The sequence below is a fragment of the Culex pipiens genome, chromosome 3 (genome assembly GCF_016801865.2).
Source record: "Culex pipiens pallens isolate TS chromosome 3, TS_CPP_V2, whole genome shotgun sequence".
Classification (NCBI taxonomy): Eukaryota; Metazoa; Arthropoda; class Insecta; order Diptera; family Culicidae; genus Culex; species Culex pipiens.
In genome coordinates this window covers 65,192,957-65,257,607 of record NC_068939.1, presented here as the reverse complement: position 1 = coordinate 65,257,607, position 64,651 = coordinate 65,192,957, and the positions used below count along the sequence as shown (strand labels likewise).

At 34.5% G+C, this 64,651-nt stretch overlaps 3 protein-coding genes across 4 annotated transcripts in view; 2 read left to right on the top strand and 1 right to left on the bottom strand.

Moving 5' to 3' along the window:
• Nucleotides 1-12,293: 12,293 nt before the first annotated feature.
• Nucleotides 12,294-21,452, bottom strand: LOC120421632 (cuticle protein-like). The gene is made up of 3 exons (XM_039584859.2): nucleotides 21,335-21,452; nucleotides 18,569-18,778; nucleotides 12,294-13,711 (listed from the first exon to the last, which is right to left on the bottom strand). The coding sequence occupies exons 1-3, from the start codon at nucleotides 21,344-21,346 to the stop codon at nucleotides 13,478-13,480; spliced, it is 456 nt and encodes a 151-aa protein (XP_039440793.1). The 5' UTR covers nucleotides 21,347-21,452; the 3' UTR covers nucleotides 12,294-13,477.
• A 16,572-nt stretch (nucleotides 21,453-38,024) lies between these two features.
• On the top strand, nucleotides 38,025-39,088 carry LOC120421653 (luciferin sulfotransferase-like). Its single transcript, XM_039584885.2, has 2 exons — nucleotides 38,025-38,394; nucleotides 38,450-39,088. Exons 1-2 carry the CDS (start codon nucleotides 38,057-38,059, stop codon nucleotides 39,069-39,071), a joined length of 960 nt encoding a protein of 319 aa, XP_039440819.1. The 5' UTR covers nucleotides 38,025-38,056; the 3' UTR covers nucleotides 39,072-39,088.
• A 14,719-nt stretch (nucleotides 39,089-53,807) lies between these two features.
• The window catches only part of LOC120421622 (integrin alpha-PS3-like), a 17,189-nt gene continuing 6,345 nt past the window's right edge, over nucleotides 53,808-64,651 (top strand). The window contains exons 1-2 of one of the 2 annotated variants that reach the window (XM_039584850.2): nucleotides 53,808-53,966; nucleotides 60,457-60,811. In XM_039584850.2, coding sequence (XP_039440784.1) covers nucleotides 60,537-60,811 — 275 coding nt within the window. In that variant the 5' untranslated portion in view covers nucleotides 53,808-53,966; nucleotides 60,457-60,536. Of the gene's footprint in view, nucleotides 53,967-54,044; nucleotides 54,070-60,456; nucleotides 60,812-64,651 lie in introns of those variants that run through there. The other variant, XM_052710056.1, reaches the window with a different exon arrangement.

Genomic DNA, 64,651 nt, shown 5'->3' with positions numbered 1-64,651 from the left:
TACCAAAAAAAAACTTTTTGCATTAATAAACATCAAAAATTTTCAAAATTTAATCAACACAAACATGCTTAAAATGATTCCAAACGCAGGAAAATGCTTTTTAAATTAATATTAGCTTATTTTGCTTAAACTACCATTGATATTTTTTTCCCCCTGATTTTTCGGCCGAAATTTGAAAGAGGGGAGGCAAACACTTTAAATAAAAGTTGTACCAGCCTTAACAACCTTGGATTGAATCATAAATGGCGTTATCCTCACCTAACCTGCCCATGTTCGTATAAATGTCCCATATGCAAAAATAGCAAGCTTAGAAAAACGCATTTTAAGTCTGTCCCACACATAAGGCTTCGTGTTGAGTTTCCGTGAAAAAGAAACTGGATTTCCTCCTGATTGCTAGAACAATGTACTGGATATTGTAGGCTTTTCTGAAAGAGCTTAAAATTTTGAAGCAAGCTTCATCCATAACTCAAAAACGATGAAAATGCATATGGGACATTCATGCGATCAGGGGCAGTAAATATTGATTTTATAAAGTAGTTGAAAAAAAAAAACTAACATTTTCATGGCATGGCTGCACAAAAATTCTATTTTATGTGAGTTCCGATTGATAGTAATGATAGTTATAATGTTATCTTTCTAGGCCGTCGTTGACAATCAAAAGCTAACTACCTCAAAAATGGCTGCCTTATTAGTGGATTGGCTATTTACACCGTATTTTACATGCATTAAATTGGGGTTTTGATGTTTTGGGTTGAAAGTTATTCGTTCCCAATGATTTTCATATTTTGGTGGTTTTAGAAGAATTTACAAACAAAATGCAAAAAACACTTAAAATAACAAAAAAAATCAAAGCTCTGTTAAAAAAAACTCAAATGAATTAAAAATTCCATCTAATCATTATTTAGAATAAATGAATGATGACTAGTAAGCTCGAGAATTTCGACCTGTGCTTTACTATAATTCTGTTCAGATAACAAGCCTTTAATCAAGCATATAATATCACACAATAATAAATCAAACCCAGTTGCAAGGTAAACCAAACACCTGATTGGCCCACAAACACAAAAAAAAAACTACTTAAGCATGATTCCTGACCTCACATTTCATCAACCCATACAATTGTTTCACCTGCGAATGCCGCCCTGTCAAGCGTGCTATAATTTACCATTCCACCATGCCACGGTGTGAGTGCTATAATTTTTTGAATCGTGATTTAATCGGACCGCGCTGTGGTTTGAATTTCGGCACTGTCATATTTGTTGATTCCAATCTCGGAGGGACCTCCAACGCACCAATAGCCACATCAACAAACGCTCTCCTTGCTTGATGGGGGTTAGTTCTGCGTTACAAGATTTAATGCTATTGTTTATGGGTGCTATTTAGATTGTCAATTTGCGAGGGGGTAGAAAAACCAAAAACAAAGCAAAAATCCTAACTAGATTCAGCCGATAATGATCTTGTTTCCAGGCGGAGCTGAGGCGTTAAAAGCTTTGCCCCTTTGGGATCCAAATTTTTGATATCAAGTTTTCCACAGATTTAACTAATTCGGTACTTTTTTTTAGAATCAGGATTCAAAGTCAGAATGCATGCTGGAATCAAATTTGGCCAACTAGTTTGGTAGGGCTTGTGTGCTGGCTAATTTGCCAAATTTTAACGAGCGTTGAAATGTTACTTTCTAAAGTTCCAAAGTTGTTGAGTTGGTTCTTTGTGAGGATCCAGAAATAGAATCAGGGTTGACCAATGTTGAGAATTCTGATTTTGTTTACAGATATTATTTAAATGTTACTTTTTCAAGATCCAGTTTAAAATCTCAAGAAGTCGGAGTCCTGAAACCAACTCCACAGTCAGGCTTCAAAGGGTTAAGGTATCCGTACACGCATGTGTCACCCACGTTTCCACCGGCAGCACATTCCAAAGTCGGTGGCAGCTTCATACGAGGTAGCCAATTGACCTATGCTTGGCACAGCACGCAAAGGCTATCAATTATGGTTCCACCTAATTTGCCCCTTTAGCGTGGCGTTAGGAATTCGACGACCGTACTTCCCGTACAGGTTTCGGTCCACCGCGGTCCAATTTGTACCTCCGAAAGGCCACCACCGATGATTTATCGAAACAATCAATTTATTGAGCGATCGAGCGCACTTTTTGATGTCGAGGGAGACTTCAACGGCTGGGGGCTCGTCGCCGGCGGCGAACCCCTCCTGAACAAACTGATTAATCGCGCTCTGCGTGTGATAGAACTCTCAAGAGGGGGCTTGGCTACTTTGTAATGGTGTTATTCTCGAGTGACTTCAAGTCATTGAGCCGGACCTGGAATAATCGACATCTGCTGGGGATCTACTTTGATTAATTTATTCATAGCGTTAGTGCAATAAACAAGAGTCTATATTTTTATTGCAAATATTACAAACATTTTCTTAAAATTCAATTCCACTTCAAATAGAACCAATCTAAGCCAAGTTGCTAGCCCCAATCCATCAGAAGTGCTCCCCAAGAACGCAAAATAAACACGTTCTTAATGAAACTCCCCCCTTCTTAAAAAAAACCGCTGTCCTTGAAAACTAAAGGTGTGTCTTTCTAAAATGTCCAAATCGCCCGTCTTTCGGCGGGTGTTCCCGGTCAGGCGGTTAAATTTATTGCTTTTATTATTCAGTTGCGTTCACCTAAACGCCAAAATTAGAGTTTCTTCTCTTTGTTCGATGACAGCAGCACCGAGGTCTGGACGGGGTGGGCTTCCGCATGGCAGAACTTTTCGCACCGGAACGAGAGCTGTGTTTGCGGTTTTAGTGCCTGGTGTTGGCTTTTTTTTTTAAGGTTGGTATAATTAAGAGATTTTTTTTTCCTTCTCTTGCTAGTGAGTCTAGCGCCAGGTTGGGCGCGAAATCGCTTGGGGTGCAGACAAATGAGAGCAGTTTGATGGATTCTTGGGAGGTATTTTTATGAAGTTTAATTGACAAATGGTCGTTTTGAAGTGATCGTAGAGGTTAATTAATGCGAAGCATAACATTCCATAGAAACAGAAACATGAATAGAATACCATTGGGTAATTCTCTACCAACTCACACGAAATCGGGAAAAGTTGCCCCGACCCCTCTTCGATTTGCGTGAAACTTTGTCCTAAGGGGTAACTTTTGTCCCTGATCACGAATCCGAGGTCCGTTTTTTGATATCTCGTGACGGAGGGGCGGTACGACCCCTTCCATTTTTGAACATGCGAAAAAAGAGGTGTTTTTCAATAATTTGCAGCCTGAAACGGTGATGAGATAGAAATTTGGCATCAAAGGGACTTTTATGTAAAATTAGACGCCCGATTTGATGACGTACTCAGAATTCCGAAAAAACGTATTTTTCATCGAAAAAAACAATAAAAAAGTTTTAAAAATTCTCCCATTTTCCGTTACTCGACTGTAAAAAATTTTGGAACATGTCATTTTATGGGAAATTTAATGTACTTTTCGAATCTACATTGTCCCAGAAGGGTCATTTTTTCATTTAGAACAAAATTTTTCATTTTAAAATTTCGTGTTTTTTCTAACTTTGCAGGGTTATTTTTTAGAGTGTAACAATGTTCTACAAAGTTGTAGAGCAGACAATTACAAAAATTTTGATATATAGACATTAGGGGTTTGCTTATAAACATCACAAGTTATCGCGATTTTACGAAAAAAAAGTTTTGAAAAAGTTACTTTTTGCGTTTCTCTTTGTTTCGTCGTCCGTGTCTGTCGCGGGTGACCATGAACGGCCATGATCGATGACGACCAACTTTTTTAAAACTTTTTTTCGTAAAATCGTGATAACTTGTGATGTTTATAAGCAAACCCCTTATGTATATATATCAAAATTTTTGTAATTGTCTGCTCTACAACTTTGTAGAACATTGTTACACTCTAAAAAATAACCCTGCAAAGTTAGAAAAAACACGAAATTTTAAAATGAAAAATTTTGTTCTAAATGAAAAAATGACCCTTCTGGGACAATGTAGATTCGAAAAGTACATTAAATTTCCCATAAAATGACATGTTCCAAATTTTTTTACAGTCGAGTAACGGAAAATGGGAGAATTTTTAAAACTTTTTTAGTGTTTTTTTCGATGAAAAATACGTTTTTTCGGAATTCTGATTACGCCATCAAATCGGGCGTCTAATTTTACATAAAAGTCCCTTTGACACCAAATTTCTATCTCATCACCGTTTCAGGCTGCAAATTATTGAAAAACACCTCTTTTTTCGCATGTGCAAAAATGGAAGGGGTCGTACCGCCCCTCCGTCACGAGATATCAAAAAACGGACCTCGGATTCGTGATCAGGGACAAAAGTTACCCCTTAGGACAAAGTTTCACGCAAATCGAAGAGGGGTCGGGGCAACTGCTGTGTGAGTTGGCGGAGAATTACCCCATTGCAATTTTTTTGTATTTCTAGAATATCTAGAATTTCATTTCATATTCATGTCAATATATATCAAGAGGCAAAAAAATATTGTTGATAGTTTAAATTTTCATTTAACAATCTTGTGCAATACATTGGCCAATTAAAATACATTGTACAACGTTTATGTTTTACGGTTAATCTTGATCAAATTGGGCACTTTTTGACCTTTTGAATATTTTGAATTTTGGAACATAACTGTTCTGTCTCTTTTCGCATTAATGTCCCGTATGAGCAATTCTCTACGAAATCGGTCTTTTTTGTGCATTTTTTTTTCTATTTTTTAATCCGGCTGAAACTATTTGGTGTCTTCGGTATGCCCAAAGAAGCCATTTTGCATCATTAGTTTGTCCATATAAATTTTCCATACAAATTTGGCAGCTGTCCATACAAAATTGATGTATGAAAATTCAAAAATCTGTATCTTTTGAAGGATTTTTTTTATCGATTTGGTGTCTTCGGCAAAGTTGTAGGTATGGATAAGGACAACACTGAAAAAAATTATTCAAGGTAGAAAAAAATGGGTAATTTTTTATTTTACTTTTTGTCACTTAAACTTGATTTGCAAAAATACACTATTTTTATTATTTTTATTTGTTTTCGGGGACATAAAATGCCAACTTTTCAGAAATTTCCAGGTTTTGCAAAAAATCTTTGACCGAGTTATAAATTTTTGAATCAATACAGATTTTTTCAAAACATCGAAATGTTGTTCGCAAAAATTTTTCAACTTCATTTTTCGATGTTTAATCAAATTTGAAATCAAAAGTACTTAAGTGAATATTTTAAGTGTTAGTCGTAGTTTTTTTTTTTTTTTAAATTAGTGCCCATGTTTGCCCACTTTTGAAAAAATATGTTTGAAAAGCTGAAAAAATTCTCTATATGTATTTTGCTTTATTGAACCACGTTGATACGACCTTTACTTGCTGAGATAATGCCAAGCAAAGGTTTAAAAACAGCAAATTGATGTTTTCTAAGCCTTACCCAAACGATTCTTACGTCGATATATCAGCAACTAAGAGTCTGATTTACAATGTTAAAACATGAAAAATTCGTGAAAGAAGCATCGTCTAAGAAACATTGAAGATAGGACCTTTGGTTGCTGAGATACAGCGACTCAAAGAAAAAGAAACATAAAAATTGAAGTTTTCTAAGTCTCACTTATTTAACAAATCGAAAAACTGCGAAAATTTCGTTAAAACTAAACTATGGCTACATCATGAAAATGGAGCCCTTTATCAGAACATCTGTTAGGTACTTTTCTACTGCAAATTCAATTTTACATAAAAAATTGAGGTCACTTTTTTTTCAAAAATTCATAACTCGGCCGCAGATTTTTGACCATAGTTACTTCTCTATAGCTCAAAAGTTGCGGGTTTTTGTCCCCTAAAATGTATCAAAAAATCTCGAAAATCAAAAGTACGTATTTTGGAAAATTGAAAATCACACATTTTCTATAGTAAAATAATATATTTTTTCTGACATAAAAGATGTACCCCTTTTTTACTGTGTATTATAAGGTCTTAAAAACCTTTTAAAAAAGCTCTTGATACATGTTTAGATTTTCCACCCTTTTATTTAAACACTATTTTTTGGTAAAATTGTTTGGCTATCTCAAACAATTCAATCGCCACTGTAAAAGCTTCGTATGTGCATTGCATCTTGGTTGCATACATTTTGGCGTTAACTTGAAAGCTCTTGTGAATGTTTTTAAAATCTCTTGGAACATTTCGGAATGGTAGTGCCTGATAGGGTGGTTAAGCCATGTATTATTTTGAATTTAGTCAATTTCAGAAAAAAAGTTCATTTCTGGTTTATGGAGTCTTGTGTAATTTTTTTGTGATTTTTCTTGGACATAAAGTCAAAAGTTTTGAAATTTCTTATCTTACAAATTGCTTGGATTCCAAAATTTAGAAGGATAATGGAATTGCAGTAAATTGAATTCGTTGGAAAAATATAATATTAACATTTTTGTTTTATTTCACTATTACATTTGAGCTTATTTAAAAAACGTAATTATTCAAAGTGATTCATAATTCAAATTCATTATTTGAGGTCACTGAACGGGTCTCGTGGCGCAGGGGTAGCGGCTTCGGCTGCCGATCCCGATGATGCTATGAGACGCGGGTTCGATTCCCGCCTTATCCACTGAGCTTCTATCGGATGGTGAAGTAAAACGTCGGTCCCGGTTTCTCCTGTCTCGTCAGAGGCGCTGGAGCAGAAATCCCACGTTAGAGGAAGGCCATGCCCCGGGGGGCGTAGTGCCAATAGTTTCGAATTCAAATTTGATATAAAAAAATGCCGAAGAATTTTTATAAATTATTCCTTTACCTGAAGGTGAAGCCGTTGATCATTTTCGAAGAAAATTAATCATCGGTATTAAAAAATTTGTATTAATTTCAATTTAACGTATTTCAGCACCAAAAGGAATCAGCATGTGCCGGTTGTTGCCTTCTTGAAGCCACTGAAGGAATTTTTGATCTAAATCAATTGTGTTTCAAAATTTATATAATTTTGTGGCACAGTCATTGACGTCCTAGTTGGCAATCATTGATTAATGACGATTTCCATAACTTAACAAGGAATGAGATAATCGTTACCAAAAGGAATCAGCATGTGTAGGGCACAATTCTAAACAACTTGTTGAAGGAATTTTGTCAAAATATTGAAAGCAACGCAAAATTTATATCTTTGAAGGAAAAATCATGACAATGATGGAAGTCTTCACGTGAAGTCTCTATTGAATCCTTTGGATATTCGAATATTTATTTTCAAACGTCGATTAATCTGGGTTTCAGATAATCAGATACGGACTGAATAACTGTTCTTTTTGTATAATTTTCATAACCTCATCTTATAGCCTTCATTTTCTTCACCACTTAAACAAAAAATAGATCCCACTTAATACAACGCTTCTTCACTGATGATCTTACTAATCGAAAATTAAGTGCCTCTTAAGCGTCATCATAATCATGTTGCTTCACACCACCACCCCATACGAGTAAGTGTGCTGCACGGCCATCAATTCAAACATCGTTCAAGTCAAGCCCACTGAAAAAAAAACTAACCTGATCATAGTGATAAATCCAAACTCAACGTTTTTCCATTGCTCAACAACAAGCCCTGAAGCATCATCACCTGGGATAACAATCGCGCTGCCGTCTCCAGTCTAGTGTTTTTTCTTAATTCGCCACCGTTGAGCTTGTCTGTCGACAGTTTGCCTACCGAAGGAGACTGAAGGAGACCCTCCAGCTACAGATTAGTGGAAAAATGGGTCGACTTTGGTTTTGATGAACTAGTGCACACTCGACCGACCAACGTGCGCGAGCTTGGATTACGCTTGGTACGTAATTTCCTGGCTCATTTGGTACGTTGGACACGCGCGCACGACACCGTGGTAATGTCCCACGTGCCACCACACGAGCCCCCAAGATACCCACAGTGGGTCAACGAAGGGCTTGACTTGGGTCGAATAAGCGGTTGTTGTGAGTTGAGAGTTTGACCACAACAAAATTTATAAACGAAAGGTTAAAGGGAGTTTCGAATGAAAAAAAAACAAATCAATGTTCATGACAAACATTTGTTTTCAACCCCTAAACTTGATGAGGCTTGAAATAAGCCAAAATCTTTATTTTCATCCAATCTTGAATAAATACTGATACAATCGTTCCGGGAAAAAATCTTTAGATTTTTAGTTAAAAAAAACTCATTTCCTGGGATTGCTAGGGAATTCCCGAAGTTCAAAAGAATGAATTTATTTTCTTAAATTTTCGGCACCAAATGCTTTGTAAATGTTTCAAAAATATGATACAATGGTAGTTTTTAATTTAATTCAAATGATTGGTGCATTCAAAATTGGAAATAACCCTTGATTCGAAAACATAATTAACGTTGAAAATCAACTTTTAAATTTTCGTGACCGCAAAGATTTTTTTAAGCATGCAAAGCTGATTTGTATGAGTAAAGAACAACATATAAAATAAGATTGTTTTGAGATAATTCATTTGACTTCTATGATTCATAATTCAATTAACGAGCATGAAACAGGCAGTTAGACTTGATCTTGAAAAGTTATTTTTTAAGCAGACCGTGATTTCCTAATGAGGCATAAAATGATAAAAAATTAAGCACGGAATCATTTAATTGGTTTCTCAACATTCCAGACACTTAGATCAAAGAGAGTGCATAATTGGCAAAGGGAGCGCGTGGTCGTAAAAAATATTCGGAGTGAATAGTGATTTCTTTTGTTTTTTTAAAGCCCTTCCTATATCATCGTTGATCTGAAGGCACGGCGTCGGGTGGATTGTGTTTAAATTTTTCGAATAAGGTTTTATTTTTTTGCGGTGAAAAAGCCATTTCTATATAATGAACGAAAGACGCACTGACAATTTGGATCGTTGAGTTAATAGTGGAGTGTGTGAGTGAGTATGTGTGTTAACCAGAAAGACCTTCCCATAGCATCGTTGCTCGGAAGGCTCGCCGACGGGTCTGTTATGAAAGTCCTCCCCATAGCATCGTAGCTCGGGAGGCATCGAAAAACCAATACCTTATCCTACTAACCCAAAAAAAATAAATCACGTGATGCTTGAAGGAAATGCTGTGGATTCAACGGTCTCAAGCGGTATCAACAAGTATATAGCGAAAAACTATGTGCTTGATGAGTCTGCAACTTCAACTATCGGACTAACATTCCTCCCTTTCGTTGAACTGCAGGCTTTTTGGGAGGGCGCATGATTTGTAATTGAAATGACCTCCGTTTTGTTATTCCCACCTGCCTGGGAACTGATGTTAAAATTTTAATTTATTGGCAGAGAATTCACTAAAATCATTTTTAGTGAATTCAAGATTGGAGCTTGTTCAAGGAGCCCAAATGTACCATACCTTGTTGAAACTGAAGCGTCTACTAACATCAACATCAGAAATGTCGAATTGTGTATTCAAACTTTAAAGAATTTTGTATTTTTAGAAATGACAAAAACAATCAATGTTAAAATGAAAATCTTAAATTTATCAACCATTAAGACTATTTGGAACTAATTAGCTCACAATACCGAGAAGAAAAATTCTCGCCATGGAGTAAACTGACCAGTAACGATTCTTCATTTAGCATTCAAGCAGTACTTGCTACAACTCAACACAGATCGCCAGATCTGAAACTGCATCTTGGTGGTACAAATCGTCAGGTTCTTAGCCGACGAACCCTAAACCATTCCGCCACCTCTAGAATCTCAGACAAGGGAGCAGTTCTCTACGGAATCGGTCTTTTTTCTTTAATTTTAATTTTTGTATTTTTAAATCCGGCTGAAACTTTTTTGGTGCCTTCGGTATGCCCAAAGAAGCCATTTTGCATCATTAGTTTGTCCATATATATTTCCATACAAATTTGGCAGTTGTCCATACAAAAATGATATGTGAAAATTCAAAAATCTGTATCTTTTGAATGAATTTTTTGATCGATTTGGTGTCTTCGGCAAAGTTGTAGGTATGGATATGGACTACAGTGAAAAAAAATTATACACGGTAAAAAAAATTTTGGTGATTTTAAATTTCACTTTTTGTCACTAAAACTTGATTTGCAAAAAACACTATTTTTAATTTTTTTTTATTTTTTGATATGTTTTAGAGGACATAAAATGCCAACTTTTCTGAAATTTCCAGAACGGGCAAAAAATCTTTGACCGAGTTATGATTTTTTGAATCAATACTGATTTTTTTCAAAAAATCGAAATATTGGTCGCAAAAATTTTTCAACTTCATTTTTCGATGTAAAATCGAATTTGCAATCAAAAAGTACTTCAGTGAAATTTTGATAAAGTGTACCGTTTTCAAGTTATAACCATTTTAGGTAAATTTTTTGAAAATAGTCGCAGTTTTTCATTTTTTTAAATAAGTGCCCATGTTTGCCCACCTTTGAAAAAAATATTTTTGAAAAGCTGAGAAAATTCTTTATTTTTTGCTTTAATAAATTTTGTTGATACGACCCATAGTTGCTGAGATATTCCCATGCAAAGGTTGAAAAACAGGAAAATTGATGTTTTCTAAGTCTCACCCAAACAACCCACCATTTTCTAATGTCGATATCTCAGCAATTAATGGTCCGATTTACAATGTTAAAATATGAAACATTCGTGAAATTTTCCGATCTTTTCGAAAAAAATATTTTCAAAAATTTAAAATCAAGACTAACATTTTAAACGGGCTAACTTTCAATATTACGCCCGTTTAAAATGTTAGTCTTGATTATACATTTTTGAAAATATTTTTTTCGAAAAGATCGGAAAATTTCACGAATGTTTCATATTGTAACATTGTAAATCGGACCATTAATTGCTGAGATATCGACATAAGAAAATGGTGAGTTGTTTGGGTGAGACTTAGAAAACATCAATTATCCTGTTTTTTAACCTTTGCATGGCAATATCTCAGCAACTATGGGTCGTATCAACAAAGTTCATAAAAGCAAAAAATATAGAGAATTTTCTCAGCTTTTCAAAAATATTTTTTTCAAAGGTGGGCAAACATCCCAAGTAACATTTTTCCAGGAGTTCTACAAGAGCTCTTCAAGATAGCTACAGCATAGCAGTTTGGACCGCGGTAGGATAAAACTTTCTTCAAGTACTCTTCCAAACTCCTGAAGAAGTTTTGAAGAGAATTTTATCCTACCGCGGTCCAAACTGCTATGCTGTAGCCGAAGACACCAAATCGATCAAAAAATTCCTTGAATTCTCACATATCATTTTTGTATGGACAGCTGCCAAATTTGTATGGAAATTTATATGGACAAACTAATGATGCAAAATGGCATCTTTGGGCATACCGAAGTCACCAAAAAAGTTTCAGCCGGATTAAAAAATACAAAAAAAAAAATCGAATGACCGAAATCTCAGAGAATTGCTCAATTGAAAGTTAATTGAAAAATCAGGAATTTATCACCCGTTTGACTTATATTTTCTAGAATGTTTGAATCATAACTTACAAGTTTGCTGAAGACGCCAAAAGATGTTTCATCTATAAAAAAATTAATTGCGTTTTTTTTCAGTCTGCAGTAATGTTCCCACCAAAAAGTACAAACAAACAAAACTTTTTTATCCTTTCTAGTATAATTTATATTATAACAGAGTCAGGAAATTATTCAAAAGTTTATATACTAGAAACCATAGCAGAACATTAGAAACCATTTTTAAACTATATTTTTATTTGTACTTCTTCAACGCTTCTATAAAAAATATTAGAAATTTCAAAAGACCAGCCTTCAAAATTGATTTGTGAATTTCTGTTTATAATTAGAACAATGGTTAAGGTCACTTTTGTAACTATAGTTGTCAAGCCAAATCAATAAAAAGAAATGTCCAAAGAGTTGACTTAAAACTTATCGAATCGAGTGTTTGACAAATTGTCCCATAATAATAGAAAATTAAACGTACCTCTGATGCTCAAATTTAAAAAGCTTATTCTTCTTCAAACTTCATAAACCTAATCTGAATTGATGTCCAACTTTTGTGATTTTTTTTCTAAGATGTTGTTAACATACCAGACTTTTCCAGAGATCTAATCCAAATTGAAAGGACAATTTGGTATATACTGCCGAAAATAAAGAAGTAAAAACTACAACAACATCTAAACAACAATCTAAATTTTGTTTGCTCATGTTTTGTACCAATTTAAACTGGAAATGGTCGATCTGAATTCAATAATATTCGATCTTGATTAACAAAAAAAAGAACACAGTCAATTTAACAAAAAATATTGCATTAATTATTTCATAAAGCTAATCAAATGTACCTATCATAAAACAAAAACATCGTTTTGAAGACAATTGAAATCACCAGCCAAGAAAACATGTGAAAATCTTAAGAAAAACAACAGTCGTCATTTTTTTCGTTTGTTTCATATTTATTGCATCGTCTTCTTTACATATCTTCTTCTTTTTCTCATTTTTTTCTCAACATAAGCTCACTATCATACTACATCGCTAACAACATAGATGTACAACAACATGTGCATTACGACGCTACTAATTAATCAGAGAGCGGTAGCTATAAACATATCAACATAAATACAAGTAACAAGTTTGCTTCATTATTTTTTTTTTTTTTTTTTTGCAGCGTTTTGCGATTTTCCTTTCATTTTTCCTAATACCGACGGGTTATTTTGCTTCTTGCGTGTGAATGTGGTCGATGAAAGTGAGACTTGTGGAAATGAATTAGAGTGATGGGGAGGCAGGGGGAGGAAAGCTTCTGCACGGTGAAGAACCGTTTATGGGAGCTAGTTGCACTGCTGCTGCTGCAGCAGCAATCGAGCCAGGAAAATGATGGTGTTGCATCACACCAAACAGGTCGAGTCGCGATCTTTTTAAGGCAGTTGATGTTTCCTGTTTTTCCACCCCGGCGCCACTGACCCCTTCGGAGTCAATGGGGTCCCATCGGCGAGGAGGAAAAGTCACGGCTTTCGTAATCGAAGAAATTCCAGTTCAGCGAACAGGTCTTGTCCAAGTCCAAACCAGGAAAAACTGCTGCTTCCACTCGTTTTTTGATGTTGTTTTTCCGTGACTGAGTGTTCGATAAGTTGGATATTTACATAAAACTGGTGCAACTGGTCCTTCCGGAGTCGGGCTTGCGGGTCCCAACTTCGGTTGTAGCTTTTTCCAAGTTTGAGGATTCGTTCGTTAATTAGTAGTTTCATACAAATTTTGATCAATTATACCAAACATAACAAAAATAATCTTCAATTCGTTCTTTAACAAGAAAAAATAACAATTAACAGGAGAGTATCACAGTTCAGAACAACGAACGGAGTCCTCGTCAAGATGTTTCCTGGAAAAGCATACCTCAAGCTCTCCTCCCTCAAAAAGCTCTCCCTCTCTAGTAAAAACAATGCGGGAAATGTCCAATGGCATGGCCGAGGTCCGTCATCGTCGGCAGGGTCGGTGTCCTCGGCTGACTGACTTAATCTTCTTCTTCTTCTACAACTTCTTCTTTAAAAACAACATATTTTTTGGTAAGAATAGGCTACTAACTCCTAAAACAAAAATGCCAAGCTGTTTTCTCGCCCCCCTAATAGTGGTCCCCGTGGCCACCGTGGTGCGCAACCGGGGCAGTCTTGTGGACGACGGCGTTGAAGCCGCTGTGCTTGTCGGCGGTGTAGTCAACGGTACGGACCGAACCGTCGGGCTCGACCAGCGAGTACTGGCCCTTCACGACGTCACCGTCGCGCGTCTCGTGCTGGCTCTTGACGTCGCCGGTGTGGAAGTCGTTGACGCCGTACTTGAACGCGTACTTGGGTGGGGCCTGGAAGGGGAGGGGAAAGAACATGGGAAATCGAGGATTAGTGTTTTTGAATTGTTTTCAATTCCGTTTTTTTGTCAATTAGAACATTTTTGGTTTTAGTTGTTGAAAATTTCTGTTTTCGGAACCTTTCAATTTTGGCAACGTATTTAACATACGGTTGTTTCATCAAACAAAAAAACTGATATTTGACCCCATGAAAGAAGAGCTATTTTACGATATTTTGTGGGATGAATCGACATATTTTGTCAGTGGTTTAGAGCAACCTTTTCTCTATAGGCTTCATCCATAAACTACGTCACGCTAAAATCAGCCAAAATGTATCCCCCCCCCCTCCCGCCCTTTGTTGCGCTTTTCCAATACTTTTAACATGCCCTCCCCCTTAAATCGTGACATACTTTATGGATGACGCCATAGATTTTTGTTTCGAATTTATAGAATATTTAGGTTCTATCCCTTTCCCCAGCATTCCATTTCCAAGAATGACATTCCCTAGAATGACCCATTCCCCAAAATTATTTAGAAAGTCGAAAAAAATATTTTTCTCATTTGGCATGACGCAATTAAGCATAAAGTTTTCCCATCTTTTTAGAACGAAAAATTCTCAATTTTATAAAGAAAATCAACTTTTGTCAGAAGTTATCAAAAGTCAAGAGAATTTTGGCTTCCTCACAGAAAAAAAAAATCGACTTTAAAGAGGAAACTCAACATTTTTAGAAGTTAGCATAAGTCAAGAGAATTTTTCCTACTTTAATGAAGGAAAAACTCAACGTTTGTCAGCTGTTTTAACAAAAAAGTGTTAACACTTTATACTTTAAAACTCATCCCTTAATGGAGATAAATTTACTAGATTTTAACAGTCATTTAAATTACCATAAATTCAACGTTGGAAGTAGCAGTAGGCTACCAAAAAAATCCTTTTACTGTTATATGACACCATTAAAATATTCAAACATTTTAGAATAAACTTTAGTCGACTCTCTGGTTGATATAAGATAAATTCGTAAGATAAAAAAAACTTTCTCCAACATTTCTGCATTTATTCTTTATCGCCTACTAAGATAGTTGTGATGATGACAACATTTGGTTAAAACGTGTAAATCAAATTTTGATGAAATGCATGAAAATTGTTTAATTAGAATCCTTCAAAAAAAAAAAAACTCAGTGGGTGGTGTTCATCGTATGAAAAGAATTACATTCAGAAATTTTGAAGGAAGTCACTTATTATTCTAAGAAATGGGACATATCCACCAAAACCAAAACTGATACTTTTGATGGGAACTTGTTCAGAAAACCTCATTTTTTGAATCTTTGTCTACGGAAAAGTTGAAGAGTATAAGGATTTTTTAAATACAGGAATAAAAAATCCAACTTTTTTATTTGACTATTTATCACTAAAAGTTGAACTCCCAAAACATAAATATTTGTTTTAAATTTTGAAAAAATATATAAGTTTCAGGGTACTAAAATAGAAATCTTTGCGCTAGAGCTAAGGATGGTACAAAATTTAGATTAAAAAAAACTGTGAAACTAATTTGCCAACATCATTTTTAAACACTTGTTGATAAATTCATTTCAACTTGTAAGCATTTTGAGGCGAAATTTAACGAAAATGTTAAGATTTTCGCAATTTTTTGTAATGAATGGAGGAAAAGCACCCCTGCAAAAAAATACAAAGCTGAGAAAATATCTTACAATTTTCATTTTAACATTGTTGTTCGGACTGCCGGTTGCTGAGTTACAGTCTCTTAAAGTTTAAGTTTATTAAAAAAAAAATAATTTTCATCTAATATGAATGAATGAATGAATAATTAATTCTCATACCCGCCGGCGGCTTGGTTTAGTACACAGGTGTTTGCTTGAGTGTCATCTAATCTGGGTGCAGACTAGTGGTTCGCAAAGCGGCCTCAATTTAGAACTGTCAAAGCGGAACCAATTTACTGTTTGCAAAATGATACCAAGAAGTGGCAAGTATTGTAATCGATCTATAATTTATTTTGTCAGTATTAAAAAAAATGACTCGAGCTTTCGAAATATTCGACATCAACAAATCTTAATATACAAAGATATATAATCTCGGAACTTACATTCGACTGTTCTTCAGGTTCACATAATTCCAACCACTTCTGACGCAATTTTTCGTCACATGGAAAATTTAAAAAAGCATCTTATGGTCGCCCATTGTTTAGTCTACGAACAAAAAATGCGCGAAGCACTTAATTTTTCAACGAAAACATTAACATGAACAGATCCAAAATGTTTCAAAACAAGTCACTTCAGCAACAAAAAATATGTCACGCTTGAGCTTGAACAAAGCCTTCTACTTTGTTTATGTTTACAGCAGTAGTGCACTTGTAGTAGTGAGGAGCAGTTGGGAGCATTCGAAAATCACGTTACGCATTCTGTCTTTTCAGCACCCAGCATCTAATATGCCCTATTTTTCCAAAATATTTCATTAAAAAAATCTTTTTTTTTTTAAGTCTAGCCAAACATTTCAAATTGGCAAGAACAAGTGTTTCTATCCCTATCTTGCTGCAAAAAAATATAAAAAAATATTTTTTTATTGGAAAAAGTAAAAAATAAATAAAATCGAATCAACAGATAACAAGACATCGTCATTAGAAAACATTGGGCCAATAAGATGACACTGAGAAAAACCAGTAATCAGCAGTCCGATCAACAAAGCAAAAAAAAAATCTGGAAAGTTTTCACAGCATCTCGAAACCATTTTTGGCAAGAGTGCTTTTCCTTCATACAGTATTTTGAATTCGTTTAAAAGCAACGATATTTAAGTATTACAACAACTGCTAATAATGTTTCAGAGATAACGAAAAAGATTCCACTTGGTGCAGGTGGTCCATTATTAGCAATATTAGCAGTTGTACCTAAATATCGTTGCTTTTAAACAAATAATATACATTAGCGCTTACACTGCGAAATTAAAACGGTACAGTATTTTGAATTCGTAACAAAAATGTCAGATAATTTTACCTCAGAATGCTTCTAACCTGAAAATTGTGCACTCTAACAAACATGTGTTATTATTATAGAAATTAAAAAAAAAAACATTCAAAACATTTGATGAAATAGTAGTTTATGCAACATGTTGCAAAAAGAGGATTTTTTCAGCGCGAGTCGTACATTTATCCAACGAGGTTCACCGAGTTGGATAAATACGAAGAGTGCTGAAAAAATCAAGTTTTGCAACGAGTTCCATACAACATTTTTTGCAATTCCAAAAAAACACACACTGAGTAAAATTTTATGTCAAATTTTCATGTATTTTGTCAATAAATCGTTTAAATCAAAAAAATGTTGAAAAGTGTTACTTTTCGAAACAAGTGCTGAAAAGTTCAACATTCCAGCACCCATTTGAGTGATTTTGAAAAGTGTTGCTATTCGATTCTGTTATTTTTGGTACAGAAAAGTAAGCTATTTCGACGTTCAAGAATGACAGGAAAAGTATGTAGTTTCACGACGGAATTGCAAAAAAAAAAAAAACATATTTTGATATAATGTTACTCCCCTCCCCACAGCCAATATTTTTTCTTATTCAAAATAATTTTGCTTCACTTGCAATAATTTTATCCAGTATACCCCTGAATGGAAAAGGTAATTTTTCTGCAAAATTTGCTGCATTTTGCGATTAAAATACTTCCAAAACTAAACAGTTGAGTAAAAAATAATAAAATCGTTCTCATTAAATTACGAAAATTCGTGAAGAATGCAAGCAATTCTTAAAAAATGTTGTTGCTTGTTCCACAGCTTTGTTTACATTTTTGACAACATTTTTTACTCGTCAAAAATCTCGCCAATTTAAATGAAATATTTCGTTCCAAATACTGAAAAATAATTTGAAAAGGAACCTAATTCCCATACATTTCTTATGTCTTACACCTTTTTTTATAGTATAGTAATCGAAAAATGTGATGATTTCAAAACTATTTTAAACTCTCTTTGATGAAAAATACGCCTCTCTTAATATTGACATTCTCAAATCGGACTTCATGGATAACTTTGTTATCTCTGTTACCTTACAGAGTTACAGATCTGTCATCTATGAATCAAATTTCAGATGAAAAATTGTTAATGAAAACCAATTTGCCCAAACTTTTTGTTTTTCCGCTGGCTGAACTGATTATTTACTGAAAACATGTTTATTGAAAACTCGCGAATATATATTTAATAAACTTTACCCAAATTTATGATCATTGAACATCTGAGAACCGTTTTTCAAGAATGAAATACCGTTAAATTAAAGTATTTATAAATACAGTTCTTTCGTAAATACATAATTTATTGCTTTTATGGGTACGGTAACTTGTTATTGAAAATCAATCGCGGATGAAAATGTTTTTTTTTTTTAAGTTGGCAATTCCTTTAAAAGAAACATAACGGAACGGAATCCGATAAAAAACATTTTCTGACATAGGCTATTTGGTCCCGAGAACTTCAATACAGCATTTAAAGTTTTCATACGACATTTTCAAATGTTTAGCTAGATTTTTGAAACTTCTTACAATTTTTTCCCAAATAGCCAAACTAATCACCTTTCTTTTGCATTTAGGACAGCTAAAATCGGATGAAATGGCGCGGAGATATGATTTTTTAGTTTTTGCGAAAATCGACGAAAATTGCAATTTTTTGGACCACCCTAACACGGCGTAGGTCACCCTAATGGCCAAACAAAAAAAATACGGGTCTAATTATTTCGGCCAAGGAACCCCTTGAAAAATTTTGAGTTCGATCGGAGAACTTTTTTTTCGAATCATGCTGTTTTCGTGGGGAATTGCTGTATATTGAAAGATGATGTAAAAACCATTGAAAATTTGCCATATCGTTCCCCTAAAATCAACTCACATAATAATCCACATGCTCATCCTCGTGGTGGGCCGCGTACTCGTGGTGACCGTGACCGCCGTCCAGCGAGATCCGCGCAATCTGTCCGTACTGGTGCTCGTCGACGGCGCCGGCTTCCTCCTCCGCCACGCCGTGTTCCGCTCCGTAGTAGTCGCCGTAGCTGCCGGGGTAAGCGGCCGCAAACGCCACCAGGCAAGCAAAAACTACAAACTAAAAGGAGCACAAAAAATACATGAAGAAGAAAAACAATGTCAGTGGGTCTGTTGCTGCTGTAATTTGGTTATCGTCGTCGTAGTTATGTTGGGTTATGTAAAGGTTGCTTTTGATCAAGATTGGAAAATTGGTTAATTATCTTGTTACTTTGCTGCTTTTCAGGGAATAAGTCAACTGGTTTGCTTTTATGGTTATTAGTCCCAACATCGAACTGGATATTTTTATGATCATCTCGATTCGCGATAATTAACTCTTGCATATTTTAAGAAAAAAAAACGGAGTATTGGATAATAACTCTTGTAGATTGTTTGGAATTATATTAATAAAAAAAATCGAGCCCACGCACTAAGCCCTTTTAAATGTTGTTAAGCCCTCATTGCAAATTTTAATTTAAAAATATTAAGACAATGACGGCAAGCTAAAGCCATTCATTAAATAAATGATAACGCCAACGCAAATTTGAATTAGACGTTAAGCATAAAAATTGCAATTTTCCGAATGCCTTTATGAATTTTCTGTAAAGTGATATTTTTTTGTGAAAATAAAAAAAAATAATAAAAATTTGATTTGTTATTAAAACTTTTTTTATTTGTTTCATCCATTGTGAAAGTATCATGAATCAAATCAATTTTTTTACAATTTCTCGGCAAATTTTTAATTTTGTTTGGAACTTCCTAATCAAAATTACTGAATAATTTTCATTTTGTTTCGTTACCTGGATGATTTTTATTGATTTAGATAAAGAAATGTGTTTTGCGGACCTTTTGAAAAATAGGTTATTTTGTGTTGGTCAAGCTGATTTTACATGTTTAGAGAACATTTAACTCGTGACGACAAAAACATAATTTTCTGATTTTTTGAAACCAAAATAGTTTTTTATGCAATAAGTTGAATAAAAGAAGATTATTTAGTAAGTAGAGGAGAGGGGGGTAAGATGACAACCCCAAGAGAACGCTAATTTAAAATCAAAATAAATCGTTTTTTTTCTGCTTGAACCTAGTATATGCTTTTTATGAATAACTTCTTCAAAGAAATCTTCAGAAAAGATTTTTTTTCTTTTTATTGATTAAAATAACACAATTTTGTATTCTTTTTGCGGGGTAAAGCAGGCTGATGATTTTTGTAATTTACATAACTAAGGGAAAATTACATAAAAACTTAAGGTGCTCCGATTTGGATGAAACTTTCAGGGTTTGTTTGTCTATACATGAGATGAACTCATGCCAAATATGAGCCCTCTACGACAAAGGGAAGTGGGGTAAAACGGGCATTGAAGTTTGAGGTCCAAAAAACATGAAAAATCTTAAAATTGCTCGCATTTCCGTAAAACTTCATCAATTCCAACTCTCTTAGATGCATTCGAATGGTCTTTTGAAGCCCTTCAAAATGTGCTATAGACATCCAGGATTGGTTTTACTTTTTCTCATAGCTTTTGCAAATTACTGTTAAAAATGGATTTTTTTAAAACCTTAATAACTTTTCCCAACAGCCTCCAACACCCATACTCCCATAGGTCAAAAGTTAGGGAATTTCATGGACTATAAGCCTACGGTATTAACTTTTTGGCCAATCGCAGTTTTTCTCATAGTTTTACGGTTTTTCTAGAACAAACATTTTACAACGTTAGTTTTTGCCCTGTAGACCGAGAAGACGGCACTTTTTGGTCTCAATTTTGTCATATTCGGAATCCTCGGACAATTTCACGTAAGTTAGAAGTATTGTGCCCGTTTTACCCCACTTCCCTTTGTCGTAGAGGGCTCATATTTGGCATGAGTTCATCTCATGTATAGACAAACAAACCCTGAAAGTTTCATCCAAATCGGAGCACCTCGATACGACCTCTAGAACAAACCGAGCAGAATCTACAAATACTGCCTCTTAATATTTGTATGAGATACTGTTATGGACATTTTCATTATCAATGAGAATTGGAAAACTTTAAGTTTTATTCTCTAGAACAGTAAATATTCCAAATACTTTTTCCATATGAATTCGCTGGTAATGAAGGTAACTTTTGCTTATCATGAGGCATTTTGGTATTTTTTATCAATTTAGCTTGTTAAACAAGAGCATGGCTCTCCTACATTCATCCAACAAGGTTTACCTGAAAAATACATTTCAGTACTGATATTTTTGGTAATGGTAATGAAAAATAGACCATTTCGTCATTCGAGTATGACTGAAAAAGTAATATTAGTCACTAATATTCAAAATTTAGACAACACGAACATTTCAAAGTATGTATGTTTTACTTATATGTTATCCCTTAACAATTGTTTTTTGTCCCACTGTTGAGCTCATCTGGATGTTGCTTGTTCACTTTTATCGTATTTGAACAAGATAAACCGCTCTTTTTCGTTTTTTTGCTATTCACTGTTGAACTGTTCTTTCACAACATCTCATAATCCACGAAATTTTGGTTATTTTTTTACATTCCCAACACTTGTTACAGTCTCTGTTTTTTTTAAATATGTTTTCCAATCTTGAACTTTATCGCACTTTGCCCCAACCAGCTGCTCCACAAATCTCCAAAGTCCTTCCAATTCGATTTACCTTGAAGGCCATTTTTGCACAAATGTTATCACCAAGGACTTGTCCAACTGTTTTCACGACCTACGAAACGGGCACTGTTTTTCACTGCGAACGGTCACTGACTGACTGATACATAAACCATTAAATTTCCACTCTTTTATATGGGTGGTGATCCACACTCTATCGCGGGGGGCTTCTGGGCTTCTCTCGCAGCTCTCCTGAAGAGCTTCTCGGTGAGAGAGAAGTTGAGGCGGGCGCGCGCGCGAAAGAAAGCGAAACTTATTTTTTCCACCTTGGAAAATAGAAGAAGCGGACAAAAATATGTGTGTGAAACGACTCAAAATAAAAACAAGAGGAAAAACAAACGTGATCGTGTAAAAACGTCGTTTTTGCTCTTTTTTCAACTTGGCTCTTACTCTCAGGGGGTTGTTTTGAGCACAACTGAGAATGGCATTTAAATTATTGCTATTAGTTAAGCTAATTAATGAGCTAAAAAGTGAAGAAGGGTTTATAGGAAACTGAGGGTTCACTTATTTTCGATAGACTAGACTGTGCAGTATATTTTTTTAAATTTATTTATTCGACATTGTTTTTTTGATCTCTTAAGGTGTAACGTGCCATCATCAAACATGGCGAAAAAACATGGAGAAATTTTATCCCCTGCCACCTTAACGATGACGCCGTCCCGTTCCACTTAATCCGATGAAAATCGTAGGCACTTTACAAAACAAACGAAAATCCTCCGTTCTGTAAACTGGTATAAGAAAAACGAATTTAATCAATATTCACAAAATATTCTCGGTAATCTGAATAAATAATAAAAAAGTTACAAACAGGCTGATTTTGTCATACTCTTGCCTTTGGATAATCTCACGCTTTTTGCCTTTCTTACTAAAGAAAGGTATAGGTTTTACTTTATGGCTGGACGTCATTTCCATCTTCGTAAATGTGACGATTCAGCATGAATTGTCATCGGAAAAATCGTCAAAAAATCAAACTGCATCGATTTTCGACGTTCTATCGATTTACGTTGACAGATCTTGTCTATCTTCAACCCTCGGATTTTGAGAAAATAAATTCTGTGGAGTTCAAGTAATGTCTATTTTGTGTCGCGAAGTCCTCGACTCCCCTATTTTCGATTTTGATTGTTTTAAGTGCATTATGAATTTTTGAAATAATAGTGATTTTTGTAAAAAATCGAAGTTTCATGCAAAAACATGTTTGACATTATTTTTTAATGCAAAATTGAATTTGCAATCGAAAAGTACTTTACAGATTTTTTGATAAAGGTCTCCGTTTTCAAGATACAGCCACCGAAAGTTTGATTTTAGCGAAATATTTGCAGTTTTTCATTTCTAAAAATATTTTTTTTAAAAAGTTCAGAAAATTTGCTATAAAATTGTCTAAGAAACATTGCAGATTGGACCTCGGGTTGCTGAGATAGAGCCGCTTTAAGAAAAATCCACCATTTTCTAATGACCATATCTCAGCAAATAATGGTCCGATTTTCAATGTTGATACATAAAAAATTCGTTAAATTTTCCGATTTTTTCGAAAAAAATATTTTGAAAATTTTTAAATCAAGACTAACATTTTAAAAGGGCCAAAAATTGAGTATTACGCCCATTTATAATGCTAGCCTTGATTTAAAAAAAAATAGTTTTAGTGAAAAAAAGTTGATAAAAAAATCTGCAATTTTTTTCCGTGAACCTATTTTTTCTCAAAAGTCCTCAACAATACCTACAACTTTGCGGAAGACACCAAATTGATCAGAAAATTCACTCAAAAGTTACAGCTGTTTGAATATTTACATACCATTTTTGTATGGACAGCAGCCAAAATTGTATGGAGACTTATATGGGTGAACCAATGACGCAAAATAGCTTATTTGGTCATAGGGAAGGCCCCCACAAAGTTTAAGTTAAATCAAAAAATACAAATAAAATCCATTTCCGGTTTTGGTAGAGAATTGCTAAGATAAGTAACGGCAGAGTTTTTAATTTTTTTAGTGTTTTATCTCGATGAATAAAAGGTTTTTTTTTCGAAATTTAGAGTACACCATCAAATCGGGCGTCCAATTTTACATAAAAGTCTCTTTGACACAAAATTTCTATCTCATCACCGTTTCAGGCTGCAAATTGTTAAAAACACCTCTTTTTTGGCATGTTTAAAAATGGAAGGGGTCGTACCGCCCCTCCGTCACGAGATATCAAAAAACAGATTCGTGATCAGGGACAAAAGATGCTCCATAGAACAAAGTTTCACGCAAATCGAAGAGGGGTCGGGGCTCGGGGATTTAGCGTAAGTTGGTTAAGAATTACCCTCATATGTTTCGTCAAAGCGTACTCGTCAGTTCTTTTTTATGTTTTCTTGAAAGAAACAATGTCATTGCCTAACAATTCTTCAAAAACATTGCGAAAACTGTCCCTCTCCAACCCCATCATCATCGTTGCTATTAGAAATGAATCGCAGCAATATTTACGGACCTAATTGGCAGCGTGCTTGATTCATGTTGCAAGATCAACCTCCTCCGACACATGATCAGCTGCTGTTCTTTGTGGCAGGGTACCATTTTCCCAGACTCCCAAGACTCTGCTGCGAGCTGGCACAGAAAGTGCCGACGCGACAGTTTTGCGCGATCTTTTGTGTGACAAACCGTAATAACTGGTCTGTGGCTGACGGTGGCCACCTAGAATTGTCCCCAGCTCTGGTTGATGTTGTGCTTGCTTGTCCCAAACTTCGAACCAACTTTAAAATAAGTTTTCTTAAAATTACAATGGGACAAGCCAGAACATCGACCAACTCCGATGGCGTTGGCGGCGCGCTGCTTTAAATGAGTTGAGCAAGCTTCTTCGCTGAGCTTATGATTGGCGACCTGGCGAAACTGCCACTCCAGAGAGTCTGCGCGAGGGGAAAATTATGTGTTGCAGAAACTGGCGTGAACAAAGCTCCAAATTGGTACCTGTTGAGGCAGCCAGCGTTAATACGGCGCTTCGGGAGAAGAGCGAAAAAGATGAAGCCCGCAGGGTCGTGGAGTGACATGACAATTGGCTGAAAATCGTATTGCACCTTGCCTCTCGAGTGCTGGGCAAACTTTGGAGCACAAAGCTTGCAGAAAAAAGTCTATTTCGAGCACTTGGGATTTGAACACGAGCCTGTAATAGCCATCATCAGTGTACTCATACCTGAGAAGCAATTGATTGCTGCATTGATTTCAATCGCTTCGTTTTTGCACCAGGAACAATAATGAAAAATCGCACTGCACAGACCGGTGGCCGGAGTACAGGCCACCGGAAAATCCGGATTTTTGGAACTAGTTTCAGATTTATCCAATAGTGAACTGATCCAAAATCAAGAAGTTGGATGAATCTGATACTAGTTTCAAAACCCGAGCATACGTAAATAACTTGGGAAGGTCAGTTTTTGATATTGTGAGAAGATCAAAATATGTTATTGGGATGATCGGATTAGTTGTTAAAATAACAAAAATCAATAACAAAGATTTGTTCGAAGAATAACTTAAACTGTTATTATGTTGTTATTGCAATAACAAACCAATAACACAGAAGGAATCATGAAGGAATAACAAGATTTGTTATTTTGTGCGGAGAGGTGGAGCAGCATAATAACAAAAAATGTTATTGAACTGGTATGTCTCCATAACAAAAAAAGTTATTGTTTTGGTTTATTTGTAATTTGCAAATAAACCTGCAGTTGCCATAACTCCTCTGAACTAGTTAGGGCTGCAGAGTCGGGTACCTCCAAGCAACTTTGAATCCATACTTTGAAGACAACTCCGACTCTGGATGCAGGATATGATGTCAACGACGACTACAGCTCTCCAAAAATACCCGACTTCAGAGATTCTGACTCCAAGTTGCTGAAAATTAGATGAATCCGATACAGTCTCCGAGGTCTCACTCCAGCTCGAACATCAACGTCAGCTCCGACTTCCGGCTCTGGGAAAATAATAACAGTTTTTGTTATTCACACTTCAAAAATTATCAATAGATAAATCAATTCCGTTAGGGAATATAACAAAATTTTAAAAAGCTCAAAAGTTAATTTTATCGGATTAATTTTAGCTTGAAACCCCATTTCATGGCCAAAATAATGACCCTGACGAAATTGGTCAAAATTATCCCATAGTTCTAGCCAATTTTAGCAAAGTCCCTTAGGGGGTATATCAAATAATTAAAAAAATCAACTTTCAAAATTTCAGCTTTTCAGAATAATTTTAGCTTAAGGACCCCATTTCATGGCCAAAATAATGACCCTGACGAAATTGGTCAAAATTATCCCATAGTTTTAACCATTTAAAAAAAGTCCTTTAGGGGTTATATCAAATAATTAAAAAAAATCAACTTTCAAAATTTCAACTTTTTAAAATAATTTTAGCTTAAGGACCCCATTTCATGGCCAAAATAATGACCCCGACGAAATTAGACAAAATTATCCCAAAGATCTAAATCTGTATGTTTTCAAGGAGTTTTTTTATTGTTATGGTTGAAGAGTGATTTTTTGAGCGAGTTGTGGCGCTATAACCACGGCATTTAGTGTCCAGGGCATTCGTGGAAATACGATGTCCCATCCATGAAGGTCCCGGAGCACCAAAACTTCTTAGCATGGTGCTCCCAACGATTCATTGCCTAAACAAACAGGAACGAGAGCGGGAGATCCCCACGTTTCTTCCTCCCCTGTAGATTCAGAACTGTATTGTTGTTTGATCATTTATGCTCAAATTCAATCCAATTCAACGAATCATCTTTGCGGTAAACTTTACGCAGTTGGCCTGGCCGCTTTAACGTTTATGATGTTTCAATGCAATTTAATGCAATGGGGCATTGCAAATGTTAATAATGACAAGAAGATGCTAGGCGTTAATCAACCTAAGGCATTCTCCAGGATGCCCTCGAAAGACTGGCTGCGATAGGGTTAGATTAGATTAGATTAGATTAGTTATGGTTGAAGAGTGATTTTTTCATTCCCTTTTTATCACGAAAAAAAACAATTTCGCAAAATCAGAATTTTTAATTGTTGAGCAATTCTCTACCAAAACCGAAAATGGATTTTATTTGTATTTTTTTATTTGACTCAAACATTGAAGGGGCCTTCCCTATGAACAAATAAGCTATTTAGTGTCATTGGTTCACCCATACAAGTCTCCCTACAATTTTGGCAGCTGTCCATACAAAAATGGTATGTAAATATTCAAACAGCTGTAACTTTTGAGTGAATTTTCTGATCAATTTGGGGTTTTGGGCAAAGTTGAAGATATTGTTGAGGACTTTTGAGAAAAAATAGGTACACGGAAAAAAAAATTTGCAGATTTTTTTATCAACTTTTTTTTCACTAAAACTCAATTTCCCTAAATACTTATTTTTTTTTATTTTCGAGATTTTTTTATATGTTTTTGGGGACAAAAATCCGCAACTTTTGAGCCATAGAGAAACATGGTCAAAAAATCTGCCGCCGAGTTATGATTTTTTGAAAAAAATAGTGATTTTTGGAAAAAAATCGAAGTTCAATGCAAAAACAAGTTTGACATTATTTTTTAATGCAAAATTGAATTTGCAAGCGAAAAGTACTCTACAGAGTGATAAAGGGCTCCGTTTCAAGATATAGCCACCGAAAGTTTGATTTTAGCGAAATATTTGCAGTTTTTCAATTTTCAAAAATAGTGACCATGAGTGACCATTTCTAAAAATATTTTTTTTTTGAAAAGTTCAGAAAATTTGCTATAAAATTGTCAAAGAGACATTGAAGATTGGACCTCTGGTTGCTGAAATACAGCGGCTTAAAGAAAAAGAAACACGAAAATTGAAGTTTTCTAAGTCTCACCCAATCAGCCCACCATTTTCTAATGACGATACCTTAGCAATTAATGGTCCGATTTTCAGGGTTAATACATGAAACATTCGTGAATATTATGGGCCAAACATTGAATATTACGCCCATTTAAAATGCTAGTCTTGATTTAAAAAATATTTTTTTCGAAAAGATCGGAAAATTTCACGAATTTTTCATGTATTAACATTGAAAATCGGACCATTCATTAGTTGCTGAGATATCGTCATTAGAAAATGGTGGGCTGATTGGCGATAGTTCACAATTTTTTCGGTTATAATTGAAAAAATATTTTTTTATTAAAAAATTGGGATTTTGGGAAACTGAATTTTTGTTAAAAAAGTTTATTAAAAAATCACCATTTTCCGTGAACCTATTTTGTCGTAATAGTCCTCATCAATACTTACAACTTTGCCGAAGTAAATAATAAGAAAAAAACAGATTTTGCACCATCTTGCAAAATAACTCAAACATGTTCTAATTTAGTCACCTTAAACATATCGAAAATATTCAAAAATTAAATTCACGTTTTTGGGAACTCAACTTCTGATTATAAAAAGATGAATGAAAAATTCGGTATTCTTTTTTCCGCGTTTTCCTTTTTTATTACGAAAAGTCCTAATCATAGTCCAAATCGATCAGAAAATTTATAAGTTTTCATAATCATTCTGTATGAAGACTTCAATAGAAAAAAATAATGATGCAAAATAACTTCTTTTGACATCGGGGATACAAGGACAAAGTTTCATCCAGATCAAAAAGTACAAAGAAAAGTCGATTTTCGAAATCGGAAAGAACTACTCAAACACAAAATATTAAAACAAAATGTAAAGAAGAGCTGTAATAAAGCACGAAAGCATAATGTTTGACGTTTTTAAAAAATATTATAAGACAAGACATTATCAAGAGCCACATGATTTGCTGCAGTATTTATGGAATTTGATTAGTAATTCAAACATAAAGCCTAGTCAATTGCTTAATTTAGCGTTGCTGTTTCGAACTGAAATTATCACAAAGTAACTCACTCAAGCAACTGCATTCACTTCAATGCAATAAAATGCATTCCGAACGCTTCCGATGTGCTGCATTTGCTTGAGCTATATGAAAATAATAAATTATTGATGTTTGCTTTTTGAATTCAAATGCTAAGCAAAATTGAAAATTAATACACGATGGAAGCACGTGTTGCTGCTGCTAACATGCAACGTGACTTTTTTGCATACACAGCAAATAAAGTAGTAATCCAGCTGCGTGTAAAAGGCCTGCGTGTAAAACGAATTTTGCATTATTTTATGAAATTCTGTGTAATATTACACCCTGAAATATGTAGCCCATCAGTATGGGAAACCTACTTGATCGAAATGTCAAGCTCACATATACGTTTATCCTTTCCATTTTTCATCGGTCTGATGGCCGAGCGGGTTAAGGCGCCAGTCCGTACTGTAGGTGCTGGGTTTGATTCCCGTCCGGTGCATTTTTTTTTTTACAAAAATTGTACATGCAGTGTGTAATATTAAGTGTTTATTTTGACGAGGGTGATGTGCATGCTTTTGCATGCGATTTTACCATCGGATTTTTTGCTGTGTATGTTTGATGAAGAAGATTAAAAATCTGTGGTTATTGATCGACAAACGATGATCGTCTAAAACATAATTCCAAAAAACATTGCTTACATAATTCATAAACCTTCGATCAACCAAAAATGTTGTATTTCAATAAGACGGTAGGTTTGGAGGGCCCACCATCGATTGCCAAGTTAAAACCAAAAGGCTAAAAAAATCAAATTTATAAATTAATCATGAAAACCTTACATTGAGGAACCTTCACCCAATTATTTCCTCGAAACAAGTCAAATAAATTAATCAAACCAGTGAACCAATGTTGAACACGCTTCAATCAACCTTATGCCTCTAGTTGCTTGTACTACCTGACACCCTCGTACCAAACTTACACTACTGCTGCGGGGGAGAAAAATTACAGGTGTCAAAACAAAGCCAAACACAGCTTAATCGAAGCTTAAGCATTGTAGTTACACAAGTCCCATTGTGTGTGTGATTTATAAAGTGGGCTCAAGAGGAAAATCGCTGTAATTTCCACTTCCTTCGTTGGTGGTCAAATTTGATCAAGGCTTCGACATATTTGGGGTTACTAATTGTGGTTGAGTTCACACCACCCTCAATGTGATACGGTTTCTGATTGATAAATGCGCGCTCAAATTCACCTGCCACAGGCCGGATTCGTTATCATGAACTTGTAAAATCATTGTGGGCAAGCTAGATGAACTGATATGATGAAGTGAATACAAAAAGGTGATTATCAAAGGTGTGAACGCGTGAAGCTTTATCCAATTAATGGTTGAGGCTGTTTGTGCGCACTTCAACCTGAATGCTAGGGTAATTTTCCCGCAGCTCTGCTGCGCTGAGTGGGTCTTTGGGTCTTCAATTATTCTGCATTCATGAGTTTGTTTTTTTTTGTGAGTGGAGAAGATAAGAGGTATCTGAAAATTGCGTGAAAATTAGGTGATTTGCAGTATAATTACTCTGCTGTTTGAACAGCAAAACTGCTGTTACTTTATGGAAAAGGCAGAGTCTTAATTATGCATCGTTCTGTAAATTCAAGCTTCTTCGATGGTTCCTGATTTATATTTAACATTCACCAATATAAAAAACAAACATTTCGTCATTCTGATTGTTCCATTCAACCGCAATCATTTAGGTTAACCATGGCTAATAAGCTTCTTTCAGAGCAAACAAGAAAACTGGAGATCATCCAAGCTTCGACTCAAGCTTGGCCACAAAACAAGAGGAGCTTTGTCATAATCACCCCCGCCTACTAAGCACACGCTATGCTCTGCGTTAGAGCAGCAGCTGTTCAGACTCAAAACCATCACCAACGAGTGTATGTCTGCTCACCAGAATTACACAGAGCACATTACATAATCGATTACCATAACCTATAATAATCTGGTGGTGCCTTTTTCTCCAGAGCTGGGGCTGGAATGATCTCGGCTGGTAGTTGGCGGGTCTGCAGCATGCTTTCAACGAGCTTAGCATAAAAAAGAAAATAATTACAAACTAATAATGCTGCATGCTGCCAGTACTAGAACAAGTGGTTAAGTGAACGAAACCAGAAACTAGAAAAAGAAATCTTCGGCAAATTTGACGATCACTTTGGGCGTCTAAAGTCTTACCATTAAATGCTACTCGATGAATCCTGAGAACTTGTTACCTTTGACCACACTAACTGATGTAAGATGAAACACATTTCACGAAAAAGTACTGTCTTCCCTGGAAGTTGAGCCAATAATTATTGATAGCACCACTAAGCAGCACAGATTGCGCGACAAATGCTTAAATTGCGAAGGCAATCCCACGGCCAACTACCGTTGCTGTTTCGCGCAGTAGGCTTGCTATAAATTGTAATGTTTAATATTGTTAATAGGTAGCGTTGTCATTGTTGCAACGAAGTTCACTCATGTTTCCAGGTCCAATTAAAAATATCGAACGAGGAAGATGAAGTCATTGCGTCATCAGCTACAGTAAAGAGGTCCACTTCTAAACGTTACGATCGGTCGCTGAGCACTGGTTGAACAACCTGCTGGTCCGGGCAACGGGACACCGATTCAAACACAAATATGAACAATTAAACACTGGCCAGTCGATGATATAATTGCAACCTGATGGGTGAACAGTGTCCGCTGGGGGACAGTTTGTAGAGTGCCTTACCGGCTGCACAACCGGCTCGGTCGACCAGGTGCAATGAACGGTGCAAATATCTTAATCTGTGAGCCACTTGAGCAGAAACGAGTTCGAAGTCATGAGCATCGCGGCAGATTTGCATAACCGATTGTCCCAGGGTTTGCTAACGTAAGGGTTCGTTCAATTTGAAATAATTCTGATAGCCTGAGTGTTGATTCTAAATTTTATTTTAAACTTACAATTGCATGCAAATTTCTGTAATTGCATTGCGAGCAACTCCAATTTCATCAACATGCTTTAAATTTTGCATAATTTTCGCGGTACTTTACCCTCTAATTATTTCAGGTGTGATTTAAACACCACCAATTGCCACGCCTCAAAGTGGTTTCCGTTTCAATGACCTTGCAAAAGTATAAAAACAAACTCAGATCCTTTCCTTCTGTTTGCTCCACGTTCAACTTTCAACAACATCACGCACCCATTGATTAGGTACAGGCTTCCCGCGAAGTCCAAACCCACCGCTGGTCATCGACACTTCGGAGAAGACACACTCGTCGGATGGCAATTTCTTCGATCTCTTCGACCTGAACTTGCTAATCACAGGTGTCTGTGCAGCAGCCATCGTTAACCACAGTTAAGAGTTAAGTTAAGCGTGATCCGGTTTGGCACTCCCCCTTTCCAAGTGGGAGAAAAACAACGAGGAAAACTCGTTCGGAAAAATGTGCAACTTTCTTTCCGATTTGTCGCAAGTCACAGCACAGCAGGTTTATCGCGCATTATGTGATAAAAGTGAACCCTCTTAAAAGGTGTTACGTCAGGCCAGGACTGGTTCTGAAACGGTTTGGTGTGATTAATCTTTGACTATCCGGTGGATATCTTAATTTAATTTATCACTGCCGAGAGAATAAGCGCAAAACGTTAGAAAAATTAGATAAGGTTATTAATTTATTATAAGAAAATAACCTTAAATTAGAGGAAATACCCATTTTCGTACTCACACTAAGCTTTCTGACAAATTTTCATCACTTTTGCAAAACCATTATTAGGGAAATCAATGAAGGAGAGCTGCTTAATGTTGAGCTCTATATGAGTTTTAAATTTAAAAAACACATTATATAAACTGCTGACAGGATGGGTTATTCTTAAGATATCCAAAAATCACTTTTCTCCTAATTTAAAAAAAACATTTACCGTCAACTGAGTCGTAACTTCAAAGTTATTGTCTCAACCTTTGAAATTTATTAAAATAATAGGAGGCAAAACATCTAAAATATTGTAGTCCTGAGAGAGTGAGGATACATACATGATTCCTAGTCATCATTTAGAACTAACTAAACAAGTTTCCCATTTTATGTAAGTGTCGATAGTCTCTTCAATGTCAACTGTAAACACATATTCATCAGCTCTGTCTGTAACAGCCTTTTAAAAATAATTTACTAACGCAAAGTTTTTTCTATTGAATTTCAACAGATAAAACATTGCTTAAAATCGCATTTTCACTTTACTAAGGTGTTTTGTTTTTGTAAAATACTTTAATTATCAAATACCATATTTTTTCGAAGATACTCAAATATTCATAAATTGAAATATGAGTATCAAACGACGCGAAGATATGAATGTATTATCAGAGTTTTGACAAAGAACTTTGTGTTAAGGGATCTATTCCGGTGAGGTGTCAATCCAGAAAAACGAAAAATGGCGCGCGTTACGAAAATGTTGCATGCTTGGTACTGGGGAAGTGGTCTGCAACGCAACAAGGCACAATGGTGCAACATTCTCGCGTGACGGTTCCACAAAAATTTCATGCGAACTATATAAGCTAACAGATAGCCTCTGAACAATTTTAGTGTATGCCGAGCATCCGTCAGAGACGGATCTACGGTGGTAATTTTATTGCTCACACACACATGCACACATTGAAAGACACAGGTTGTGCATTAACTTGGGAGGAATTCTGTTCTAACGAAGATTGTTACGACGGTCACTCGAAAACCAGAATGATTTGGGGCAATGGGGTTGGGACCAAACTGGTAGGATATTGACCACACCCGTAGTGGCCAGTGCTCTGGAGAAGGTTCTACGGGGGGGACATTTATCGAACCATACGACTTGGGGCAATATGGGTATCAAAATTCATGGTTTTTGATACTGGTGTTGAAAATGGCCATTTTGACAGGATTGGCCACACCCGGAGTGGCCATTGCCCTGGGGAAGGTTTTACCAGGGGGTACATTTATTGAACCATGAGACTTGGGGCAATATGGGTATCAAAATCAATGGTTTTTGATACTGGTAATGAATATTGCCATTTTGACAGGATTGGCCACACCCGGAATGGACATTTTCCGAACCATACTTGTGTTGACAATATTTTCGTGTTCTGGCAATTTATATCCACAGAGGTGCCAATGATTGAAAATTTTCAATTAGAATGAATTGTACAGGATTAAATAAATTGGCAAAGAATTAAATTATAAATAAAAATAGAATGATTTTTTTGAGTTTTGTACACAGTTCTCTGTCATATTGGTCATGTAGAACATAACCACCTGCACCTTTTTTTGTAAAATACTTACATTTTCACAAAAACCCGTTTTTTTTTCAAAAAGTCTTGAATTTTCAAATTTTTTATTATGTAGATATGGTTCTTTGTGAAAATACAAGTATATCACTAAGTAGCTTTAATTAAGTGAAAATACATGCACAATGTTGGTGCATTTGATACCCACTTAGCATATTATTAAAAATGTATTGTTTTTGAAAAACATCGCTGATTTAAGAAAATTTGAGTATTAAACCGGGACCCGTGGTGTAGGGGTAAGCGTGGTTGCCTCTCACCCAGTCGGCCTGGGTTTGATCCCAGAAGGTCCCGGTGGCATTTTTCGAGACGAGATTTGTCTGATCACGCCTTCCGTCGGACGGGAAGTAAATGTTGGCCCCGGACTAACCTAAAAATGTTAGGTCGTTAGCTCAGTCCAGGTGCAGGAGTCGTCTCCCTGGGTCCTGTCTCGGTGGAGTCGCTGGTAGGCAGTTGGACTAACAATCCAAAAGTCGTCAGTTCGAATCCCGGGGTGGATGGAAGCTAAGGTGAAAAAAGAGGTTTGCAATTGCCTCAACAATCAAGCCTTCGAACACTTAGTTTCGAGTAGAAATCTCGCAATCGAGAACGCCAAGGCAATGCTGTAGAGCGATTAATTTGATTTGATTTTTTAGTATTAAACTAAAACACTAAATGAAAACACGTTCAGAATTCACTTCGTTTGATACCCACTTTGCGAATTATAAAGATTTGAGTATTTTCCAAAAATGCATGATTTTTTTATATTTTACAAAAAAATAACAAAGCAAAAAATTGTATTTGGCGTAAATTTTCACTTCACGAATTTTAAAGTAAGATACTTTGTAAAATTATAAGTGTTATACAAAAAATACTCTAATTAAATGAAAAAAAATTCAAACTTTCGCTGCATTTTATTTTAAGCAAATTATACATAGCTCGCTTGCGCGCGAAAAATGCTTATTTTCTTCTCGCTCGAATTCCAACACTGCCAGGAGAAATTACATGCAAAATTTTACTTTTATTATAAAATTGTAATCATCAGGTGGCAGAAAAATACAAAAAAAATAATAATAAATGTAAATAATAGTCTCAGCATATGAATGCAAAAAAGTGATTTGAAATTCATTTTACACTAGTTTAAATGTCTCGCAATCATTAGTCTTCAATAAATGTAATATTTGACGAAAACAAAAATTACAACAAATAAAATCTTTGAGCAATTTTCTAAAATTTTGGTCATTCGATTTTTTTGTATTTTTAATCCGGGTGAAACTTTTTTGTTGCCTTCGGTATGCTCAAAGAAGCCATTTTGCATCATTAGTTTGTCCATATAATTTTCCATACAAATTTGGCAGCTGTCTAATCTAATTTAATCTAATCGAACACAAGCGCAGCCAGTCCGAAGAAAGCATTCGGGAAGAACTTATGGTTAAATTACGCCTCAAGTTCTTTCTTGTCATTATTAATGATTGCAGTACTTTCGAGAACCCCCGAAATGTATTACACTCACTAAAGCGGCCCGGCCTACTGCGTTGCATTAACTGCAAGAGACAGATTCTATGAACGGAACCCACATTTCATGGAATCAGCAGGGGAAGAAGAAGAAGTGAGGACATACCGTATCAACCACTTCGAGTTATTTATAGAATATGGTGTGTGGTGTGTGTAGGGGAATCGTTGGGAGAGGGATTGTTGTATTGTATTATCTATTATTGTTGTATTACCTTGTGACATTATTTCACCACTACGGATTAATTCACTCAAAGGGTGTCAACCCCTCGGTGGCCGAGTCTACCAATCTGACTACCAATCCAAAGGTGTGAATTCGAATTCCACCTGATTCCATGCGTTTTTTGTTCATATTCAAAGTTCAATTAGAGTCGAATATTTTCAATGAGACCGGTCGGGAATCGAACCCGGAACCTTCCGCTTATGAAGCGGGAGCCGTAGCCATTAAGCCACGGGCCGGTCTCCCATACAAATTTGGCAGCTGTCTATATAAAAATAATGTATGAAAATTCAAAATTCTGTATCTTTTGAAGGAATTTTTTGATCGACTTGGTATCTTTTGCAAAGTTGTAGGTATGGATAAGAACTACACTAAAAAAATGATACACGGTAAAAAAATTTGTGATTTTGAATTTGACTTTTTGTCACTAAAACATGATTTGAAAAACACACTTTTTTATTTATTTTTTATTTGTTTTGAGGGACCTAAGATGCCAACTTTTCAGAAATTTCCAGGTGTCTCTTTGACCGAATTATGATTTTTTGAATCATTACTGATTTTTAATGAAATCGAAAAATTGGTCACCAATTTTTTTCAACTTTTTTTTTCGATGCAAAACTAAATTTGCAATCAAAAAGTACTTTTGTGAAATATTGCTAAAGTTAACCATTTACAAGTTAAAGCCATTTTAAGCTAACTTTTTTGAAAATATTAGCAGTTTTTCATTTTTTTAAATACGTGCTCTTGTTAGCCCACATTTGAAAAAAAAAAAACTGAGAAAATTCTCTATATTTTGCTTTTTGAACTTTTTTAATACGACCCCTAGTTGCATCCGTAAAATTTTTTTTTGCATTTTTTAGATTGACCCAAACATGCTTAAGAAGGTTTCTAATCGTCAAGGAATGCATTTCAAATTGATTTCAGCTGATTGCTCTTAAATTTCTTTTGAAATATTGATGTTTTTTTGAATTTTTTTTAGGCCCCCTGATTTTTCGGGCCAACTTTGGAATGGAAGATGGAGGGGGGGGGGGGGATTTCCGTGAATTCAAAATTAGGCATGATATTTTGAGGGACCAATGATTCATTCAAGTAATATTTGACCTTACCTTAAAAGTAATGCCTGAATAGTCTTATAAATTTCGAATTATTATTTGAATTGTCCCTAAATAATTTTGACGTATACACACAAGGGGTTTTCTTGTAACCACCATGTTTCTTATTCCACCATTACGCCAGTTGAGAAGCGAAAAATTAAAGAAATTCTGAGACGCCATAAAATCGGACGTACAATTTTACATTTATGTCCCTTCGACACCAAATTTCTAAACCTTCACCATTTCAGGCTGCAGATAATTGCAAAACATGTCTTTTTTCGAATATTCAAAAATGGAAGAACGCTCCTCCGTCAATAGATATCGTAAAGTGGAGCTCGAATTCGCGTTAAAAGCCAAAAACTTGGCTTATTTTTTCTATCAACCTTGTAGTAAATTAAACGGTTTGAGACAGGACAATAATTACCTCATTACTGACATGGCCTTAGCTGATCTCTCCGTTAGAATAATAAACCAAAAAATAAGGTCCAAGTAGAGCAACAACTTCAGATTGCAAAAACACATCTGCATGACTTACTTCCCTTTGCAAACTTCTTTTTTTTATTTCACCAGGTTGATACCTGTCTAACATTTTCCGGCATGTAATGCCGGCAGCAGCTTCGTTACGCGACTAAAACTCTCCTTTTTCTCACGTAATCGCCTTTACTGCACACTCTGTTGACACCCAATCCAAAACCAGTTCACGATTAAAGGTCCATCACGAACTTTACAACCATCTGTCTCGGAGCTCGGGAGACTTGATTCACATGCAAATGCCCACATTCAGAGGACTGACTCCATTTCCCACGTCGTCGATGGTCACTTTGTCAGGTTATCCAGAGGAAGACAAAAAAAGTGTCCTTACGTTGATGTTCAAACATAAGTCGTAAAACTACACCGCAACTAGTTACGACGAATACCGACGAGTGTGTCAGCTCAAGCAAAAAAGTGGCAAAATTCATAACGCATTTCAGTGCCCAATTAACGATTTTTCGCACATGCGAGCGGCGATCGTCTGCTAGCCCGTCAGTTTGACCACATTTTGCCGTCCATAACAACGCCCAACAGCGCGGCGGATCTTGCTGAACAAGTAAAGCGTTGTACTAACAAACACTGATGTTCAAATTAATTGAGATTGGTTTTGTCCAATTGTTGAAAAAATATTTTTTGGTCGGAACATAATTTGAAATACATTTGACATTCGTTTAAGATATACTTTGAAAGTTTTTCCAAAATCTAGAAATAAACATGTTCAAGATAGCTGTCTAAACAATTTTTCACAATACCAAATACAGAAATTGCGCGAACGAACAGGCTCGGTAGAGTTTATAGGAAGGCACCCAGCTATATGGACTAGCCCGTTTATTGATACTGGTTACACGGCGAAAGGAAGACAACTTGCTCGTTTAGTAATCACGGCAAGCCCCCCGAAAGCACACTTGCACTCACGTGCGTACCCGCCAACCGGAAAATCTTATGCGATTGCTGTTGTATTGATTGATTTGTGGTTCAGGGCGATTTTGTGATCGAGCTTTTTCTAGTTTTTCAAACGGGAATTTCTCCTTTGCTTGAAAACCACTGGTTTTGAGAAAATAATAACGAATCAACAAGTCAAAGACCTTTGGCACCATTCTGAGCACTAAGTCTACAGCAGTCTCATTCAAACCGTATCCCGGCAATATCTCGGCTCAACTTCGTTCTTGCCTCAGCCACAACTGTGGTTTGCCTTGAGATAAGACAGGTCGTCCCAATGAAGTCCCGACCCGGCCCGTTGCCATTTCACGCGATCAGTTTCGCGTCGACGTTCAACCAGCAAGAATGTCTTTCCAATACACCAGCATAACCGATCCCGAGTGGCTCGCGACGAACCGTCAAACCGGCCAGGATGACTACATTTTGGTCAAACCAACGGACTACTCGAACGTCCCGATCGCCATCCCAAACTGGGAACCCCTGCCTTGCTGCACCTCGACGATGTTCCGGAGGTACGAGCGTGAACTGCTGAACTTCCAGGTCAAGTCGGATGACGTTTGGATTGCGTCCTATCCGAAAAGTGGAACCACCTGGGTGCAGGAGATGGTTTGGTTGATTTGCAACGATTTGGACTTTGAAAAGGCTCGAACCACGGTTATTCGGGATCGGTCCCCGTTTCTGGAGTAAGTTGCTGGTAGATTTGTCGTTTTAGGGCTAATAAATCAATTTAAATTACAGAGTGAGTACAATCTTCGACATCGGCGAGGAGGAGAGTTCATTTGCGTTCACCAGTGAAGCACCGAGTCCACGTTTCATCAAAACCCACCTTCCGGTAGCGCTGCTACCTCCAAAAATCTGGACAGTGAAGCCGAAGATCGTGTACATCCGGCGTAACCCCAAGTCCGTTGGCGTGTCCTATTTTCATCACTCTGTCCGGGCAAACTTCAACGGCACCAAGGAAGCTTTCATCCGGATGTTCATGAAGGATCTCCAATTTTACTCTCCCTTCCACCAGCACGTAATCGAGTACAACGAACTAGCGAGCTACGACAACCTGCTGAACCTGTGCTACGAGGACATGAAGCGAGACCTAAAGTCATCGGTAATCCGAACCTGCGAGTTCTTCGGCAAAAACTACTCGGACGTAGCGATCAACGAGCTGTGCCGACATCTCTCGTTCGAGTCGATGACCAACAATCTGGCGGTGAACTACGAAGATGTCTTCCCCGACGAGAAGTTCATCCGGGAGGGCATGATTGACGGGTGGAAGAAGGAGCTGAGCCCGGAATTGATCGCCGAAATGGACCAATGGACGGAGAGCACCGTGGCGGAGAAGTACCGACATTTGTTCAAGGTTTAGTTCAAATAAAAACTCATTTTCTGCAAAACGTCTTACCTAACAACTTCACCTCCACGGTTTCACGATCCTCCTTGAAAGGGAGTTCAAAATTCGAAAAATTTGGCGCACGTGTTACTAAATAACTCATCATGTGTAGGGGCAAAAATTGCTCCATTGTTTACGCGGCTCATTAAAGAACCCGAAAGAGATGCGAAAAATCCGTTCCTCGATTAGTTCGACCGCCATGGCGGAAAATTGTGATTCGTTTCGTCAAAAATATGCCGAATAGTGGCGCGGCACTTATGTTGCAGCACGTTTCAGCAGGTGGCACCGGTACGGTAGTATTAGTGCGTCCATCCCGGGAATTCCCGGGACAAAAATCCCGGGATTTTTTCAAAACCGGGAATTCCCGAATCCCGGGATTTTCTATAATTTGTCCCGGGAATTCCCGAAATTGAAAAAAAAAATCAAATTTTGGTCTGGAAATTCAGATTTGGTTGTGAAAATAGTATAACAATAAAATGAATTAAAATTTGTATTCAGCAAATCTTAGCATCAAATTGGCTTTTCAGGAAAAAACATTATAATTTTAATTAACAGGTCCGCAAAATGCCTAGTGCTTTTAATTTTTTTCTCTTTTATTTTTTTTTAGGACTGGATATATTTACGTATATTTTCGATTTTAAATATGAAAAAAAAACAATCTCATATCAAATTATTTATAATCAAACACCGGCATCTAGGGCAAATAAGTACAAATGTAGCGAATAAATACAGCTATTAAAGCAAAAAATAATTGCATGACGTTTTGAATGACTTAGGTTAAAACAGGAACAGAACAAAACAATTTGTACTTCCAAATGTATTGCTCTAAAATCTCCTGTACCTATTTAGACTGTAATTCTGATTTTCCCTCGGTTGGCGGTAGTAACTTGAAGATAATTTGTAAAATATGTTTTATATAAAACAATGAATTCAAAACTTCGAAAATTTTACATTGACTGGTATCATTTTATTTATTGTCGTTTTTTATTTTTTTAGACCTATAAAATAATTTTTTAAAGCTGTTATAGTCTTGTCATAAAAACATATATAAAAGAAAAAAAAAATAAAAGAATTCCAAAGTTTTTTTTGAATAGGTCCTGTAAACATAAGGAAAACAAAAACTTATTAGACCTTTTCAAAAAAAAAAAAAAAAAAAAACTCAAGAATTATGTAATTTGATTCACAAATAAAAAAATAATCAATCATACTGGAATTAAAAACAGTACTTGATATAAAATCCTAAACACCACAAAGACAAAAAAAATCTTTTAGGCTATTTTAAAACTGTCGTCTTTGTTTAGATTGAAGTAAGGATTATCACCATTTGATATTATTAAGCTATTTCTATGATTTTAAGCTTGAAAACATAACAAATATAATGAAACATAGATTTTATTACTGATTCAAAAATTTCCCGGGATCCCGGGAATTCCCGGGATTCCAAAAATATTTTTCCCGTTTCCCGGGAAATTCAAAACCCGGGAAAATTGGACGCCCTAGGTAGTATGGTGAGTTTACTAGAGTTGGAACATTTGAAGTAGCAACAGGTGGCCCTTTAGCGATCAAACAATAAGGCCAATGTGTCTTACCTTTTAAAGATGATTTTTGAAAGAGCTGAAATATTGAATACTCGAAAGCTTTTTCCGATTGATATTAGTTTGCGTTTTCTTGAAGAAAATTAATATATCTAGATTACATTTCCAAAACAACCTATCCGTCATGGGTTTCCTATGCAGATAGGACCTTTTGAAGATTTTATCTAGATATTTCCATAGCTTTATTCTAAAAATATAAACAACTGATTTCAAAATCGTTGCAAATTAGTCAAAAAGAAATGTGATCGATAGACAATTTCTCAAAATATAAATCATTTACAAAAAGTTTCCAATAACTGTAATGTATCCTATGTTTCTTTACTGAAATGAAATTTGATTACTGACAATCTTTTCCTGATTATTTTAAGTTTGCGATTCCTGAAGCAATGAAATATGTTTCGCAGTTTTATGATAAAAACTATTTTTATCAAAATCGTACAAATTAAATTAAAAAAATTCGATTTCTAACCATAGTTTTATATTAAACGTTTACGAACAATATAAAAAATCTTGTGTACACATTGAAAAAATTCGATTGAATTAAAAAAAATAATAAAAACTAACTTAATCCACCTATGTGGTTGTTGCCTTCCTCACTTTTTACCAACATTTGGTGATATGATGGGTTTGGACACAAATTCTATCTATCTTCTATATATATATATACAAAATTTCGACGGTTTTGTTCGAACGCGAATCAATTCAACACGGAACGTCCGATCGAGGTGCTCTTTGTTGCGTTGGGTTCGTATGGTAAGTTCGTGAGTCCAAGGAAGGTTCTTGCGCCAAAAAGTTACAACTTTGGCCACTCTGGAACCGATTCCGGAAAATTTGCAGATTGTATGGGAAAGGTTAAAATCAAGTTTTGATCACAGAAGGCTGAATAAGCAAACAAGTCAAAAACGTCAAAAAACGAAAAAAGGCAGAACGAAGTTTGTCAGGTAAGGCTTGTTTCTCAATAAAGAAATACACAAATGTCACTTAAGCGGTCATAACTTGAGACTGAGCGTTGTCAGATCTTCAATGTTTTGGACTCATTAAAAAGGTCTTTTGATTACCTTACCAACGATCGGTCGGAAGATGGATCCAGACATAGTTTACATGCATTTAAGTGAGATCCGGCATCAAAAAAGTATATGAATATCACTTAAGTGGTCATAACTTGAGACAGGGTTGCCAGATCTTTAATGTACAGAACTCATTGGAAAGGTCTTTCGATTACCTACCCAACGATGGGTTGGATGATGTATCCGGACATAGTTTACATACATTTAAGTGAGATCCGGCATCAAAAAAGTACATAAATATCACTTAAGTGGTCATAACTCGAGACAGGGTTGCCAGATCTTCAATGTTTTGAACTCATTGGAAATGTGTTTCGATTACCTATCCATACGATGGGTCGGGTGATGGGTCTGGACATAGTTTACATGCATTTATGTGAGATCCGATTCGCAACTCTGACACTTTTTTATACGTAACTTTTGAACGGATCTTCAAACAATTCAATAGTGCAGTATGGGGCACCAAACCGGATCGAATGCAACTTATTTGACTCAAATCGGATCAGCCAGTGCCGAGAAAACTTGGCAAGAATTTTGAGCACCAAGGGGAATACACACACACATACACATACACACACAGAAATTTGTTCAGTTTTCGATTCTGAGTCGATAGGTATACATGAATATATGTCTACGAGCTGTTTTTCAAAAGTTCATTTTTCGAGCAGGATTATAGCCTTACCTCAGTGAGGAAGGCAAAAAGAAAATTTGAATAAAAACATAAACTAGGTACTATGCATTCGAACGTAAAGTGATACTCAGTTATCTAAAAATAAAATAAAATTGTAACAAATTCTGTTAAAAAATCAATTAAATTGTTTATTGTTTATTGTTTATTGTTTATTGTTTATTGTTTATTGTTTATTGTTTATTGTTTATTGTTTATTGTTTATTGTTTATTGTTTATTGTTTATTGTTTATTGTTTATTGTTTATTGTTTATTGTTTATTGTTTATTGTTTATTGTTTATTGTTTATTGTTTATTGTTTATTGTTTATTGTTTATTGTTTATTGTTTATTGTTTATTGTTTATTGTTTATTGTTTATTGTTTATTGTTTATTGTTTATTGTTTATTGTTTATTGTTTATTGTTTATTGTTTATTGTTTATTGTTTATTGTTTATTGTTTATTGTTTATTGTTTATTGTTTATTGTTTATTGTTTATTGTTTATTGTTTATTGTTTATTGTTTATTGTTTATTGTTTATTGTTTATTGTTTATTGTTTATTGTTTATTGTTTATTGTTTATTGTTTATTGTTTATTGTTTATTGTTTATTGTTTATTGTTTATTGTTTATTGTTTATTGTTTATTGTTTATTGTTTATTGTTTATTGTTTATTGTTTATTGTTTATTGTTTATTGTTTATTGTTTATTGTTTATTGTTTATTGTTTATTGTTTATTGTTTATTGTTTATTGTTTATTGTTTATTGTTTATTGTTTATTGTTTATTGTTTATTGTTTATTGTTTATTGTTTATTGTTTATTGTTTATTGTTTATTGTTTATTGTTTATTGTTTATTGTTTATTGTTTATTGTTTATTGTTTATTGTTTATTGTTTATTGTTTATTGTTTATTGTTTATTGTTTATTGTTTATTGTTTATTGTTTATTGTTTATTGTTTATTGTTTATTGTTTATTGTTTATTGTTTATTGTTTATTGTTTATTGTTTATTGTTTATTGTTTATTGTTTATTGTTTATTGTTTATTGTTTATTGTTTATTGTTTATTGTTTATTGTTTATTGTTTATTGTTTATTGTTTATTGTTTATTGTTTATTGTTTATTGTTTATTGTTTATTGTTTATTGTTTATTGTTTATTGTTTATTGTTTATTGTTTATTGTTTATTGTTTATTGTTTATTGTTTATTGTTTATTGTTTATTGTTTATTGTTTATTGTTTATTGTTTATTGTTTATTGTTTATTGTTTATTGTTTATTGTTTATTGTTTATTGTTTATTGTTTATTGTTTATTGTTTATTGTTTATTGTTTATTGTTTATTGTTTATTGTTTATTGTTTATTGTTTATTGTTTATTGTTTATTGTTTATTGTTTATTGTTTATTGTTTATTGTTTATTGTTTATTGTTTATTGTTTATTGTTTATTGTTTATTGTTTATTGTTTATTGTTTATTGTTTATTGTTTATTGTTTATTGTTTATTGTTTATTGTTTATTGTTTATTGTTTATTGTTTATTGTTTATTGTTTATTGTTTATTGTTTATTGTTTATTGTTTATTGTTTATTGTTTATTGTTTATTGTTTATTGTTTATTGTTTATTGTTTATTGTTTATTGTTTATTGTTTATTGTTTATTGTTTATTGTTTATTGTTTATTGTTTATTGTTTATTGTTTATTGTTTATTGTTTATTGTTTATTGTTTATTGTTTATTGTTTATTGTTTATTGTTTATTGTTTATCAGTTTAATCAAAAGTTTGAAAAAAGTTTTATTTGCCCTTTTTAAATTAAATACAAAAATAAACCATTTAAATGCATTTTAAATAGTTTACAATAAAATGCACAATTTTTTTTCAATGTTAATTCAAACCTATATCAATATTTTATTCATGCCCTCAATTTTTGGGGAAATTTCGAATTGATATTCAATGGATTACTGAACACACAAAAACACAAATGTTTCACTTTTTCATCTGAAAAAGAAAAGTCAAACAATTATTCAATTTCCTCACTTGTCCAGCCGTTCAGGCATGCACTGAACCTTTTTTTACACAGCACTCTGTCGGTGCTGGGCTTAATAAATCGTTGCCTTACACCATCGCTAATTGCGGATTAAGCGTACACGACTTTAGTGTCTGGTTTCGGCGACCGTCGACGAACGACGCGTTGAATTTATGTCGGGGGTTTCTTAACAGGCTAGAAATTGCCTATTTTCCGGGACGTAAAAATAGGTCAGCTTTTTTACATAACCATTAATTTGATGTAATGTTGTTGATTAGTAGACGTTGATGTGTTGAAGTTGTTCAAAAACATACTAAACAAGTTATAACTAATAATAAAATCATCATTGAATTCTGAACTCTTAAATCTTAAAAAAATGAAAACCCAAAACAAAACCAAAATGTGACGAATACTTTCTTCTAAAACCTCACGTGCTCCACGTGTGTGTTACGCTGGTTAAGGTGGTGCACTCGATAGAGATCAAGCGTTGCGTTGCGTTGACCGACCACAAAGTCAGCTGAGCTGAGCTAACAGCAGCATCGTGATTGAACTGCAGCATAGAGAATGAGGGGTAGATGTTAAGTAACGACGACACCACCCAACACCAACCCAACCCAACCCAACTATCCACGTAGAGAGCCACAGTGCAATTGGGTGCATCGCGATGCATCTTTGGCTCGAACTGACCAGCTGAGCGGTGGATGGACGAACGAACTCGTAAAAATAGCTGTGCCACCAAATGTGTGCCATCGGGGAGGTTCAATCGACTGCCACAAAAAAAAAACAGAAACAGTCAACATAAAACATCACCGACCTGATGACTGATTGGCAGCTGCATGGAGAGAAAGAAAGAACTGAAAAACGAGCCACTCACACTGATTCGTGGTCTGAGGTTTGTGGTGGGTAATTGGGATCAAATTTGTGGTGTTAACTGCCCATGGGTGGTTAATTGAATGCGATTTTAATCTCATGATTGGTAAGGTTAGTCTTGGTCATGAGTAACTCGAAAAATCTACTGATATCGGTTGACTCATTCAAAAACAGTCAAAGTGTATAAATATGATGAACATTACCATCATCAGACCGTAGCTTGAAATCAACATTTTTAGAAGGAAGTACAAATTTTATTTAAAGTTTTAATTGCTCAGCTCTGGTCGTGCTGAACAAGAAGGGAGGTGCAGGGGTATACAAAATATAAAAAATGTCATACCCGAGCAGACGGTAATAACTTTGGAATAACATTTTTTGATATTTGAAAATACTAGACCAATTACATTTTTTTGTTTTGTTTGTTACAAGATTTGTTATTCGTTGTTATGATTTTTTTGTTATTCGATTGTTATTGTAATACCAGATTTATAACGTTTTCAGTTATTCTTCGAACAAATCTTTGTTATTATTTTTTGTTATTTTAAAATTACATCCGATCATCCCAATAACAGTTGGAGTTATTCTTCCATAACAAAAAATGTTATTCCCAAGTTGTTTTGGCTTTCACTTAATATCAGACCAATAACAAATTTTGTTATGATATCATAAACTGTTATTGAACTCTTATGCAAAAATGGTTTTTGCAAGAATTTTCCATAACACTTTCTGTTATTTTAACAGTATTTGTTATTGAAATGGCATGAATTTAGTTATTACTGTCTGTTTGTGTATTTTCAGCTTGATTTTCAATACATTTATGTAATAAGTATCCCAGATGCTTTAAACATTATTATAGTAATAATTCTGTCACAAATTTGAAAAAAAAATGATTTTTTATATCTTTTAATGATCCATTTTAAATCCAATCCAAACATTTGTTTAAAATTGCATACATATTTAATTGTTCTATTTAAAAAGATTTTTCAATGAATATTGATCATTTTAAATCGAATTGGTATTGATCTCAATGGAAAAAAAATTTCAAAAAAAAAGTTCGTTAAGCCACAAAAAACATATTTTAATAAAAAAAAATGCATTTTTCCTGTACAATTTGTTCAAATGATTAAACATCCCAGTTTTTTTTTTTTTAATTTTCTTAAATTGTTATTTGCGCCACTATTTTTTTTTTGTAAGATAAGATTTGAACTAGAGCAACTCTCTACGAAATCGACCGATTTTGACCATTTTTATTTTTTGTATTTTTTTGTTTGACTCAAACTTTGTGGGGGCCTTCTCTATGACCAAATAAGCTATTTTGCGTCATTGGTTCACCCATATAAGTCTCCATACAATTTTGGCTGCTGTCCATACAAAAATGGAAATATTAGCAGTTTTTCAATTTTTAAAAAATAGTGACCATGAGTGACCATTTCTAAAAATATTTTTTTTGAAAAGTTCAGAAAATTTGCAATAAAATTGTCTAAGAGACATTGAAGATTGGACCTCGGGTTGCTGAGATAGAGCCGCTTTAAGAAAAAGAAACACGAAAATTGAAGTTTTCTAAATCTCACCAAAACAACCCACCTTTTTCTAATGACGATATCTCAGCAATTAATGGTCCGATTTTCATTGTTAATATATGAAACATTCGTAAAATTTTCCGATCTCTTCGAAAAAAAAATTTTGAAAATTTTTAAATAAAGACTAACATTTGAAAAGGACCAAATTTTGAATATTACGCCCATTTAAAATGCTAGTCTTGATTTAAAAAATTTCAAAATATTTTTTTCGAAAAGATCGGAAAATTTCACGAAAATTGCTGAGATATCGTCATTAGAAAATGGTGGGCTGATTGGGTGAGACTTAGAAAACTTCAATTTTCGTGTTTCTTTTTCTTTAAGCCGCTGTATTTTAGCAACCAGAGGTCCAATCTTCAATTCTCTTAGACAATTTTATAGCAAATTTTCTGAACCCTTCAAAAAAAATATTTTTAGAAATGGTCACTCATGGTCACTATTTTTAAAAATTGAAAAACTGCAAATATTTAGCTAAAATCAAACTTTTGTTGGCTATATCTTGAAAACGGAGCCCTTTATCAAAAAATCTGTAAAGTACTTTTCGATTGCAAATTCAATTTTGCATTAAAAAGTAATGTCAAACTTGTTTTTGCATAAAACTTCGATTTTTTCAAAAATTCATAACTCGGTGGCAGATTTTTTGACCATGTTTCTCTATGGCTCAAAAGTTGCGGATTTTTGTCCCCTAAAACATATCAAAAAATCTCGAAAATCAAAAATACGTATTTTGGGAAATTGAGTTTTAGTGAAAAAAAAGTTGATAAAAAAATCAGCAAATTTTTTTTCCGTGTACCAATTTTTTTCTCAAAAGTCCTTAACAATACCTACAACTTTGCCAAAGACACTAAATTGATCAGAAAATTCAATCAAAAGTTACAGCTGTTTGAATATTTACATACCATTTTTGTATGGACAGCAGCCAAAATTGTATGGAGACTTGTATGGGTGAACCAATGAAACAAAATAGCTTTTTTGGTCATAGGGAAGGCCCCCACAAAGTTTGAGCCAAATAAAAAAATACAAATAAAATCCATTTCCGGTTTTGGTAGAGAATTGCTCACTAGTAATCTGATCAACACAATTTTCTAAGATACCAAATTGATCAGAAAATTACTATATCATTTTTAAGACCAAATTGATTAAATCAACCAAAAAACTTGTAAGATAAGATGATAAAAAGTGCATCTTGAGGTGTATCAATTGATTACAAAATAATCTAATACCGATGCCTCAGATTATTTTTTAAAGACACACAAATTATCAAAAAAGAACAAAATTTAGAGCATTGAAAATATATTTGTGCAGCAATCTAGTACTTCATAAAAACATGAAGCTTTTCATATACTCGTATAGCTTTATATCGACCTAATCGCTCTCTGGAGCTTTTGCGTCATTCGCTGAGCTTTTATGTCGACTTCTGTCCTAGCTTGTAAGCTGCGGTGCACTGTGGGCCAGAGAATTTTTGAAACATAGCAAATGAATAATTATTAATTAAGCAATGTTACCTATTTGAAAACATTATTATTTTATTGGAAGTAAACAATTGCAAACTTTTTTTGACACTTTTATTGCTGTCTTTTTCGTAGCCCTATAATATTAATAAACAATTCCGTTAACTTCGTCACAGGACTTGGCTAATCGCATGAAATCAAGATAAGCCAAGCTTAGCAAATCAGTAAATGAAACTTTGAATAAAATTCTTGGCACTATTTTCCAACTGGTAAGGTTTTTCTTAACCTTATAATTTTAAAAAAGTGTACTTTTTTGGAAAAAAAGTTTTTTACAATATTGTTTATAAAAAAAGTTGCGTTGGAAATTCTTATTGTGCATTCCGGGGTTAATTTCATAGCCATAGTTTTGCTTGTCAAAATCAGATTTAATTGTAATTTTTGAGAACACTTTTTTTTAATTAACTAAACTTGTAAGATTTCAAACAAAATACATATTTCAGTCTTAATTTATAACAAAAAAATAATGTTGTTCAAAATTATATAAGAGTTCAAAGCTACCAAGAAAGTTGTCAAACTAATGGACTCAATCCTGCAATAATCTGAATGAAAAAAAAAAATCAAACTTTGTTGAAATAAATTCTATTGACAGTACTTTAGGGGATAGATAAACAATTTTATCGATATTTTCCGTAGTTTTGGAGATACTAAAATGTATGTAATAATAATCAGGGTATAAAAAGCTCTGGATTATATGTACTGTTCGAACTAGTTTTGTTTATAAAAAACACGATTTTTATTTCATTTCAAACAAAAATCTAAACACGAACTAAAAGTTTTTCCATTTTATATGAAATTTTTTCTACTGAAAATGCCTATAAATTTGAGTTTTTTTAAACAACTACATAATATGTAATAATTTACAAATTTATTTGATCTTTTTTTAGTAAAAAATTGTCCGTAGAATCCGAAAATGCATTCCATGTTCTGTTTTGAACTCATATCTATTGAAAAAATCATGACACTTTGAGAATATAAAATAATCCCATTACTCAACACTTTCATGAGTATAGTTAACTAACTTTTGAAACTTATTTTTTTCAAACTTCTTCACCACGAAAGTTATGATTTCATACCATTTTACTGGTGATTCCTCAACCAACAGTTTTTTTTCTGGTTCATTAACATGCTGTCAACCAAATCTGACCCTTGACTTGCTCAGAGAAATGTCACAATCATAGCGTGTCCAACAGTCCAAGCTCTTGCTTTGTTTTATTTTTTTCAAATTCACGCGCTTTCGTGGAACCCGCGCGCCAGATGACTCACCTGAGATAAACTTTTGATCTCTTTCGGCGTGAATGTGGAGAGCACGAGAGCGTGAGAATGAGAGAGAGAGAGTGAAAATAAACGAGAAACCTGCACGCGGTTCGCGGAACTGGACGCTTACTCATGATGCATGCTGCCGGCCGGTCGGCATATTTATGGGGATTGCCTCGAAAAAGCCTCACCTGTGTGGCGTCAATGTTTGGAATGTTGACGTATTGCATGTGGTTGTCTTTCAAGGGGTGCTTTTGCAAGCACGACGCTGCATAATGTTATGGTGAAGGCATCTGAGGGGGATTCCCGCTGACGTTGGATGATTTGTTATATACTTTGAAGAGTTATGTTTTTAATATCGAATCGTTTGCATGAGTAAAAACCACAAACATAATGAAATTAAATCAAAAAAAAAGTATCAAATTTGCAGTGAGTCAAATATTTGTCGGCAAACCCATGCAAAACATCCTCAGGCAAATTTAGAACATAAATTTACAGCACGAAAAGAAAAAAAATACAAATCTCTGGCTACACCCTAAACTGGGCAACGCTTGTCCGAGAGAATAATGGCCTCGAGTCGAGAGAACAGTGGTACCATTCACGAACACAGAGAACACAGCTCGAGATGAGCGAAAGAATTATTCCCTCGAGGTTCAATCACAGAACCACAGACCTATGGCAGACTAACCCAATGACTTAACTGCCTCGGCCACCACAGCTTGGTGACTAACGACTGGTCAGATGTCGATGTATGACACTTGTTGGAGATTTATTGTTCCAATTGACGAATGAACAACATTCTTTCAAATTTGGCACTAAGCCCTCAATAAATTTTGAGAGTACGATTCTCTCTACTCTGAATTATGGGTGTAGGGACTTGTAATCGGGCTGTAGTGGACAAATTTGGATGCTTTAAATGGCAAAAAGTGGCGTTTTTTTATTCACTATCTGACCACCACAAAATTTGTTTGTCGAAAAATGTTAATAAAAAGATATGTACAGTTTCCGACAACTCACACAGCAGTTGCTCCGACCCCTCTGCGATTTGCGTGAAACTTTGTCCTAAGGGGCAACTTTTGTCCCTGATCTCGAATCCGAGGTCCGTTATGTTATATCTCGTGATGGAGGTGCGGTACGACCCCTTTCATTTTTAAACATGCGAAAAAAGAGGTATTTTTGAATAATTTGAAGCCTGAAATGGTGATGAGATAGAATTTTGGTGTCAAAGGGACTTTTATGTGAAATTAGACGCCCAATATGATGGCGTACTCAGAATTCTGAAAAATCGTATTATTCATCGAAAAAAACATTATAAAAGTTTTGAAATTTCTGCCATTTTCCGTTACTCAAATGTAATTTTTTTAGAACATGTCGTTTTAAGAAAAACTTAATGTTCTTTTCCAATTTACATTATTCCAGAAGGGTATTTTTCATTTAAAACAAAAAAAAATACTTTAAGAATTTCAGAAAAACTTTTTTCGTAAAATCGCGAAAACTCGTGATGTTCATAAGCAAACCCCTTATGTATACATATCAAATTTATTATAATTGTCTGCTCTACAACTTTATAGAACATTGTTACACTCTAAAATATAACACGAATTTTCAAAATGAAAATTTTTGTTCTAGATGAAAAAATACGCTTCTAGGTTAATGTAGATTCGAAAAGTACATTAAATTTCCCTTAAAATGACATGTTCCAAAAAATTTCACAGTTGAATAACGGAAAATGGCACAGTTTTAAAAACTTTATCAAGTGTTTTTTTCGACGAGAAATACGTTTTTTTCTGAATTCTGAGTACGCCAACAAATCGAGCGTCTACCGCCCCTCCATCACGAGCTATCAAAAAACGGACCTCGAATTCGAGTTCAGGGACAAAAGTTACCCCTTAAAACATAGTTTCACGCAAATCGAAGAGGGTTCGGGGCATCGAAGAGGGGTCACGATTTCATGTGAGTTGGTAGAGAATTACCCTATTGTCTTTCATATGTTTATAGGACCTATTTAAAAAAACTCTAGATTTATATAATGTATTTTTGAACAAATATTTTAAAAAAATGTTGAATAAGCTTAACATAAAAACAATTTTCTAGAAATCGATATTCAAAAACTAATAGTGTGCTAAGTTTTACCAGGAAAAGTAGATTTTAACAGATATTTTTTAAAACTTACTAGATAATGTTATCAGAAGTAAAAAAAATCACTCACTAGCTTAAAGTACTTGTATTTAACTCAGCAATAATATTTACTTAAAGAATTCACTCGAATCAATCAGATTTCGTAGTTTTATCAGAAGTATATTGACCTCATTTTTTACTTTTTTCAGTAAATATTTTTTGTATTTTCTGCGTCAGGGTGTCCTTTTTAAAATCCTGTCGTTGAGTTTGTAAAAAATGTATTCTCAAAAAAATGACGCATAAAAGTTGGTACTTTAGTCGATTTTGATGTACTTATATAGTTTCCGTACACGTACAGTACACTAGGCACTTTGAGAACTCTAAATAAGAAACATTTTCGGCTTAAAAAAAGTTTACTTAAGGGTCAAAAGTAACAGCCATTTAAAGGTTGAAAGGATGCAATTTGAATTTTCAAGAGAAAAATTGTATAAGACCACCCTAACGAAATTCTAAAATTGTCCATCTATATTAGGGTGGCTCGACATGATCGATTTTTCAGAGCAGGCATTTTCCGGTTCCATTTGGGCCCCCAAACAACCCCCCAAAATTTGGGAGCGATTGGGTTTGACCCGGATTTCCGCAAAGCGATTCAAATTTGTATGGAAATTTGTTTGGGAAAACCCTCTTTTTTACATTTTAATTTTTATCATTTTCATTTTTCACTCAATTTAAAAACTAACACCGTAGAAGTAAATCCTTAAATGTCCTCTTAAACTTTGCCGAAAAAAGTATGGTTCTATCTTGATTCTGAAAAAAGATACAGTGTATTTAAAAGAGGCATTTCAAAATAAGTGCTGAACATTATATTTCTTTCCAACACTGCCAGTCAGCGGTGGAATAATCATCATCAAAAGAAAATCTTTGGATGTTCATCAAGAGAAAAAATCCAAAGGGAGCATGGCTCTCCTCTCTCGCGCACGAAAGTTCGGTAAAATGAATCTAAAAAAATCATCATCTCGATTATTCGGCGGAACATCATTTTCAATACTACACTTGCAAGTGTAACGTCACACGTCGAAAAATGACCTGTCACATTTTGTAGATGGACAATGTGTGTAAACAAAGTGAAATAAATATTTTTGAGTGGTGCTGACAAGGAAATCCACAAAAAAATCATCAGCAGATTGATTTTCTTGGAGAATTTCCGGAGCGATTTTCTTTTGCGTGAATTGCCTCCTCTCTCTTTCGCGGGTGAAGAAAGTTCGCAAGCGAAATTGATTTTTTCGCGATTATTCCATCCCTGCTGCCAGTATTTCGGTAGATATTTCGAAATCTTTTTTTTACGTAATAAGGAAGCAAGCTAGCAAAATGGTGTCTTAGGTAAAGTTGTTGTATATGAATGTGGCTTTTATTTAAAATTATTGACATGCAGGGTGACAAACCTACAGGTTGTTAACCCAGCTCTATATGTCTTTTCATGCAATTTTTCCCACTGAATTGAACCTCAGAATTGAGCCAATGTATCAAATTTAATCAAAATAGCGATTCTCGTAGTTTTCAGAAAACTTATATGAAAGTATCAGAAATCTCGGTGCAAAAGCCCTGGGTAATGTTCACCGTTAAACATAATGGTATTTTTTTTTATTTTCAAGTGATTTTATAGTTTTAAATTTTATCAACTTGTGTGTTCTGACCTTCATTTGATAAATCCATTCAACGTCACTTTTATCATAAAGGATAAGAATGCTGTCTGTGAAGCTGATCGTCACATTTAGAGCGTGTCTTTTAACACTTATACGGTCGATATGTACTATTACAAAACGTTTCCTAAAGGTGTTAATTTATATTGTTTAGCATCAAAACAAACAACTTTCCAACCCAAAACATGACTCTCCTCCTAAACCAAGCACGTGCTATAACTCAAAACAACTCAAATGCTTCATTCATAGTTTTATCATATCTCGCACTCATTTTCTCTCTCGCCTCTCAAAATTCATTCGCGTTGCGGTCATTCACAATCGCGTTGCGTTGTATCGCTTCAGCAGGCAACCACCAGAACCAGTTGAGCCTTAACCGCCGGCGCGCGTGGACGTTTTTTTTAAACTTGTGAGAAAGAGTTGAGTCCGTTAGCTTATCTTTCGCAAGCAGTTTGGTAGATATTGGGACAGCTTTTTGTGTGAAGTCGTGTTTATCTGGGTAAGGTGCCGCCTGTTATCAGTAGCAGTGCAGAGTGGTCTAAGAAGAAGAAGAAGAAGTTGTGGTGTGATAAGCGATCTGTCAGTGCTGCAGTTTGGCAAAGGTGTCAATTGAGTTTTGGTTATGTTTTAGGTGTGGCTTGAAATCATAGTTGTGCAAATACGATCGGTTATTGAGCCATCAGAGTGATTAGTGTCAAACAAGCACGTTGTGAATGAAGATTTGCGTAGCAGAAATCCCTGCAAAGCCGAAATTGATCGCAAGATCTGCAGACAACTCGTGTGACTCATCGTGAATTCCTACCTTGCCAAAAATCGTGCAACCCGTCAAAAAAAAGTCTCAACTGTAGGTTAAAATGGCTAAATTCAGGAACAACAGTGGTTACGAGTTTGTGATTCATTCGTGTCTGATCTTCAGCTGCTGAATGGTGACCATGATGCTAAGAAGAAAGCAGGAAATGTTTGCAATTACAGGAGTGTGCGACGGTGACAACGACGTCTCAAGATCTGATCCTCGAGGCGGACAATGATAATGGATTGTTTGTGATGTGGTTACGCAATCGATCATTCGTTACGCGAGTGGCGTTGACAGTTTTGTGGGTCAAGCGTGTGGCCATGGGACAGGTTTGGTGATTGACAGAGTAATGGAAGTTGTTTAGTTTAAGGATGTAAAAACAGAGCTGTGGAGTTGGAGTCGGGGCCGGAGTCTGTAGCGTCGAGTTTTTCAAAGAACAGAAGTTGAATTCGTAATCCTCTGATTAGCAAATTCTGAGAAACTGGAGTCGAAGACGCTAGATCTGTAGAAGCCGTAGTAGGGAGTTGTTGTTGGAGTTAGAGTCCAAGTCTCTAAAAAGAGTTAGGAAGGTGCCGCCTGTTACCAAAAGCAGTCCGAGTTAAGGTCGCTTCAAAAACTACTCAACTTAGCACCCGTGAAAAACATTCCTAAAATTGTGTAAATTTGTATTTTTTGTTCAAATTTTCTGAGTGATCGATCATAACTGAATCAATTTGAAGTCAAACTTAGTTCTGTTATTCATCTTAGAAGACCGTTCCCCAAAAATTCACTGAGTTTCGCAGGGGTTCAATTGTCTTTATTAGGACTTGAAATCTTTAAAAATTACAAAAATTATGAAATTAACAATTTTTTAAAGACAATAATGATACTTAGAAAGCATTTCGCCTCTCCATATAAGGCTATCTAATGAAATTCACAAAGATTTACCTTCATTTTAATAAGATTTAATTATTTGAAGATATCAAAACGAAAAATACATTTAGATATAAATTACAAATTTTATCCCTTTTATAACTTTTGAAGATTTGAGGGTTTAAAGATGTATAGTTTTGAAGATTTGGTAATTTTCAGAAATAAACTAAAATTTGCTAGAAACCCTTTTAACATAATAATAAATCGAGTCGATCAAATACTGGAAGAAATCTAATGATTGTGATTTAGAACACACCATTAAATATTTCAACAAAAAATAATTGCTTTAAAAACATTTATTGAAAATGTGTTTTAATTTCCTACTTATTTTTTAATAAAATATCAAATTTTTAAAAATCAATCAATATCTAAAAACTTACTATTTCAAACTAGAGCGTCCAATTTCCCGTCCCGGGAAAAAATTAAAATATTTCCCGTGTCCTGGGTAATTTGTAAATTTCCCGAGAATTTCCGAAATACAAGCAGAAGTATGGGTAATTCTCTACCAACTCACCCGAAATCGGGAAAAGTTGCCCCGACCCCTTTTCGATGTGCGTGAAACTTTGTCTTTATTGGTAACTTTTGTCCCTGATCACGAATCCGAGGTCCGTTTTTTGATATCTCGTGACGGAGGGGCGGTACGACCCCTTCCATTTTTGAACATGCAAAAAAAGAGGTGTTTTTCAATAATTTGCAGCCTGAAACGGTGATGAAAAAAAAAATTGGTGTCAAAGGGACTTTTATGTAAAATTAGACGCCCAATTTGATGGCGTACTCAGACTTCCGAAAAAACGTATTTTTCATCGAAAAAAACAATAAAAAAGTTTTAAAAAATTTTCCATTTTCCGTTACTCGACTGTAAAAATTTTTTGGAACATTTCATTTTATGGCAAATTTAATGTACTTTTTCAATCCACATTGACCCAGAAGGGTCATTTTTTCATTTAGAACAAAATTTTACATTTTAAAATTTCGTGTTTTTTCTAACTTTTCAGGGTTATTTTTTAGAGTGTAATAATGTTCTATAAAGTTGTAGAGCAGACAATTACAAGAAATTTGATATATAGACATAAGGGGTTTGCTCATAAACATTACGAGTTATCGCGATTTTACGAAAAAAAAGTTTTGTAAAAGTTGGTCGTCATCGATCATGGCCGTTCATGGTCACCCGCGACAGAAACGGACGACGAAACAAAGAAAAACGCAAAAAGTAACTTTTTCATAACTTTTTTTCGTAAAATCGCGATAACTCGTGATGTTGGTAAGCAAACCCCTTATGTCTAATTATCAAAAATTTTGTAGTTGTCTGTTCTACAACTTTGTAGAACATTGTTACACTCTAAAAAATAACCCTGCAAAGTTAGAAAAAACACGAAACTTTAAAATAAAAAAAATTGTTCTTAATGAAAAAGTGACCCTTCTGGGTCAATGTAGATTCGAAAAGTACATTAAATTTCCCATAAAATGACATGTTCTAAAATTTTTTACAGTCGAGTAACGGAAAATGGGAGAATTTTAAAAACTTTTTTAGTGTTTTTTTCGATGAAAAATACGTTTTTTCGGAATTCTGAGTACGCCATCAAATCGGGCGTCTAATTTTACATAAAAGTCCCTTTGAAACCAAATTTCTATCTCATCACCGTTTCAGGCTGCAAATTATTGAAAAACACCTCTTTTTTCGCATGTTCAAAAATGGAAGGGGTCGTACCGCCCCTCCGTCACGAGATATCAAAAAACGGACCTCGGATTCGTGATCAGGGACAAAAGTTACCAATAAAGACAAAGTTTCACGCAAATCGAAGAGGGGTCGCCAACTCACACAGCAGTTGTGAGTTGGCGGAGAATTACCCGTATACATTTTCCTACCTTTTTGGCACCAATGCTTTGGAATTATACAAAAAATAATAATTTGAGAACCTGATTTGATTTTATTTATTTCAATCTACTGTTCATATTGAACTAATCAGCTTGTCTGTAAATTTCATGTCAAGGTTTAATTCAGATAATATTTATTTCTGAAGCATTCACCACTAGGAATATTGTTTGCTTATATGTTGGGCAACCAAAATTACTCTGTTATGGAATGAAAATAAACTATTTTATTTTTCATAACCTTTTTACACGATTTTTTTTTGTTATATCATTTGAAAATAAGATATTTACATCTTCCGGTCAAGATCAACATTGAGATTTGTTTAACTTTTTTTTACCTTGAACTTGTTGGATGGAAATTGAACTGAAATAAAGCTGGTACAAATATTTTTAAAAGTTTTTGTCCCCCCCCCCCCCCCCCCCCCCCTCAAAAATTGCCCGACAAATCAGGGGGCAAAAAAAATATTTTTACAATAAACTTCAAAATTTCAATGAAAATTCAAGTGCAACTACCTGAAATCAAATAAAAAAACATTCTCCTGCGTTTAAAATCATTTTTAACATGTTTGGGTTCATTAAAAAATCTAAAGATTTTTTGAATATTTTCGATGCAAAATCTTTTTTTTTTCGATACAATTTTTATTTTTGTCAGATCTTAGATTTTTTGAAAACTAAAGATTGCAAAACAACTGAACTAGGGTAAAATGCATTTTAAAACACTTTTTTCATTTAAATGTGAAGACTATGGCTTGTTATTGAATTTTTTATATTTTTTTATTTTTTTGCCCCCCCCTTGACCTTGGCCAGGGCCGAGGGACAACACTATTTTAAATATTTGCATCGGCCTAATTAATTTTTCAAAAAAGGTTTGTGTGAGAAGTAGAGCGTCCAATTTCCCGGGGTTACAAAATTCCCGGGAAACGGGAAATTTTCAACAAATTTCCCGGGAAATCCCGGGAATTCCCGGGAAATTTGAAATTTTACAAAAATTATTCTTATCCTGTTTCTGATTAATCTTTTGCAACGAAATTGTATAGAACAGCAACTTTAATGGTCAAAATGAGTGAGAGGATCAATAAATGGCTTGACTGCTTGTAAAAAATCATGCAACTTTGAGAAAATATATAAACTTTCTAATTTTTAAATCTTTTAAATCGTCCCAAATGAAAGAAAATATGATTAGTATTTATGTTGAGAAGGATTTTTTTAAATCAAAGTGTTTGGACAGTGAAAATCTATGCTCCACAACCATAAAATGACTTTTTAATTTGTCACAGTGACCAGAAAGTTAAAATAAAAAAACCAAAAAATTCAACTTGTGAATAAATAAATAATCATTGAATTTACCTTGAAAATCTAATTCCTAGCGCTTTTTAACTTGAAACACTATTTTTCAACTAGGAAATTTGATACGAAGTTGTTTTTTAATGGTTTTTCATGGTTTTATGATATGATTTTAGCCTATTAAATCAATAAGATTAAAATAATTTTGAGTATTTGAAAGTGGTTGAGATTCAACGATATTTTTTCTTATATAAATAAATTTATAACTTCAATCTGTAATTTCTCGAATACTTAGAAACAAAATTTTCTCACACAAACCTTTTTTAAAAATTTAATTATATCAGTTCAATTTCCATCCAACATGTTCAAGGTAAAAAAAGTCAAACAAATCTCAATGTTGATATTGGCCGGAAGATGTACATATCTTATTTTCAAATGATATTACAAAAAAAAAACATAAAAAAGGTTGTCAAAAATAAAATAGTTAATATTCATTCAATAACAGCGTAACTGTTGTTGCCCAACATATAAGCAAACAATATTCCTAGTGGTGAATACTTCAGAAATAAATATTATCTGAGTTAAACCTTGACATGAAATTTACAGACAATCTGATTTGTTCAATATGAATCAGGTTCTCCAATTATTATTTTTTGTATAATTTCAAAACATTGGTGCCAAAAAGGTAGGAAAGTGTATACTTCTGCTTGTATTTCGGGAATTCCCGGGAAATTCACAAATTTCCCGGGAAACGGGAAATATTTTTATCCGGGAAATCCCGGGAATTCCCGGGAAATTTTTTCCCGGGACGGGAAATTGGACGCTCTAGTGAGAAGAATTTATTTCTAGACATTCGAGAATTTACAGATTGAAGCTATAAATTTATGCAGCGAGCTACGAAGGGTGTAAGAGGGTTAAATATGAAAAAATATCTTTTGATTTCGACCACTTTAAATACTCAAAATTATTTTAATATAATTAATTTATAAGGCTGAATACCATATCACTAAAATCATATCACAAAACCATGAAATGATATGAAACCATGTATCTTATGAAATTTACCCAAAGAATGCAACTTATTTAAAAAACTCGCTCCAAATATTTGAAAATTTTGAGTTGTGATTTAATGAAATAGTGTTTTAAGTTAAAAAGCGCTAGAAATTAGATTTTTAAGGCATATTAAATAATTCTTATTTATTCACATGTTGAAAATACTTGTTCTGAGATAAGTTTTTTGTCATGACAAAAAAAAATTCTTGATTTTTTTTTTAATTTTATTTTATGGTCACTAAGAAAAAAATAAATCAATTTTATGGTTGTTGAGTATAGATTTTCAATGTCCAAACACTTTGATTTGAAAAAAATCCATCTCAACAAAAATACTAATAATATTTTCATTTATTTGGGACGATTTGAAAGATGGCAAAAAAATTAGAAAGTTTATATATTTTTTCAAAGTTGCATGATTTTTTACAAGCAGTCAAGCCATAAATTAATCCTCAAACTCATTTTGACCATTAAAGTTGCTGTTCTATACAATTTCGTTGCAAAAGATTAATCAGAAACAGGATCCGAATATTTTTTGCAAATTTCAAATTGGGATATAGTTGAAGCAAATATATTACAGGAATGTGAAATTTGTTATTAGTAGAGCAAAAATAACATTTTTATTTATTCTTTTTTTTTTGAAAAATATAAAAGTATCATAGTTCGCGAATAATCAATAAACCCAATACAAAGAATTTTCTTTAAAATCCAAGTTATCAAGTTTGTACACAAAATGTGGATAAAATAAATATTATCACTGCTAGCAAACAATGCCTGAATCTATATTACCACCTGTCCAAACGTCTAAACCACAACTCAACTGACAGATCATGTGGATATTTCGCCTGGAAAGCGACAATTAATCTCCTAGAGTTACTCTTCCAGGCGATATCTCACAGCCACTGTTAAAGTATAGAGTAAGGGTAGTGAGTGATTCATCTCATAGCGTCGTTCAGCTTTGTCTCGATGTTCTACTGAATGACTGATCCACACAACTTCTTCCACGACATTGAGACAGTTAGCCAGTGATTGATGTGAAACTAAACGTGTCTTTTCTCCACTTCCTCAACGCTTCCAGATCCTAACCCTTTAAGGTTTCGTCAGCAATGTAAGTTCTTAGTGACGAGGCAAACAAACAGAAAAAAGTGCCGTTTCAAAATGAAGTCATTCAAGCCATCATCAGTAGCCGCACAATCCAGAGTGTTAAAAAGTGAAATCCAAAGCAAACACCACCTGCCGTCGTCATCGCCAATGAAGCCGTCAACTGCCACCTTGTCTGTGATATTAGTGCTGTCAGTCGTCGTCCAGCTAGCCGGCGGCTTTAATCTGTCGCCCCAGCCAAATCATGTGTTCAAAGAACCCACCCTGCAAACGTTCCGGGAAAAGGTGCGTTCGTCATATTTTGGGTTCGCGCTCAACCTGAGGCCTGGAGGGTGAGTACCACCAATCAACACTTGATTCATCGTGGGCCACGCTAAGTGATGAGCAAGTTCTGGGCAAACAGTTGAGTTGAGGTTGTTATTTTGCAGGATGTGCGTAATGTGTGGTTGTTATCTTGGGGAAAAAGTGCACGCCCAAGAGTTGCAAGGAATGCAATGTTGTAGGGTTGATATCTGTATCATGCAGTTTATTTTCTGCACTTCCTACTCACCGCGGGCTTTGTCTTGGACAGAATAGATAAGAGGGAAGAAGTTAGTGACTGTTGGCTGGTCAGCTGGCCGAATACTGACCAGATATGAGTGTGAATGAACTGTGAATCTTTGGGAGAATTGTTTTATTGCTGTATTTTAATTTCTTTAAGTGATTTTGGAGAAATTTAATGAAAACTCAAAAAATCTGGTTTTGTTAAGTTTATTCAATGATAGTTAGTAATTTTAAGTTTTCAACCAGCAGAAAAAACGCAAAATCAATAAGTGTGAAGTGACGTTATAGCCTTTCGGGACCCTTTTGTGCCCCCAGGGAACTCCAACCGGTAGACCAATAAAGTCATCTGAATGTTGATGACTGAACTGCAAAAAATCACGATAAATTATTAATAAAAATATGTCTTGACTTACATTTACGTAGAGTATAAATTTGAATTCATGGAAAAGAATCAGATCATCTACAAATTAAAAACTAACTAAAATTAAAAAAGAAGGCTCAACTATTTGGCTCGGCTTAGAATTTAAAAAAGAATATACAAATGTTGGACCAATCAATGATCAATTAAAGTATTTTCAATCCCAACCAGCGATGGAATAATCATCATCAAAAGAAAATCATTGGACGTTCATCAAGAGAAAAAATCCGAAGGGAGCATGGCTCTCCTCTCTCGCGCACGAAAGATCGGTAAAAGAAATCTAAAAAAATCATCATCTTGATTATTCGGCGGAAAATCTTATTCACTGCTACACTTGCAAGTTTAACGTCACACGTCGAAAAATGACTTGTCACATTTTGTAGATGGGTGACGTGTTTAAAAATAGTGAAATAAATATTTTAAAGTGGTGCTGAAAAGGAAATTCAAAAAAAATCATCAGCTGATTGATTTTCATGAAGAATTTCGGGAGCGATTTTTTTTTGTTTTCATAACAATATAATTTTTTTGTTATCAAAACAAATATTGTTGAATTCATAAAATTTCAAAAATAAAAACTTGTTCTGCTTAAAATGCCTATAATTCTGAAGATATTTTTGGGCTATTAACTTAGAAACAAATCTTTTTCCGAACTGTTGTTTTAAGGCCGTTGCAAAAAAAAATTGAAGCCAATGTAAAACTTGGACCAAAGTCGAGGAAAAAGGAGAACAAAAAAATAAAAAATAATAAAATTGAAATAACAAGCTATGGTTTCAACATTTAAATGAAAAATGGATTAATTTTTTTTACCCCTGTCCAGTTCCAGTATCATTAGTTTTCAAAATTTCTATTATCAACGCAGGAAAATGCATTTCAAATTGTTTATCAGATTTCTAATTCCATTAAATTTTGAAGTTTTTTGAAAAAAAAAATTGTTTTGATACCTGATTTTTCGGCTCGATTTTTAAAAAAGGGAAGGGGGTGGAGGGTGGCTAAATCTTTGAAAAATATCTTTAATTTTATTTTATTCAAATCAGTTTTCGATCCATAAAAAAATATCTTGAATGAAAAAAAAAAATTTCTGAACAAAATTATTTTTTATCCCCTATTTTTTTAACCCTCTTACGCCCATGGTTTCCCCAGAGCACTCACTCACTCACTTCAAAATGCATTAGGCCGATGCAAATATTTTTCAAAGTTGTTGTCCTTCGGCTCTGGCCGGGGTCGAGGGAGGAGAGGGGGGGGGGAGGTAAAACAATAAAAAAAATATAAATATTGAAATAACAAGCCATAGTTTCAGCATTTCCATGGAAAAAGTGTTTTCAAATGCATTTTACTCTAGTTCAATTGTTTTGCAATCATTAGTTTTTCATTATAAAATTCTACAATTCATGGAAATAAAGAAAAGAACACATATTTTTTCTTGTTTACGCACAGCCATTTCCCAATAAATTAATCTTTATTTGTAGAATAAACAGTATAAAAATGAAATTCTTAAAGCAATTCTCTTGTATGTTAATTTTTTATTGATTTACTAAACACCACTACAGAAGCAATGTCTTATAAATTTCGTGATTCAATCTTCCAATCTCGTCCCAGACCCAATTCTACTTCTGCTGAAGGTAATCTTAAATATATCCAAAAATGATTTTTATCAAAATGGTTATTTTGCACACACAAAAAAACTTTGAAGAGTGTAATTAAAAAATGGATAGCTTATTGGAATGTTACTATGATTCCTGAATTTTTCGTTCATAAAACATATGGGCACCTGTAACTTTGCATCGTTAAATTGATCAGAAAAAAAAACATTTCACGGAAAGGGGATCGATCGCCAAACCAGCGACCGAATTTTGCTGGGTTGGTTTTGCTGATATCAGCGAAATTTTTCTCTAAACCAGCGAAATTTTTCGCTGAAAAAGGTGGCTGCGCGAAACGGTTTCTTTTCCAGCGAAAGTTTTCGCTGGTTTGATACACATCCTTCCGACAGCCGTCATAAATGTTTGTTATTGTTCACGTTTGGAAGCGATTTGTGGCAATCGAATTGCTTTAGGGGTTTTTTCAAAACAAAAAAGCATGAAAAAGTTCTGCATCAAGTGTTCAGCATTAAAATACATACTCAACAGGTGATGGTTCTTTTCAATGAAAAGAAGCACGTTTCCATAAAGTTCTCGCAGCAGAAAAATACGGTGCAGTGAAGCTGGAGATGTATTTGTACTGCTGCATAGATGAGTGCACAAATTGTCGCAGGTGGCAGCAAGAATCGTAGGCGAGGAACTTGACCATGGCCGCGGAACAGTTTGTGCTGTGGCAAGTAAGTACAACCTGGCTGGACTTTCTTTTAATTCTGCTTCCGTTACTGCGAAATCTTTACACGATTCCCAATTAATCTCTGGTTCTCAAATCCTCTGGTTTATTTTGGCATAGGCTTCTGCCGCCAAAACAAAAAAAAACAATCGTCGGTGATAAAAAACGCTGATCCAGTGCAAAAAAACACTGGTCCAGTGGAAACATTCGCTGAACCAGCGGATTTTTCGCCGAAACCAGTAGAATAATCTCCTGGTTGATTTTGGTACGAGCTGCTGCCGCCGGAAAAAAAAACCCGGACGTCAGCGATAGAAAACCGCTGGACCAGCGAATTGTTTCCCAAAATTAGTACAATAATCTCCTGGTTGATTTTGGTGCCCTGCCGCTTTTTCCAAACCAGCGAGAAAATTTTCTGATTCTAGCAAAACTGATCCCCCAAACAGCGACATTTTTCACCAAACCAGTGTTTTTTTTTCACTGGTTTGGTAGAATTTCATCGGTTTCCAAACCAGCGAAAAAAATTAGCGATTCTAGGTAATTTTTGTGCAGGCTGAGAAATTAGTGACATTTTTCGCTAGTTTTAGCGAACTTTATCGCGATTTGGCGATGGATCCCCTTTCCGTGTTGAAATACATTTTTTTTAATTTTTGAGGCGTTCAAAAATGCATGCAGATTTTAATGGACCAAATGATTTGGGGCCACTTTGGTTTTGAAAAAAATCTCACAAAGTTCAGCTTAAATATAAAACACAAAAAAAAAGTTTTATTCAATTGCTCCTTTCTGAGAAAACGTCTCATTTTCGTACAATCGAGCTAATATTTTTAAAGGGATTAGCAAGCCCTTGAATTTTCGTAAAAATAAATTACATCCTATCGCCATAACCTTTTTGTGTAAACTATTTGTTCAA

Bases quoted from the DNA above. Each gene is read 5' to 3' on its own strand.
- LOC120421632 (XM_039584859.2), bottom strand. The intron at 13,712-18,568 runs GTGAGTTGATTT...CTCCCCTTCCAG, and splicing joins ATGAGCATGTGGATTATTAT to GCCCCACCCAAGTACGCGTT.
- LOC120421653 (XM_039584885.2), top strand. From the start codon at position 38,057: ATGTCTTTCCAATACACCAGCATAACCGATCCCGAGTGGCTCGCGACG. The intron at 38,395-38,449 runs GTAAGTTGCTGG...TTTAAATTACAG, and splicing joins GATCGGTCCCCGTTTCTGGA to AGTGAGTACAATCTTCGACA.